We start from the raw sequence: 72,089 nt of genomic DNA, 5'->3' as shown, positions 1-72,089 counted from the left end.
TTTGTCTTTTGAAGCTTAAATATAATGGTTGGAGCCCTGAATACAATTTTTTTATCTGTTTCTAAATGATATATCAGTGAGCAGTGTCATTCTCTCAAAGATTCTGGAATAAACCAGTGCTTCCTTACATGAAAATAATGAATTGCACACAGAAATAAAAATGAGTACAGGGAGATTTGAACCAGTTGATTCATATTGGAAGAATAGGAATAAGGATTCACTACATTTAAATATTTTCTATCTCCATAGTATGGCAAATAGCACAGACTACAATTTAAAAGTGATTTTTCAATAGCAGTTACTCTGAAGTACATTGATTTCTATTATTCATTAGTATTCTCTCACAGCTGTATTAAGAACCACTTGACTGCTCATAAATAGTATCATTGGAAATTTCTAAATTAAATCATTATCATGTCTATCAAAAATCTTTCAAAATATAAATGCAGTAATGGGAGTTGCTTGTCTAAATTTCCAAAGCTACTGTAAAAAAGAACCTAACATGTTGTATGAGTCTATTGTATTTTTTCGTAGAAATAGGAAATTATTTTAAAGCAGTATGAATTTAATTTTGACATTCAAGTGTATTCTTCACAAAAATATGTTTGAGTTTTAAAAATAATTATATGTCAATAACCTTTTCAGTATGAAAACTGGAATATGAAAATTCCTTTTAAGAGGCATGTTAAGAGTTAACCATATTCATGGCATTAGAAATCCAAAGATAAAAGTTATAGTCCCTGGCATTGAGAAACTTACATTCCACTGAAGATAATAAAATCCTTGTATGTTATTCAACTCATATTACTCTTGCTCTCTTTTGAGAAAAAACAATCTAAAAGCTTTTGAATAAAGAATCCCAAAATCACTAATGAGATTGCTTTCTTTCACTTAATGGCAGGAAATGGAATATTACCATGGAATCATGGATTTAAACCTGAAATTTTAGCTCTAAATCAGTTAAATCTTAAAGATCTTGTAACCCAACCCACTTATTTCAAAAAAATTGTGTTCATGTGTTTGTTTTAAAATTGTGCAATGTGAAAGTTTGCATCAAGGACTTAAGAAAGACAGAGTCCAGGGCTTATATGAAGGAACTGATAGGCAGTAAATGGCAGAACTAGCATTTCATCTCACACTTTTTGACTTATTCTAAAGGCAGCAATCTTTCCATCATACTATGGTGCTTCCCAGATAATTTCAACAAACATGGAGATAACCCTATACCATTTCATACCTATTTACATACTCATAATCATCAGTTTTTGTCTTGCTACTGGATTTAGATAACTCTGGGAAAAAAGAGTGAGGCTGATGACTGTAACTCAGTCTCATTTAAATGCATATCATATACAAAGCAACAAATCACCCAGAGATGTCACTGGTTTTTGAAAATGAAGACAAACAACATAGGCAAAAATCTTCCTGATCTTCTTGCCAAGAAGGAAGAGACAACAAGTAGGCTTGGAGTCAGGAAAATCTGAATTCAAATTTGATCTCAGATTCTTACTAGCTGTGTGACATGGACAAGGAAATTAATCTCTGCATGTCTGGATTTCTCTATCTTTGAATTGGGGGGCAAAAGGGGAATAATAGCTTCTACCTCCTAGGCTTGATTCAAGTATAAAATAAGAAAATTTATCATAGAGTCTGGCACATATTAGGTGCTCAATAAATGCTTTTTTCTTCCTTCCTCCCTCTCTTCCTTTTTTTCTTCTCTTTCCTTACTTCTTTCCTTGGTAAAGAAACTTACCAATAACACAGAAAGCACAAACATTTTGAAGTATAAGATGTTCAACAAAATGAAAAGTTCTGTCTATCTAAATGTTGAAGAGAATGAAGTAGCTTTCAATGGCACAAAAAGGGGAAATCCTTCTTTCTGTTGACTTCAGTAAATTGGAATCTCATTCACTTAATTGGTCAAAAGAGTCCTACTGTTCAAGTATCTCACTGTAATCTCCTTACTACAGACAGATGTTGAAATGATAATTTTATCATTTTGAAAGTATCTTATCACCACGACAGGTATACTACAGCACCAAAGCTAGCTTTATGTTTTAGGTATTTAATTCAATCTGATTTTTATTAGGCAAGTTTTTATTGGTAGATAAATGTGTTTTTAGATGAACTGGAAAATGCAAGGGTGACGATATTCAGGGCACTTTATTGACTGAAGGCTTTACTGCTCTGAAGACAAGTTGCTGACCTAATAAAGCAGAAATTTACAAAATTCCCTTTAATAAAAGTCAAGATTTAATAGCCAAAGTGTATTTTCAGCTACAAATGCAATAATGATATACAATTGTCACATAATCCTACTTGAGAATGTACACATGCATAATCCCAAATTATAATAGAATGGTTTTGAATGTTCCTCATTGTGAGTCCTGAATACTTCACCTCTTAAATTCTCATCTTTCCAATAATTTTGGGGTTAGGGAGAGAAAGGTCTATGAAGGGTAGGATTGAAAAATTGGGATTTCATCCAATCCCCAATAATCTAAGAGATTTGTGGATGTGGGGAGAAAAATAGAGATTAAGTGATTTACATAGGATCATTTGGCTAGTACAGTGTATGTCAGACGCAATATTTAAGCCTAAGTTCTCCTAACTTTAATATGGAATCTTGAGTCATGACACCATGTTGTTTCTCAGAACATAAACATATTACTTATTAGTAATTTTATCTTACCCCTGGATATCATCTGCATAAGAAGTTTCAGGTGAGCAAACAGCAAACATGCATCAGCTCTGAAAATTATAAACTTATAGTTTCCTGGGGAGGTTTCTCTGGATCATGCTATTAATATAAAAAAATGGTACTGGAACCCAAAGTTGTCCTTACTCTTGCCTGTGAATCTATGTTGCTCTTACAATATCATGGTATATCAAAACACATTTTGAACTATTAAGAAAAGATGGTTAATTTTCCCATGATTCATCCTTAATGATCTTTACCCTTTTGTAGATTTTTTAAAATTCATACTCTAAATCTACTATCTGCTCTACACCTCTCCCTGGAGTCATCTGCCTATCATCTTAATTTCAGATCAAACTCAGGACTCAAGATTTTTTAACAATCAAAGGTCAAAGGTAAAGATTTGCTATCACTCAGAAAGACACTCAGAATGAATTTCCCTTAATGGAGACTTGGGCATTTGCTCCAAAGAGTCTTCTCTGGGCACTGCCCCATTACCTGTAATGGTATTCATTTTACTGTCAGATTTGGCTTTTACTAAACTGTCATTAAAATAAAGGATCTGGAAAAATCTCATTACTTGGCCAAAAGGCTTAAGACCTTTTTGAAAACTGAATGTTAGACTGATATATTTAGGCTTCCTTATATTTGATTATATTATATTATATTTGATCAACCGATTGTTATTAGTCATGAAAAAAAGATCTTTATCTTGAATGGCAGGGACATTTCTAAAACAGTGTTTTCCAAATGAAGGATCATCTCCTGCCACCTCTGGATGATGTAAACAAAAAAGCAATGTATTGTTCAGCTGTCACAAAATAATTATATAAGAATGTTAATTGGAGATCCTTTAATAAATGAGTATTGGTCACATAATAACTTCTAAGTATATATGTGGGCGTGTGTGTGTGATCTAGCAATATAGATAATTTTGCCAATTTGGGTGCTGCCAATTTTAGATTTCCTTGCTAATATTAATATATATAGCATTTTATGGATCAAAATTACAAATTTCTTAGGAAAAGAAGGGTCTGTATTTGGAGGGTTGTCTACAAAAGATACAATACTTGTTTTATCTGGCCTGAGAGCAAAACCAGGACTAAATTGTAGAACCTATAAAGTAAAAAATTTAGATTAGGTTAGATTTCGGGAAGATTTCTGACAATTGAGTTATCCCAGGGTAGAATGGACATCCTCAAAGATAATGTGTTTCCTCTTACTTGAGGGAATGTCAGGTACAGATAGTCTATTTTTAACTTGGAAAAACACAGAACCACTAAAGTAGTCAGAAAAATCAAATCTTTAATCAGAAAATAGCCAGGTCCTTAATAATCAGCCACCACATAGAGCTCAGAACTAAATACCACACAGTCAAAACTCTGTGACTCTGGGGACAGTGTCACTGAGAGAATCACCACACTAGATGATTCTCCAAAGAATAATAGAACATAGGGATCTTATATACCTTTTGGGGAATTAAGCACAACAAGCACACTAACAGGTTGTAAACAGGTTTGGGAAAGAAGCTGTAGACAGAGGCTGGAGTATTTGGGAGTTGTCTATTACAATGGATACTAAAAGGCTGGTCCTTTCACTGCTGTTGGTCTTCTTGGGAATGGATACCATGGGGGAATTTCAAATACAAAAAGGGTGATTGAGGATTTGAGCATTTCTATTACTCCTGTTCAGAATACTTAATGGCCACTTGGTAATCCCTTGTTCAGTCTAAGATTACAGTCAGTTTGGGACTTCCCCTAAAAGCAAATTCCCAGAGAAATGGGAAAACTTGGGGTTTCCAGAATTCATGTTGACACTATCTAGGGACTAGAACTTGTAATTTCATTGTTGTAGGTAACTTCCAGGTAAAAAAGAAACTCTTACCAGTATAGGTCAGTATCTCCTCTGAGGTGTTAGTTCTCCCTGGGAAAATGTATACTGGGGGCAGCTGGGTGGCTCAGTGGATTGAGAGCCAGGCCTAGAAACTGGAGGTCCTAAGTTCAAATCTATCCTCAGTCACTTCTCAGCTGTGTGACCCTGGGCAAGTCACTTGACCCCCATTGCCTAGCCCTTACATTCTTCTGCCTTGGAGCCAATACACAGAATTGATTCCAAGACTGGAAGGTAAGGGTTTAAATAGAAAAAAAAAAGAAAATGTATATCATATTTTCAGAGATCTGCAAATAGTGACTGGATGATCATTTTGTTTTATATTATATACAGGAGATTTAATATTTCATATATGGGCTATACTAGATGAGCTCTGAGATTTATACCAAATCTAATTCTATTTGGCCCCTGTCCCTTTTACTAACTCCCAAGCCAAGTAATATAATTATTTCTATTTGAAGAATGAATGAATAAATGAACAAATATTTTATTTGGGTTTTTTTTTATAGTTTTTATTAATGATTCCTGTTTCTCACATCACCTTTTTATTCCATGTATACTTGCCCCACCCAGCCATCCCATATGACTAATTGCATTTTTTCAGAGGAAAAAAAAATCAGCACAAATGATTGATTCCATTGAAAATCAACATAACATATTTATGTTCATTGTGTAATACCGATGTACTTCCCACCACCACAAAGGGGTAGGTTGGAGATACCATCTCATATCTCTTTACTTGAATCTCATTTTATCTTTATAATTTTGTTACATTTACTTTTTTTTTGAACCCTTACCTTCTGTCTTAGAATCTTTAGTATGTATTGATTCCAAGGCAGAAGAGCAGTAAGGGCTGGGCAATGGGGGTTAAGAGACTTGCCCAGGATCATACAGCTAGGAAGGTGTTTGAGGTCAGATTTGAACCTAGGACCTCCAGTCCCTAGGCTTGACTCCACTGAGTTATCCAGATGCCCCCTGTTACATTCACTTTTGATATTTCAGTGTGCCCTTTCCCATCATTTACATTTTTGTAGTTTTATGTATGTTGTTTTCTTGACTATTTACTTCATTCTACATCGGTTCAGACAGATCTTTCTATGCTTCTATGTATTCATCATTATAAATCTTTTCTCTACTCTAAACCTTCATTCTCTGATTCATAACCCCTATAATTATAAATATAAATGCATATATTTATAGTCTCTCTCTTTTCTCTATATTATTTAAGTAATCAAAGTATCAAAAGTATTCATTCTAGGATCACACTCCTAGTTGTTTTCTGTTACTACCTTGTAGAGTTTGGTCCACTGATTCCCTTTTTCCATTATACTTCACTTCCAGAATAATGATAATTATTGAAAGTTTCAGAGAATATATTCCCCCATGGTAGAGTCCCTCCCTCACCATTTCTTTGATTATACAGTCCTTCACTGACCTATACCTTCTCTTGATGCACTCTTTTACCATATATTTGCCTAGAAATATTTCCCTGCTCCATGGCCTCCCACTCCTTTGGGTGCCAATTGGCTCTAGTGGTTCTATCTCTATTCCCTTTGATGTCCCAGGACAAATAGATTTTCTAAGCACCAAACCCAGAGGCCTTACCCAGTGTAAAGTCTTCTTCCAACTATTTCCTTACAAATTCCTCCCTATGACCACAGAGATCACTTTCCTCTCATGAATAGCTTTTGTTTTGAAGCAGGAACATAAATCATTCCTCTCTATCTATTGTTCCCTTCTGTTAGGGGTGCAGATGTGTACCCCTGGGGTTTGGGAAGGATACCTTTTGCAAGAATGCAAGACTCCAAAACTTGGCTTAATAACAAAAAGAGAAATTTATTAATTTAGGAGGTAATGTTGAGAATGGCCAGGAGGATAGCAAGGTGGAACAGCAAGATGGGGAGCAGTTCCTTGGGAGGACAGCATGGATGGAAAGGCTGTTTGTTCCCCCAGATGTCATCAATTCTGGGGATTTTATACTTTTTACAACAGAGAGTGTTAGTCACCCAGGCATTTGATGAGGTGGGGTGATTATCTGCCTGGGGACATAAAGATTCCTTAGTTTTAGGGAACAAACAGATGTCTGATAGACTTGAAGTGTGGCCTGGAAGGTGCATCTTTCTGTCCATCTTAAATCTAGAGGATGATCAAAGGAAGATAGTCATCTCAGGACCAGAGTCACAAGGATGTAAGGGAGTGAGGAAGTTTCCCTGATAACAGTTTGCCTGGATTTCTTGGGGTACAGTGTCCATGTCACCTTCCTCAGATTTTATGTACTTTCCATTTTGTAATATAGTCCACCAAAATAAAAACAAAACATTGATTCACTTATAGGCAGAAGGTCATCAGGTTTTGTCAATAATATTCCCTCTTCCTCTTTGAAATTGTTACTTCTATCAGATTTCTGCTTTCGCTTCTGTCTCTAGTTTTCATCTATAGCTCTGCTTGGTTTCAACTCCACAAAACAGGAATGTCCCCTTCAAAGATAAGCTTATTACTCCAAATCTGATTAATATGCTACTAACTTAATTTGGGACATTCAAATTCCTCTTACCTTCCTCAGCCTCTATACCATCCACTCTGACTGGAGACTGGAGGGTGGAACATCAAATTCTGCTCAAAATTTTCTTTTATAGAAGGCTAGTATCTGAACTTTTGAAATAATTCTCCACTTTCCATCAGCACCTGCAAGTTTCTTGAGCACAAAAACTGTCTTTCTTTTTTTCTTTTTGCATTCCCCAGTGCTTGGAGCAATGCTTTGAGAGTCAAATAATCTCTTTGCTTCTGATTTCTTTCTAAAAATTCTTCAAACTCTTCTTTATTAATGAGTATCCATCTCTTCTTCTATATGTTTAAGCTCAGATTTGCAGGAAAAAAATCACCCTGGGCTTCCTTCTGAGCTTTATTATTCTTTAAAAGCAAATTATTCATTTCCGTCTTTTTTCTAATGGATATAGAATAATTTTGCATTACCCTTTCAATATGCTATTAAACATTTTTGTCCTGTCCTTAGTTTGTCTCTGGTCATCCTGCCTTTGATTTCAGTATGCTTTGCTTGCATAGTGAGCATATCTTCTTTTACTGTTATTGGGTGGTTTGTTTTTTTTTTGGCTTCTTTTTCTAGGTTGTCCTTGTTTCTGTGTATATGCATTTCCAATCTGTGTTCTCTCTTTTGTTTCTTGGTGAAGCTCATCATTACAGATTCAACTTTTTCTATTCTATTAATTATTTTTGCTAGGCAGGACATAAATCCATTCTCCTAATTCTCATTTTCTTTTAAACCACTCAGGAATAGCATGTTGTTATTCCATGTTCTGCTCAAATTCTTCAGAGTCCTCTGTCTCATGAAGTGTGAATCATTTTTCTCTATTTTGCAGTAGCTATTCATAGATACCTGAACTCATCTACTATATCAGACAGCCATATTTCTTCTATTTGCTACTATTATTCTTTTTTATTCATCTGTTCATATTCACGGTTTTTAATTTTCTTCTCTAAATCTTTGATTTAGGTCAAAATTATCTTAACTGAATACTGTTCACTTTGCCTCAGGCTAGGTTGAGTGCTATTCACTCCTCCTCCATATCTGCTGTCCTGTGTCGGTGACATGCCCCTATCCCTCTGTTCTTTAGTTCTCTGGCGTGGTGCAAGCAGATCAGAGACTATTTTCCCAAGCATTGGTAGTTCAGAATTGTTCAGAACAAATGCTTCCAGGTTGTTGTCCCTAGTGGTCTTTTGCTATGGAATCCTATGACTAAGCTGACTCTCGAGACCTCAAAAAACCTCTATAGCCTGAAGCCAGGGTCTCCATGGCACTAGAAAGAGGGAAGAAGTATCAATTTTGCCTCTGTGGGTTTTCTTGTAAACTTCACTCATGTCTGTAGAACTATTAGTGTAGTTTTGGTGCCAATAGCATTGGAGGAAGAAAACTGGTACTGAGTGACCTCAGGGCCAGTAAAATCAGTTCCTGTTTTATTTTTTTTTAACTTATTTTGGATTCCACATGTCCTGGGTCAAATAGACAGCTGAACTTGCTTTATGTTTGGCATATCGCTTATGTTTTATAGAGTTTTGATAGGTTTGGAGGGGGGATCTGAAAAAATGTCTCATCTATAATCTTAATGCTTTCTTAATTAATCATTTATTAAGTGACTTTCCTAAAGGGGATAAAGAGAATATATCAGAGGCCAAACTTGAAGAAAAGTTTTCCTGTCTTCAAGGTTAGCTCTCTAGCCACTACTACTATCTCTACTCTTTACAGTTATTGTTTTCTAAATGAAGTCCTTTTTCAAATACTCTGGATTAAATTGCCTTTGAGGTCATTCCAAAACTAAAATTTCATGATAGTATCTTTTTCTGGAATTTATTTTAAAGAAAATAAAATTTTTATAATAATCACACTCAATTTTTAAATTCCTTTAAGAGCAAGTCAACTCTTCATATATATTATAAAAATAAATTGGCAAGTTGTAAAAATAAAATATTTAGTTGGAAAAACTGTTCAATATAGATTCAAAACTGTTCAGATACTTTTGATAGAGGTAATCAAAAGTATCTTCAGTCATGAAGTGAAGCTCAAATGTGAACTTCCCTTCAGGGCCATGTGCAAGGATGCTAAAGAGACTCTTATTATAAACATAAAATATTTATTGAAATATATAAGGATAAAGAAGGATTTCTAATTCTAAGGGATTTTAAATTCACCCAAATAAACTGCCTGGTTCCACAAGGAACTGCTTCTCCTGTGTTTCACAAGTTACCCTAATCCTCCCTGATCTGATTAACCCAAATTTATACTATCTAAATAAAAACTACCACTATTATCCTTACAATTCTTAACTTCACCTTCAAATTATAAAATAGCAAAGGCTAGCTGGTTGAATCTCAACAAGAATCAGACTCAGAGTCCAAACCAAAAACCAGGTTTTTCTTTGGTCTTCTCAGAGTTAAACAATCTATAAAAATCTATAATAGATACAATATAATAATAACAATCTACAATAGATAGTCACAAGTGTTTCCAAAGTTGGGAAAGGAAAACACTGAACTCCTTCAGGTCTTTCCCTCAGATACAGAGAGAGGTAAATATGTTACCTCCTCCAGCCCTGAGTGTGTCTCTGTCAACTGCCAGAGACCAACCTTGCAACTGTCAGAGAGAGTAACTGACACAGAAAAACAGTTATAACTGTCAACATATGAAATCAACATGCTCTCTCAGCTCTGCTTCAAACTCCAGTTCTTTCTCAAGCCAGAACTCTACTTTTTATCCCTAAACTAATAAAACAATATTTATTTTCTAATATCCTTACAATGTAAATATTAAAATATTTTAAATTATTATTTACATACTTGCAATTATTAATCATGTGCTTTTTATTCATTTATATAAGATAAAATTATTTACAAATTTCCATCACTAAAACATTAGTTATATTTATGAAGAAAAAAACTAAACAAGCAGAACATGTAGCTGTAACTATTCTCAACTCATTTGTTAACACTGAAAAATTGCCCTCTATTCAACAAAGCTATTAAATGCCTTGGTTCCATTGAAATGGAGTGTGACCAGAAGTGTCTGTAAAGATCATTAGAAAGGAAATCAAATAATTTGCACAGAAACTAGCATGGTGAGAGGAATAAAATGTGCCTTAGATCTGTGATCATTAGTATCATGATTCATATACCACATACATACATACATACATGGGACATATAGGTGTACAAGGAAGACTCGCACTTCTGGTATAAAATCTCTATGTGCGCCTTCCAGGACTCCTTATCCACCTTAGACATCCACCTGTCACCCAATTCTCACCTGTGGTTCCAAGAATCTGTAGCATGTCCAGTGGCCACATCCCAGCACAACCATCTGGAAGATCATGTAAACCAAGTTGAGGGTAACAGATAGATCTCAAATCTAACATGTGAAAACTTCCTCTGTGAAATGGACAAATAAGAACAATTTATTCCAACAGCCATGAAGAAGACTGAAGCAGGCACTATGGAGTGCTTAGAGCTTGGTCAGACATCAAAGATCTCAAGGACATCTATCACATACCTGGTCATTACCAGTCATGTTGACTTTTGTCTTGCCACTGGACTTAGATAATTCTGAAAGAGAGAGTGAGGTTGATGACTTTGTGGAACTCTGCCTCACTTAAATTCAATTCACACACAAGTCAACACAACACCCAGTGAGGTCATTGATGCTTTTCAAAAACAAAGGACAAATAATAATATACATACATACATACGTATCTTCAAGTTTATTTAAAGATAGGTTAAGCTATTTTGATCTTATGTTGATTATGAGGGTAAGTGATAAAGAGGTGGTGAAAAGGTTTCATATAGACTTGTTTCAGTTTCATATCCCATCCGGTCATTGATCTAGGCTATTTTTCCATCTGTCTGCCCCACCAATCTCTCCTTCTGCCTTCCCAGAGGGAAAAAAAAAAATCACTTTCCTTGTTACTAGTCCCTCAAATGTGTGAGAAGATATGAGAAAAGGTATTTTCTCTTTAAATATATATGTATGTATATTTGCAGATAAGCAAAAATTTGAAGATTTTATATTATATATTGATTTGAAGATTATATATGCATGTGCATTTTTGAAGAGAGAATACATTCTGTCAAAAATTGATATTCAGACTAGAAATGAAATGGGCTACCTTGGAAGAAATATATTTCCTAACTTTGAAGGTTTCTGAAGAGTATCTGAATAATCACTTTTGTTTGGCATCATCTGGAAGAAATTAATGTTTCAGGAAGGGACTGTACTGTATTGCCATTGAGATTCCTTTTCAAAAAAATTTATTTGTCCCCTGAATCTTTTACTAACTCCTCAGTCAAATCCTATGGCTATTTCCATTTTAAGAATGAATGAATAAACAATTAAGCATTTATTAAATGCCTATGCTGTTCCAGGCATGGTCCTAGGTACAAGAGATACAAATAAAAAACAAAGTAAAAGAATATCTCTTTAAATAAACAAATCGATAATAATAAAAAAAAATAATAATAGCTGTCCGTGTTTAATGCTTTAAAGTTTGTAATACATACTTTGCATGCTATCGTATTTGATTCTTTAATGTGAGATAAAACATATAATTATTGGCTCCCATCCATGGAAGGGAATGATATTATGGACAGGTTCAGAAATTATAACTGGAACTGTCGGACAGCTGATTTCAGATTCTTTCCAATAGCATTAGAAGCACTAGTTTGACTAATGTTACTAAAATAAGAAAAATAAAGGAGAAGGAGAAATGGTCAGAATGAGGATTATGTTCTCAGTGACCAGAGAGATGGTGAGGCACCAGAGATGCACAGCCTTCAGTTTCTTGGTTGGATAACTGCATATGATATGATTTCATCCCTGTAAAAAACTCTCAGTGAGTAACTTTCTCTACTAATGCAGATCAACTCATCACTAAATTAAAGTCCAGGAAAATTGCTTGCCTAGTAAACAGCTGAATTGACTTGCACTAAAACTATGTTATCCTGAGTCCAAAACCAGTTTGCATGGAACATTAGAAAGGGCACTGAACTTAGAAATGTTTCTTTTTTGTGTGTCATGAATTTTTGGGGGAGTCTAATGAAGACTAAAGATACCTTCTCAGAATAATGTTCTTAAATGAATAAAATAAAATACCAGGATAACAAAGAAAATTGATTATATTGAAATATGTTTTCAAAAATATTGAGTTCATGAACACCAGGCTAAGAATTCCTAACTTAGAATCATAGTACTAAAATTCAAGTTCTGATTCTGTCTCTCCCCACTTCAGACCTTGAATACACACCTTGACCTTTCTTGGCCACATATTCTTCATCTGATAAATGAGGAGATCGAAAAGATGACCTCTGAAATCTTTTTAGTTCTAGATCAGCTTCTCTGTTGTGCCAAACTACTTGTCTTATGCATTTTAACACTTAATAAATACTCATTGAAGTGAATTCCTCTTTTCCTATTTATACACACAATCTTCTTTAAAAACACAATACAAAAAGGCCAAGAGTTGGAATGGACATAGAACTTATCCATTCTGACCCCCTCATTATGTACAGAAATATATATGTATATGTATATATACATAAGGAAACTTGACATCCAAAAACATTTGATGCAGGGGCTTTTGCCCTGTTACTGAATTGACTTTTCCAGGGCTAAATAGTGAGAATTTGCCTAGCATCAGGCATGTTTGCTATTACCTCTCACCTCCCCAATTTCCTGTTCTGATGCTAAAGTAGTTAAGTGAAATTTAAGAGGAAGGATGCTTTATTGGTCCACTAATAAGTAAATATTAGATGATCTGTTCAGAGCTTATCTGTCATGTTCTATCCGCCAGCAAGTATAAAATCAACAAGATAAGAAATCAAGTGACCCAAAGGGAGTCACTACCAGCCCCATTATAAATATGGAGGGCTCAAGTCAGCAATAAGTGGATCTTTCCTGTATCATGTCCTGAGTTTCTAGCCTTCCTTGTTCTTTTTTTTTATTAAAACACCTCCTTTGCAGCAAGAGACATGTACACTTTCATTATTGGTGTGTGTGCTCTAAAAGCTGTTTTCGGTGTAGCAGCTGTACAGCAATTCACAGTGGGAAGAGAGAATCATCCATCTTCTCTTCTTTCTGATCGAAGAAGAGGAGTTTTATTATCCTCCATGTTTCTATTGAAAGTCAAGACCACAATTTATATGTTTTGTGCCTCCAAATCTTGCACCCTTCTACCTCCCTGTTGGGGCATTAAATTCTTCTAGATGAAAAAAAGATAACTTATAGGCACATCCTTGCAGGCAATACGAGAACTTGTCTTCCTCTATCAACAATATATGAGATATTTATACAATAGGATGAGACAGAGCACAAATCCCAGGGTAAATGATATACTCCATGTGTGTTTAATTTGATTAATTGTATGTCCCCATTTTAGTTAATATAATGGGCACCAAATGGGGCATAGAAGGTTTTATCCTGTAGAACAACAGAAAATCTCACAAATAAAGAAATAGAAATATAGAACTTGATCAGCAGGACAGATTAAGTACACAGCAGAGAAAAAGCAAATGAACACAGTAGCTGAATATTTGATAAACCCAAAGACCTTACTTAGTTGGTGATATTCACTATTCACTAAAATACTACTAGGATAACTGAAAGCAGTCTGGCAGAAGCTAGGAATAAATGAAGAAATCTTAACTTGAAGTCCATGATTTTGTACTGTTAAATATTTTAATAATTGTATTTTAATAAAATTATATTCTTTTATAGTCATGTATTTTATGTATTAATTAGATATATTCTGATATGGGATCTAGAAGTTTCATCTGACTGCCAAAGGGATCCATAACATAATATGGTTAAGAATGTCTGGTAGGGCATTTGGGTAGGACAGTGGATAGGGAACCAGGCCAGGAATTGGGAGGACCTTGGTTTAAATTGGGCCTCAGATGCTTCCTAACTGTGTGACCCTGGACAAGTCACTTTACCTTGATTGCCTGGCCCTTGCCACTTCTGTCTTAGAATTGATACTAAGACTGAAAGTAAGGGTTTGAAAATAAGAATACTTCAATATTTTTCAGCTTATATCAAAATGAGTTCTGGAAGGATATATCACTTAGATATGGAGTAAAACATCATAAACAATTTAGAGGAAAAAAGAAGAAATGATCTTTCAGATTGATAGGGAAATAGTTTATGAGTAAACTAGGAAGAGAGATTAAGAAGATAAAATGGATAATGTGATTATCTAAAACTAAAATGTTTTACTACCAACAAAGTGATACAATCAAATGTAGAAATAAAAGAGATAATGGAAAAATATTTATAGAAAATGTCTCTGTTATAAGTATCATATCCAAAACATATACCCAAAATATTTAAATTTATAAGAAAAGATTTATAATGAGACAACAAATGAACGTATGAAGAGAAAGTGTTTAGAGAAGGAAATGCTAGTTAACATCCATATTTTAAAAGTGTTCAAAGTCAGTAGTGTCAAACTCAACCAGAACAGAGTCACTAAACCATACATAGGGATCCCTACATGTCACATTTTGAGTAAGAAAATGGCATAATAATATTATCATTGTTTTAGTATATTTAATTTCTTTTGTTAAACATTTCCCAATTACATTTTAATCTCATTTGGGCGATACTTTGTGTGATCCTCAGAGGAATGTCTGACATCTCTGCTTTAGCCAATAATTAGAGAAATGGAAATTAAAGCAAATCTGAGGTTTCACTTCATACATATCAGTTTGGCAAAGCTGACAAAAATGGAGAGTGACAGTTGTTGGAGGGGCTAGTAGGAAATCTGGAGTATAATGCATATGTCTTTGTGTATATATGAAAAAGTAAAGAAAGAAAGAAAATATCATTGCAGCTTCCTTTTTAATAGATGATAGGAGTGAAGATGAGGGAGGAAGAAAGGAGGGAGTCAAAATAATCACAGATAAGCAGGACATCTTTGAGATCTACAAATTAACTTATTAAGTACTTAGAAAATCAAGATGGGGGACAGCTGGGTGACTCAGTGGATTGAGAACCAGACCCAGAGATCCTGGATTCAAATCTGACCTCAGAGACTTCCAAGGTGTGTGAGCCTGGGCAAGTCTCTTAATCCCCATTCCCTATCCTTTACCACTCTTCTGCCTTAGAGCCAATACACAGTATTGATTCCAAGACAGAAGGTAAGGGTTTAAAAAAAAAAGGAAAATGAATCTGGATATCACCAAGATACATATGTCTTTTTAAAATTTGTTTTTTAAGTTTTTTCTTTACCATTACACCTTATTTTTCACAATCCTTATAAATGTAAAAAGATCTTTTTTTGTGTCACCCTCAAGGAGATATTAAGTCAGTCTTATCAACTAAGTAGTCATAATAATCACTGGTTGACATTAAGATTTACAGTAAACTTCAAAGTACTTTCCAATGAGTCATATATTTCAATTCTCACAATAACCTTAATGTCAACATATGCACATATACATATGTAGATAAATATATACACACATATATGAATATATATATGGAAATACTCATTTTATTTGGTAAGTTTGGAATATTATTTTTAATAAATTAAAAATATAATCAAATAATATACTGTAATGTTTGAAATTTTAGGCTTCTGGGAGAGATTATAATATTGTAATGGTTACAAATGTGGCTACAGGATTTATGTAATATTGAACAATGGCCGCCAAGGAATTTACTTATGAAATTCCTAAAATGAAACACTCAAGTCAGAATGGAGTTTATGGAGGTTTAATCACACTGGGAGTAGGGAAAGGAGAGGGAGAGAAGGAGAGAAGAGAAAAGGGAAAGGGGCTACTCAACCTCTGACCAAGGCAGAGGGAGTTTTAGGCCCAAAGGCCCAGGTGGAAAGAATCAGTCCTTAACTCACGTGACCTATCTGAAGGAAAGCTGTCTGCGGGCGTCCTCCCTCTCCAAGCTCCTAACATCAACCACCGTCTCCTCTCTCCACAGGAAGTCAGCGAATTCCAGAGGCTGTTCCCTACCTCACTTCCTGTGTCTCACAAATCCAATGGTTGGCTCTAGCTTGGCTTAGGACAGCCCAGGTGGGCAGTTAGTTATTTCTGATTTGTCATTGACTAGCGCATGCCCGTGTAGTGTGGGTGTGCACAATTTTTGGGTGCTAGACCAAGATGGAGACTTTTAAAATTCACAATGCCAGGAGCAAAATTAAGGTATTGAATCTTTAACATTAATGATTCTTGTTAATAGTTATATAATTCTTCCACTCAATCTAAATTTAAATCAAATAGATTCTTAACTGTCAAGTCCTTTAGTTTATTAAGTACCTCTAATATACCAACACTATGCTGTGCATTGATGATGCAAAGGAATGCAGAAAATAGTCTCTGTCTTCAAAGAACTTGCAATCGAATGATTGAAAACAACATGGAAATATCTATCCAGAAATTTTGAAAACCTGGATTCTGAGCAAAAAATAATATAAATTATCAATAAATAGGTCAATGGTCTCTCAAGAACCAAAGACCTTGAATGGGAGATTAAAGGTTAGTTTTAAAGTAGAAAAAGAGGAAAAATAAGACTAAAGAATCTTGAGTAATTTGTTTTTATCAGTTTCTGTCTGTTTAATGGTCTTCCAAGTTTCAAAAGAGGAACTTGGGTGATTTGCAATATTGAACTGCTGGGCATGTCAAGGGTGTCACAGGCTACTACAGGGGCATAGCAATCATCAAACTGTCTATTTTATAGGCTATGGGATTAAGTCAGTTACAATATATATCATGGAATTATGGAGCTAGCTGCAACATAAGACAATAATGTTAAGGGTACAGAGAATGTTAATTTAGACAACCATAAAAAAGAATTTAGGCTACCCCAAAATGAGGAACTGACCATGATCTGGAAAAGCTTCATTCAATTGCATAGGAGTTCAGTTCTACAGATATAAGGAATTTAATCTCACACACATATATGTATATATGTGTGTGTGTGTGTATACATTTATATGCATATATATGCATATATATACACACATGTATACTTATAAGCTATCAGATTTGATAAAATAAGTGAACAGAATAATCAATAGTAACAAATAAGAATTGTTCACTCAGTACCTCCCTTTGATACTCAAGAAAGTCAATTTCCTCATGGATTAATTAAGTAAACTAAAATCCCTTCATTTAGACCACTGTCTTTATGAACAATTGTCCTCAAAGTTCTATTTGACTTTGTATAACTAGAGTTAGTTGATGTTTACTAACAGGCCTTTGGATGCTTGTAATGAAGTAGCAAAAGCCCCCAAGGTCTCAGCCTAGAAGTCTGGGGTTTGTTCTTTATCAAAGTATTGTAAGGGTTAAAAAAATTAGGTTGGACTAAATATAAGAGAAATGTGATAACTGAAATGAGCATATCTAAAGTCAAATGACTTTTTAGCACTATTTATTTATAAAATAGAGGGAAAGAGTGAAAGTAGAGAAATGAGAAAGAGGGTAGAGAAAGTATCTATCCTATCACATTAGATAATCACTGTGGCCTGGTTTGAACCATACAGGGCTCATTAACTCTCCACTGGAGGACCGTGGGTTGGAGGGGCTGGTGCTGAATAAAGCAAGGGTTCCAGCTACAAGCTCTTCCAAGACAGGGGGCCTCTCTGGAACCTAGTCCTTTCAGGAGCCAGGAAAGGAGTCAGCCTTTTCACTCACCCACATGATAGTCCAAAGAGAAGATCCAAGAGCAGTCTTACTAGAAGCAATCTGAAGTCCCAAGCAGAGGCTTCTCCAAGACCAAGTTCAAAGGAGAAAGCCCAGGTCACAGGAAGTTGCAACTACTTTTAAATACCCTTCTTTGTGTCACTTCCTATGCCTTCCTTCCACTTCATGTGGACCAATCACAGTTTTAGAATTTTCTTATTACTGCCAAAGGGGCAGTCAGTTATTTCTGAGTTGTCACCCAGTTTAGCACATGGGTTGTGGACCTTCCCTTACTTAAGGAAATGTGGGTGTGTATATGCTTCTGGTAATTAAATCTAAAAGTGAGCAGGGGAGAGTTAATCCCATCTTCACCGCATTCAGTAATACTCCCAGTCTAATTCTCTTACTTATATCCATACCAGCCTAGAAATACCTCTTAAAACAATATGCCAAATAATTTCTTCTACTAACTATCAATTATATAATTATTGATTTCTTTTTTTTAAACTCATCCCTTCCATCTTAGAATCAATACTGTGTATTGGCTCTAAGGCAGAACAGTGGTAAGGGCTAGGCAGTGGGGGTTAAGTGACTTGCCCAGGGTCACACATGTAAGAAGTATATGAGGCCAGATTTGAATGTAGGACCTCCCATCTCTAGGCCTTGTTCTCAATCCACTGAACCACCTAGCTGCCCCCTAATTATTGATTTCTTAACACAAAAATAGACCCTTTTTCCATTATGCCCTTCTAAAAAAGGCTTTCCATCTGATATAGGTAACAGCTCCATAATGAAAATCAAAAGCAGATGAAAAAGTGTTCTAAATCCTTCCTGATTAGAGAAATGCAAATAAATACAACTCTGAAGTAGCACCTCACACCTAGCAGATTGACCAATATGGCAGCAAAGGAAAGTGACAAATGTTGGAGGGGATGTGGCAAAATTGGACACTAATTCACTGCTGGTAGAGTTGTGAATTGGTCCAACCATTCTGGAGGGCAATTTGGAATTATGCATAAAGAGCTTTAAAAGATTGCTCGCCCTGTGATCTATCCATAACACCTCTGGGATTGTACTCCAATGAGATAATAAGGGAAAAGACTTGTACAAAAATACTCATAGCCACATTCTTTGTAGTGGCAAAAAAACTGGAAAAATAAGGGGATATTCATGGATTGGGGAATGGCTGAACAAATTGTGGTATCTAATGATGATGGAATACTATCATACTGAAAGGAATGATGAACTGAAGAAATTCGATTACATAAGTCATTTCTATATTTGGGGGAAAAGGTCAAGAGAACTCAGTCCAAGAGTAGATTCAGCTCTAGGTGGCTGATCTTTTCAGACATCTGTGCCACCAGGGCCCTAAATTTCCAACATCATCCTTGTCTATTAAGCCTATAGAATGGTTATAATTGAAACTCATGAAACTAGACAGACTATTCCAGGTATCCCATGCCACCCTGGGGGAAAGGGTAAAAAAGCTAACCCAACACAGAAGAAAAATTGACCTGGAGTCACCAACCACCATGGCAATTCAGCAATTTATATATCATTATTGCTAAAAGCCATTTTATTATTATTATAAGAAAGGGTTATGAAGTACAGATTTCTAGGATGAGTCACTTCTGGAAGTTATAAAGGTGAGCTTTAGCACAGATAAATGATTTTGTTTTGTCAATTTCAAGGATAGGAAAAATGAGATTACAAATCACAGTTATATCATTTCTAAAATCTATCCACCTATTTTCAGTTTTATTTCTATTAACAAAGAGTGAAAGAACTGACACAAGGTTGTCAGAGTGGGTGTAATGGTATTCTTTATTTATATGTTTCACGGTTCCCTGGATGTGGGGCATTAATCTGAATGTTCTTTTATTTTTTTATTTAATTTAATCAATTAATTTAGAAGATTTTTTTCCATGGTTACAAGATTTTTGTTCTATTTTTCCTGACCCCAAGTTCCTTCTCCTAGCCAACCCACAATTCCACTGGGTCCTATATGTGTCATTGATCAAGAGCTATTTCAATATTACTGATATATGCACTAGAGTGATCATTTAGAGTCTATATCTTCAATCATATTTCCATTAACCCATGGGATCAAGGAGTTGTTTTGCTTCTGTGTTTCTATTCCCACAATCTTCCTCTGAATGTGGATGGGACTCTTCCTCATAAGTCTTCAGAATTGTCCTGGATCATTGCATTGCTGCTAGTACAGAAGTCCATTACATTCAATTGTATCACAGTGTCTCTGTGTAAAATGTTCTCCTGGTTCTTCTCCTTTCACTCTGAATCAATTCCTGGAGGTCATTCCAGTTCACATGGAATTCCTCTAGTTTATTATTCCTTTGAGCACAATAGTATTCCATCACAAAACATATACCACAATTTGTTCAGCCATTCCCCAATCAGAGGGCATGCCCTCATTTTCCAATTTTGTGCTACCACAAAGAGCTCATCTATGAATATTCTTGTTTTTATTTAAATTAATTTATTTAGTCAATTTAGAACATTATTCCTTGGTTAAAAGAATTATATTATTTCCCTCCCTCCCCACACCCTACCCATCGCTCAGCCAACATGCAATTTCATTGGGTTTTATATGTGTCCTCAATCAAAACCTATTTCCATGTTGTTGATGTTTGCATTGGGATATTCATTTAGAGTCTTCATTCCCAACCATATCCCCTCAACCCATGTATTGAAGCAGTTTTTTTCTTCTGTGTTTCTACTCCCATAGTTTTTCCTCTGAATGTGGATAGTGTTTTTTCTCATAGATCTCTCCAAGTTGTTCTGATCACTGCATTGCCACTAATGGAGAAGTCCATTACATTCAATTGCACCACAGTGTATCAGTCTCTGTGTACAATGTTGTCCTGGCTCTGCTCTTTTCACTCTACATCAGTTCCTGGAGGTCATTCCAGTTCACATGGAATTCCTCCAGTTTATTATTCCTTTGAACACAATAGTATTCCATCACCAACATATACCAAAATTTGTTCAGCCATTCCCCAATTTTGCCAACACAAAGGGCGCAGCTATGAATATTTTTGTACAAGGTTTTTTCCTTATTATCTCTTTGGGGTACAAACCCAGCAGTGCTATGGTTGGATCAAAGGGCAGGCAGTATTTTAGCGCCCTTTGGGCAAAGTTCCAAATTGCCCTCAAGAATGGTTGGATCAATTCACAAATCCACCAGCAAGGCATTAATGTCCTAACTTTGCCACATCCCCTCCAACATTCATTACTTTCCTTTGCTGTCATGTTAGCCAATCTGCTAGGTATGAGGTGGTACTTTGAAGTTTTTTTGATTTGCATTGCTCTGATTATAAGAGATTTAGAATGCTTTTTCATGTGATCATTAATAGTTTTGATTTCTTTATCTGAAAATTGCCTATTCATGTCCCTTGCCCATTTATAAATTGGGGAATGACTTGAGTTTTTGCACAATTGATTTCATTCTTTATAAATTTAAATAATTAGGCCATTGTCAGAGGTTTTTATTTAGAAGATTTTTTCCTCAATTTTGGGGAAAATTCTTATTTTGATTGATTTTATTTGTATAAAACCTTTTTAATTTAAGTAATAAAATTATTTATTTTAGATTTTGTAATTTTTATAGCTCTTGATTGGTCTTAAAATCTTTTCTTTCCCAAAGATCAAGTGAATTCTATCAAACATTCAAAGAACTAGTCCCAATATGATACAAACTATTTGAAAGAATAAGCAAAGAAGGAGTTCTACCAAATTCCTTTTATGACACAAACATGGTATGGATTCCAAAGCCAAGCAGGTCAAAAACAGAGAAAGTAAACTATAGACCAATATCCTTAATGAACATAGATGCAAAAATCTTAAATAGGATACTAACAAAAGGAATCCAGCAAGTGCTCACGAAGTGTATTCACCATGACCAGGTAGGATTCATACCATGAATGCAAGGATGGTTCAATATTAGGAAAACCATCCACATAATTGACCATATTAACAAGCAAAACCACAAAAATCACATGATTATCTCAATAGATGCAGAAAAAATCCTTTGATAAAATATAACACCCATTCCTATTGAAAACACTAGAAAGTATAGGAATAGAAGGACCTTTCCTAAAAATCATAAACAGTATATATCTAAAACCATCATCAAACATCATCTGCAATGGGGATAAACTAGAAGCATTCCCAAATAAGACCAGGTGTGAAACAAGGATGCCCATTATCACCTCTATTATTTAAAATTGTACTAGAAACACTGGCATGACAATTAGGGAAGAAAAAGAAATTGAAGGTATTAAAATAGGTAATGAGGAGACCAAGTTATCACTCTTTGCAGATGATATGATGGTCTACTTAAAGAATCCTAGAGAATCAACCAAAAAGCTAGTCGAAACAATCAACAATTTTAGCAATGTTGCAAGTTACAAAATAAAACCACATAAATCATCAGCATTTCTATATACCTCCAACTCATCCCAGAAGCAAGTTAGAGAAATTCCCTTTAAAATCACCATAGACAGTACAAAATATATGGGAATCTATCTGCCAAGACAAACACAGGAACTATATGAACACAACTACAAAGCACTCTCCACACAATTAAAACTAGATCTAAATAATTGGAAAAACATTAATTGCTCATGGGTAGGACAAGCTAACATAATAAAAATGTCAAACCTACCCAAACTAATTTACTTATTTGTTGCTATACCTATTGAACTACAAAAAACTTTTTTTACAGAATTAGAAAAAAAAATAACAAAGTTTATTTAGAACAACAAAAGATCAACAATATCTAGGGAAATAATTGAAAAAATGGGAAGGAAGGTGGCCTAGCAGTACCATATCTTAAATTGTACTATAAGGCAGTAATTATCAAAACCATATGGTACTGGCTAAGAAACAGAATAGTATGGGAGAGATTAGGTTTAGATGAACATCTCACATCCTACACCAAGATAAATTCAAACTTGAACATAAAGAAGGAGAAAATAAGTAAATTAGGTGAACACAGAATAGAATACTTGTCAGATCTTTGGGAAAGTAAAGATTTTAAGACAAAGGAAGAGTTAGAAAAAATTACAAAATGCAAAATAAATCATTTGACTACATTAAATTAAAAAGGATTTATACAAACACAACCAATGCAATCAAAATTATAAGGGAAGCAACAAATTGGGAAACAATCTTTATAACAAAAACCTCTGACAAAGGTCTAATCACTCAAATTTATAAGGAACTAAATCAATTATACAAGAAATCAATTCATTCCCCAGTTGATAAATGGGCACGGGTCATGAATAGGGAATTTTCAGATAAAGAAATCAAAATTATTAATTAGCACATAAAAAATGTTCTAAATCTCTTATAACCAAAGAAATGCAAATCAAAACAACTCTGAGGTTTCACCTCATACCTAACAGATTGGCTAACATGAAAGCAAGGGAAAGTAATGAATGCTGGAGGGGATGTGGCGAATTTCGGACATTAATGCCTTGCTGGTAGATTTGTGAATTGATACAACCATTCTTGAGGGCAATTTGGAACTATGCCCAAAGGGTGCTAAAATACTGTCTGCCCTTTGATCCAGCCATAACACTGCTGGGTTTGTACCCCAAAGAGATAATAAGGAAAAAGACTCATGCATGAATATTCATAGGTAAGCTCTTTGTGGTGGCAAAAAAAAAAATTGGAAAATGAGAGGGATGCCCTTCAATTGGGGAATGGCTGAACAAATTGTGGTATTTGCTAGTGATGGAATAGTATTGTGCTCAAAGGAATAATACACTAGAGGAATTCCATGTGAACTGGAATGACCTCTAGGAATTGATGCAGAGTGAAAGGAGCAGAACCAGGAGAACATTATACACAGAGACTGATACATTGTGGTAAAATCAAATGTAATGAACTTCTATACTATCAGCAATGCAACGATTCAGAACTATTTGGAGGGACATATGAAAAAGAACACTATCCATATCCAGAGGAAGAACTGTGGGAAAAGAAACACAGAAGAAAAACAATTGCTTGATCACATTGGTCGATGGGGTTATGAGTGGGAAAGTGGACTCTAAAAGATTACCCTAGTGCAAATATTAATAATAAGGAAATGGGTCTTGATTGATGGCACATGTTAAACCCAGTGGAATTGCCCAGATATGGGAAGGGCTTGGGTGAGGGGAGGGAAGGAACATGAGTCTTGTAAGCAGGGGAAATTATTCTAAATCATCTAATTAAATAAGATTTAAAAATATATTAAAAAATATATTTGTAGAAGAAAGAAGTAAGTTGGGGAGCCTGGCTGGATGAGGGAAGTAACATTCCCTTTAAAATTATCCATTGTTACCCTTTTCTTCCAATGACCGAACTCTATTTTATTTAATTCTAATAGTTACCCTATCTGACTGAACCTAACTAGAAATAAACTCAGGAATTTTGAAACCAAACAATCCAGTTGTGAATCCACTGAAGTGAGAGAGATATTATTCCACAAAACTATTTGTTCATACAGATACATACACTAAGCCGCTGACCCCTGCCAATCCCAATCCTCCTCTCATGAATCATCGTATACAATTATAATAGTCTTTTTATTAGATCAGAAACACAAATCTCTGGTACTTCAATAACTTCACTGGAAAGCACAGACCTCTCCATAGCCATTCAAACATGGTTTGTTCCACATTCCATCACTTCAATCAGGAAACACCTCAGTAAGTCTGATTTGTCAAGACCAACAAAGTTGACAACTGATCCTCTATCACATTCAAGTTCAATTTGAAGGAGGAATGCCTCTTTATCTACTTTAGGAATCTGTCATTACTACCTCATCTTCCATATCCTTTAAGTGGAAATAGTCCTTTCATGTTAGCCTCAGTGAGTCACTGTAGCTAGTCCTGCCATCTAGGTAATAATCATAACTCAGACTGACATAGTGATTTACAACAAACTGCAAAGTACTTTCAAATAAGTTATCTATTTCAATTCTCACAATGTCCCTGATGTCTCCCAATGTCATAGAGTGATAGAGTATAGATTTAAATGAAAAGTACCTTAGAAATCATGAAATCTAACCCCTTTGTTTATAAGTGGGTAACCTGAGACAGAAAAAGAGACAGAGAAGAGAAGAGAAAGGGCAGGGGGTTAGTTGATTTGCCTAGGGCCACAGAATTTGTGGCATAATTCAAATACAGATATTTCTGATGTAAGTCCATTGTTCTCTATCCATTGCAGCATCCACATATGCTCAGTCATAACTGGAGTTCAACCCAACCCATAAAAATGAGCTTTTTTGGATAAAATTCATGAATACAAAAATATATTAATCAATAAACACTTATTAAGCAACAACACTGTGTATATAAAAGGAGACAAAAGACAGCTCCTGCCCTCAAGGAGCTTAGAATCTTATGGTGGATATTGTAGATATAGTTTTAGCCCCATTAGCTCATTTTCACTAATGTACCATTACTTGTCATATTCTATCTTTTTAGTGATCAAATGATATATTATTCACTTTTTCCCTATCAGAATTCTCCTTAATGTTTCCAAGAGGTGAATCTTCACTTAGCTGAGAGTTTCTAGGATTGTTAGATATTATTCCACTTCATCTACTCTAGTCTAGCCAAAATAGCCTTGCCATTCCTCACACATGGAATTGCTTCTACCATATTTCAGCTTTTGGACAGTCAATCCCTTGCCTAAAATGAATTCCTTTCTAACCACTGACTCTTACAACTAGTTTCCTCCAAAGCTTAGCTCAAATGCTAATTCCTTAAAGGAAGCTGCCCACCTGCTACTGCCTCTGAGATTTCCTTGAATTTGTTTTGTATAAATATTTTGCCACACATATAGATTATATACCCATATTTTATCTCCCCAATAGAATTAATATTCTTTGAAAGGAAGGGATTATTATAGTTTTTCTTTTTTATTCTATAATAGAATCAATATGTTCTACTCCTTTGCACTACTTCTATACTGAGTCAGACCTCCATCTTGTTTCCTTATTCTTTCATTCTCTCTTCTTATCAGAATTTTTTATGATATAGCTTCCAAAATTATTGGGTTTTGCCTGTGATTGTTCCCTCATCAACTCTTGCTCAGTTGAACTAATCTGCCTATTTTGTCCTATTTTTTTCTATTGAGTTTAATGTGTTCTCCAAACTCAAAAGCTTTGTTTACAATGTGTGTTTGAGATGAAATATTCATGCCTTCTACCCTGTCCTTTCCTCAATATTTGTATGCTCTTCTTTTCATGTGCTCCATTTTGTGAAATAATAAGTTCCTCTTTCCCCACTGGAGTATTATAGTTTTTTTCAGGGCAAGTTATTCTGGATTATATGTCTTTCTCTTTCATTTTATGGAATATTGCTTTCTGAGATTTCTCCTTATTTAAGGAAGATACACCATGGTTTTACATCATCCTGACTCTAGTCTTTGTTGGTTCTTTTTCTAGTTCTTTGGCATTTGAACTCTATTTTTTTTTTACTACTTTCAATATTTTTTTATGTCCTGTTCTGTATCAGAGGTGTCAAACTCAAAAAGAAGTGAGGCCATAAGAATTTTTGGGGGCCTCACAATGACTTTGAAAGCCACAGATTAACATTACCTATGTTCTAATATATTTTTAATTTATTTTGCTGAATATATTACATTTACATTTTAATCTGATTCAGATCACAGCCAGGGCTGTGACTTTGTGGATTTGACTCCCCTGATCTAACTAACTCTTTTATAATTACATTACCACTAGTCTTCAACTCTCTTTTGATTTTATCTTCATAAGTATCAACTAGGTATAAAGAAGTTCTCAATCAGTTGTGGAAAGGGGAAACACTTTCTTCACTGGCATAAATCAAATGATACAGAACAGGAAATGTATTCGATTCATTCAATTAGAATTTGGGGATTATAGGGACTGGTTAAAAGAATCAGACACACTTCTGGATCTGTCTTTATCTTAACAACCCAAATGGGAATCAAGCATTCTAGCAGAAGGATTCTAACACCAGTGAGTTTAGTGGTGGTTAAGAGAAATACTTTTGTAGAAAAAGGATTGATTTCTTTCTTCCCACTGTTGACCAGAAGATGATCTTTTCTACTTTGAAAAGTAAGCATATTTGGATTTCTCACCAATTTCAGTAGCAGTGTCCCCACAGTGGCTGGTGACAATGACTATCTGGAGGTGACATATGTAACAAGAACAAACTAGAAATACTGAGAAATATCCATTTTTGTATTCTTTAAGGGTCCTAACTTTTGGAGCCTAGCAAAGAGCTACACCTAATTTAAACTTCATGAGTAATACACAAAGGTAAAAAAAAAGGGGGGCTTCTGGTAACCAAAAGTTACAATTTAGCCATATGTGCTCTCTAAGCCTTCCATAGACCTTCTGTATATTTGTGAGAGAATGACTTTTGGAGGCATTAATCTTTGTACAAATCCCTTTTTACTATACTATTCTATATTCTACTATACTATACTATTCAGCAAATGCTCCTTTTTGAAAACAAACAAAAAAATCTCTTCAGAGGTATCCCTCCAGAATGGTGAATTGAGAAGTTTATTGAAAATACATAGGAGCATCGGGGAAAATAGCACCAGAGAAGGCACAATAACATAATGTTCTAATATTCTGTACTTGAACTTTAAAAATATCTAAATTGTTTATTTTGAAATTCAACAAAGGCTATGTAATAATGAAACATACCACATTTACATGCTAAAACAATACAAGGAATGACACAAGTTATCTGATTGTAAGAAAAAAATGAACATTCCCAATGAAAAATGTTGTTATGCAATACTCCTTTTCTAATTATTATATTAGAACAAATTCCTATTTATCTGAACAACTGGAGAACCCAAATGCTCAAAAGTATTTTCCAGTACCAAATAATGATAATTTATATGCCTGATAATGATGGGCAATAATTAACCTAAATCACTGAAAATTAAAATGCTAATCACTGGAAAAGAGTCCAGAATTATATATGTCATTTTAGTCATGTTATATATTTTATTTTAATTCTTTGAAAACTGACAATTTTGTCACCATTATCACTAATGATAATAATACTTTACAGTCATATTACAAACTATATAAAAGGATTTTTAGCAGTAATCTCAGAATAGCATTATTTAATTAATGAATAATGAATTCTGATGCTTTTTTTCTTTTTGGTAGGATATTAGTTTCATTTAAATCATTGAATATATCATTCTTTTGGTATTAGAATCAATTTTTGAAGTCTCTATCTGTTGTTTTCCAAATTCTCTCTATTCATCATTCCTTACAGTATGTTTAAATCTAATTGCATTCATATGTTACTCATAATTTGTTCAATAATTTCCAAATCAATGGATACATAACATATTTCCACCTTTTATTTTTTCCTATTATCAGTAGTGCTACTATAAATATTTAGAGTATTTGCCATCTTTGTATTATTTTGTAAAGATATTTAGCCAAAGAAATATCTGTGGATCTAAATAGTTGAATTACTTTTATTGGAATTATTCCAAATTCATTTGTAGAAATTATTAAAGTCACCCAAACATATTTTTTTTCACTTTGTCTCTGTTTCTCACTTCTTATTGTTGCTGGCTTTTTCTTTTTCAACATGGCTAAAATGGAAATGTGTTTTGTATAACTTCACAGGTATAATGTACTATATTGCCTGCCTTCTCACTGAGTGAGGAAGAAGTAGAAAGATGGGAGAGAATTTAGAATAAAGAATTTTTTAAAATGAATACCAAAAATAAATTAAATTTTTAAATGGACAAAGACACTCACAGTTCCATCAAAGTGTATTAGTTTACTTGTCTTTTCATAGCTCCTTTAATATTTGCTATTTTCAATATTTACTCTCAACTTGATGGGTATGTCTGATAACTTCAGTAATAGATTTCTTTAATATACATGATTTAGAGTAACTTTTTACGTGTCAATTAATAGTTTGCATTTCTTCTTTACAAAACTGTTCATATCCTACCACGTAAAGATGCTGAATAACTCATTATAAATGTATCCTGCTTCACTATAGACTTTAAATGCTAGATTCTTACCATAGATGTTTTATACAACATTGTTCCCCCAGCCCACAAATTAGTTTCTATAATATGAATAATTTTTCTCTCCTCTTTTGTTTAAAATTTATTTTTTCCATTGATTGTCAACTTAGCTTTATAGCATATGTTCCTTTCCTCTGTATTTCAAAATATTGCATTGTCGTTATTGCTTAGACATTCAGTTTCACCTGACTCTTTGTGATCCATTGGACCATAGCATGCCAACTCTTCAATCTTCCACTATCTCCTGAAGTCTGTTTGCAAATTTTGTGTATTATTCTTTAACTTTGAAAAATAAATAATCAATTATGATCTCAACTTTTTTTCTTGATTTGTGAAAGGTATCCCTGGATCCTTGCAAAAATTTTAGTTATTATTAAAGTTCTGGAACTTTAGTATAACATTTCTAAATGAGTTAAAGTTGGGGTTTCTGTTGTTGATGACCTGTGAATTCAATTGATATGTACTTTGTCCTCCTTTTTCAGTACTTAAAAATCTACTCGTGATTTCTTGAAGTAAAACATTCACGCTTTTTATTTCATCATCCTTTGTTTTATTTTTTCTTCGGGGAAGGGATAATGATTCTGAGAGTTACTAATCAAATTCTATCTACAAAGAGCTGCTTTGGCTTAGAGAGGGCTCAAGAATTCTTTTAATCAGAACACTACTGAAAATATGAATAACATTGAAATAGGTTTTGAACAGATACATATATAACCCAGTGGAACTTCTTTTCAGCTTTGGGAGGAGAGAGGAAAGAGCAGGGACAGGGGGATTGTGAATCATGTAACCATGGAAAAAATTCTAAATAAAAAAATTTTTTTTAAGAATTTTTAAGAATTCTTTTAATCTTGCTCAATTGATTATGTTCTAGCCTTTCTTTGATAGCTATGTTTTTAGCTCAAAATCCATCCATTTCTCTTTCAGAGCAACTATCAATTATTTTCTAAAATTTTTAAGTTCTTTTTTGTCTTTTTGTGTTCATTAGAAAACTTTTATTTACATCTTTAGGTCTTTATTTATTTTTCTTATGAATTACTCCAGGAGTTCATGATTATTTCAGAGGGTCTTATTGCCAACTGTTGATATTTTGACCCCTCTTGTTTTGTCACACCTCCTTTTACTTCACAGACTTTATTCATTATACTGGAGCCATTTTGAGTGATTATTGATTTTTGAAGTCTCTCTGAAGTTTTATTTTTCCTATAAGATTTTCCTCCTATTAAATTCTTTCCTATTTTTTCTTTGTCATTCTCTTAATTTATTTCTTGTTATATTGTGAGATGGAGGGGAACTAGGCTTAGATATGATCTCTGATGTAGTCATCTCACCAAAAGTCTGTATCATATACTTTTTATATATTATTATGAGTGAGGGGATGATTAGGGAAGGGGAGAAACTTGGTTCCTCAAATAGATATAAATACTTTGAACTCTGCTTTTTATCCCAACTCCATCCATGACATTTAACATTATAAACAATTCACATGACATATTTTAATAAAATTCTCATTATATTAAATTGAAATGAAGTGTCCAAATAATCCAAACCACAAACAAGGCATATCTGAAATATCTTTGTTGAGTCTGAGAGGAAAAGAATTGGCCTGTCTGTGTTTGGCTAAAGTATCTAAAATTGTTCATCATTCATTGTTTCCATTCTAGTTACTCATATCTTAATCTCAATAATAACAATCACTACATACTGTAAATACTTCTGCTTGACCTTAATTTAATGAAGAATATATGGAAAGTAGGACAAACTGCTGGCTACAGCATTTGGTCCAAGGGTGTAATTTCCTCTCAAACTCCAATTCTTCAGCCTCTGTGTATATCACATATCAAAGGCATAGTGGTAAAGAAGCAAAATATTCATTTATGTACAAATGACCCTCAAAACCTTTCCTCAGATTCTATATCGAACTGGCCTTTGGTGTTCCAAGTTAACGCCACATACTCTTTCTTATGCTCTAACAAGCACAGTATAATGTATTTTTTTCCTTACTAAGAATCAGTAATCATAGCTTTTGAATCTATTTTAATATGCATTTTCTTCTATTATGTCTGAAAAGTAAAGCTGAAAGTGGGTTTGAAAGTAAGTTTTCTAGGTAAAGGGTAAAATGTACTCTTCCTTTTCATTTGTTTGCTGTTTGCTACAACTCTATCTTATGGCCTGGGAATATTATTTTGAATAATTAACCTTCTTATACCAAATTGCAATATTAATATAGTTCTATCAGGACCTTTTGCAAACTATGAATTCAAAAGGTCAATGACCTATTGTGAATGAATATTTAAATCACAAGATGCTTGTTGATATCTCTTCTTTATTTACTCATTTTCTAAAAGGGAGCCCATTCTCCCTGTCAAAGTCAAATTAAATTAAATTAAATCATTCATTTCTTATTGGCCTTTATCACAATAAATTGGAGATGACACAGAATAGAATATCCCAGCATTCTAATGAATTTACTAATTTAATAGCAAAAATTAATAGAAATTTAAACCAAAATACAATGCAAATCTGTATCAACTTCAGTTGATATGTCATGAAAATGCTGACATAAGTTTAGTTTAAGTGCTTTTTAAACCTTACCTGATTTTCATTTTTTGGGGCTTCCCTCACCTATATGATTTTGTAATTTCTTTGAATCTACTTATCTGTGTATATAGTACATGATATATAAGTTGCTAGAGTTCAGGGACTGTTTTAATATTGTCTTTATATCCCCCAAAGCAGGTAGAGAACCTGGCGCATAATAGACACTTAATAAGAGTTTATCATATTATATTGAATTGAATAGTTACAAGGACACCAAAATCCAATACCGCATGAACAAAATGCATCATTAGAAAATAGGTTTGTTTGTGTTTTTAGAGAATCAAAACAATGGAAATAATAATAAAATACCAGCCTCAGTCAACATTTGGAACAGAATAGACTTCATTTAACTAAGATGCTGATGGGAATGTTCAATGAAGAAAAGTGAACCAAGTTTCTCTAAAACTTGGAATGTACAAATGGCATTTAGAGTTGTATTGATATAGCACTCAGTAATTTCATGAATGATTTGATTAAGGCAGAAAGCAAGATGAGATCATTTGGGTCAGAAATTCCACTGGGAAGACTTGACTGCTCATTTTTACTTTCCACCCTGATAAAATTCTGAGTCAGGTTCAGGAAAGACTAGATGACCTCTGAAATCCTTTTCAATACTGAGACTATGAGTCTTGAAAACAGTCAGATAATTGTCAGATCACTATAATGAAAACTCAGGTCCCAAAGTTTCACATAACAGCCCTATAGTTCTGATAATTTTGGACCCAAAGAGAAATCTATTTTTTTTCATCATAATAGCAATATCATCAGCAGTATCACAGATTGGAATTAAGTAAAAAATTGGAAAAATATTGAGTGATTTTTCTCTAGAGATAAAAATTATTTAGTGCATAGTTCTTCTTTCTCAGTCAAAGGATCAGCAGTTCTCAATGAATGATCAATAATCCAGATGTGGATTTTTGTGTTCCTTCATGTGACAGATCCAGGTCTCAGTTTTGAGTCTAATGTGAAGCAGAGTGAGGGAAGCAATGACCCAAGCAGCACTTTTCATCCTGCCTGACACACTTGAGAAAGCACCAGGATTCTCTTTAGCCCATGGATTGGAGCCCTTGCTTAAAGATAACCTTGCTTAAGCTGCCAAAATGTATCACAAAAGGAAAAAAAAATATATTGGCAAATAAATCAAAGCATGCATAAAAATAGTGATATAATGCTTAGCAATTTATTTTAGCAGTTGTTTTCTGGCCTTATACCACTATTAGACAGGATCATATTAATGATATAGTGATTGTAATGATGAAACGTGACAATTGTTGTCATTTTTCAGTCACATCTAACATTTTGTGACCTCCTTTGGGGTTTTCTTGGCAAAGATAGTAGAATGGTTTGCCATTTCCTTCTTAAGCCTATTATACATATGGGGAAGTTGAGGCAAGCAGTGTTAAGTGACTTGCCCAGGATCACAGACCTAGTATATAAGACCAGATTTGAATTCTAGATGCTGTCTTCTTGACTCCAGGATCAGCACTCCATCCACTATGCCATCAAGCTGTGCATGGGTGTGACAAGACAATGCACCAATTAAGTAATGGGTTAATATTAATGATGGAGAAACTAAAAATCTTTCCAAGCTACGTATATCCCAGGCACCCCCTGTTGAAGTACTTCTTTAGCTACCACAAAGAAATGGATCAATAGAATAAGACTTTCTCATGAAGCTTCTTGAATATCTCTGATGGGTGCAATAATACTTGATTGCTTCCAATATCCATTTCCCTTTAGATTAATCTAAATCTCTTAGCTATAACTTCAGTCTATTATCTCTTTTTTGTCCTTATCAACCAATACAATGATTGTTCCTTATTTACTTTATAGACTTTAGGAGTTCTCATGCCTTCCTTCAGTCTGGTTTGTTCTATCTAAGCAAGGTCACCTCCTCTACACCCAACTCATGATTTCCACACTTATCTGGACTTTCCAGCTTGCTGTGATTCCAGTGGTGAATTTATACCTTTTTTTTCCTTCCTCTTTAAAGTGTAATACTCCAAATTATCAGTTAGAATGTCTTTTAAAAAACTATGAAATTCTGCTATGAATAACAAGAAAATATGGTATTAGATTTTGACATAAAGTTGTGATGTATCATGTATAAAATCTTGGAATTCTAATGACTGTACTTATTTGATGGGATAATTAATGCTTTCAATTGTAATGATTTTGGTTTTTTTTGTTTGTTTGTTTGTCTGTTTTGAAAGTTTTATTTAGTCAATTGAGAATATTTTTCTTTGATTACAAGAATCATGTTCTCTCCCTCCCTTCCTCCAACCCCTTCCATACCTAACATATAGTTCCACTGGGTTTTACATGTGTCCTTGATGTAAGGGCTACATTTTACGGTTCGAATAAATATATATTTTTAGTTGGTCACCAGGGATTTAAATTCTAAATCCCAAGGAAATACTCAAGTCAGAATGGGATTTTATGATGGTTTATTTACAGTAGAAGGAAGAAATTAAGAATGAGAGAGAGAGAGAGAGAGAGAGAGAGAGAGAGAGAGAGAGAGAGAGAGAGAGAGAGGAAAAAGGGAAGAAGATCTGCTCTGGCCTGGTCTGAGCCAGGAAGGAGTTCAGAGGCCTCAGCTAAGGGGTCTCCCCAGAAAAGCTAAGGAAAAGGGAGCCCAAAGATGAGTCTTTCCAGAGGCTGTTGCCGTCAGAAAAACCAAGGAAAGGGGAGTCAGCCTTATAACTCACCACATTATTGTCTAAGGGAAGCAGTCTGAGGTCTCACCCTCAAGCTCCTCCATGGTCGAGTTCCATGGCCAAGTCCCACTCACAGAAAGTGACACAAAATATAAAGGCAAACATTTACGTCACCCCCTGTGTCTTACATGTACCAATGGTGGCTTAAACTTGGCTTTGGATGGCTCAGAGTGTCAGTCAGTTGTTTCTGATTTGTCACCTGTTATCACACTCAGGTCATAGACCTTCCTCCCCCACATTTAATCCTTAAGTGGAGGTGTATATATTCCTGGCTGCTAGAATTATAAAGACTAAGCAGGGTGGAGTAAATCTAAAATTCACATTGCTCAAAACCTATTTCCATATTGTTGATTTTTACACTAGGATGATTATTTAGAGTCTACATACTCAATCATATCCCCATTGACCCATGCCATCCAACAATTGCTTTACTTCTGTGTTTCTACTCCCACAGTTTTTCCTCTGAATGTGAATACTGTTCTTTCTCATAGATCACTCCAAGTTGTTCAAGATCACTGCATTGTTACTAATAGAGAAGTTCATTACATTAGATTATACCACAGTGTAAAAGTCTCTGTATAAAATCTTCTCCTGGTTCTGCTCATTTCACTCTGAATCAGGATGAGTTAAAATAAAAATGAAAATCCTACCCAAATTAATTTACTTATTAAGTGCCATACCCATTGAACTACCGAAAAACTTTTTTACTGATTTAGAAAAAAAAATATAACAAAGTTCATTTGGAAGAACAAAAGATCAAGGATATCCAGGGAAATAATGGAAAAAAAAATGTGAAGGAAGGTGGCCTTGCAGTACCAGATCTCAAACTATGCTATAAAGCAGTGGTCATCAAAACAATATGGTACTGGCTAAGAGACAGAAAAGAGGATCAGTGGAATAGACTTGTGGTAAGTGACCTCAGCAAGACAGTCTATGATGAGCCAAAAGATTCAAGCTTTTGGGACCAAAATCCACTATTTGATAAAAAACTGCTGGAAAATTTGGAAGACAGTATGGGAGAGATTAGGTTTGGATCAAAACATCTCACATCCTACACCAAGATAAACTCAGAATGGGTGAATGACTTGAATATAAAGAGGGAAACTATAAGTAAATTAGGTGAACATAGAATAGTATACATGTCAGATTTTTGGAAAGGGAAAGATTTTAAAATCAAACAAGAGTTAGAAAAAAATCACAAAATATAAAATAAATAATTTTGATTACATTAAATTTAAAAGATTTTGTACAAACAAAACCAATGCAACCAAAATTAGAAGGGAAGCAACAAATTGGGAAAAAATTTTCATAACAAAAACCTTTGGCAATGGTCTAATCACTCAAATTTATAAAGAGCTAAATCAAATGTACAAAAAATTCAAGCCATTCCCCAATTGCTAAATGGGCAAGGGACATGAATAGGCAATTTTCAGATAAAGAAATCAAAACTATTAATAAGCACATGAAAAAGTGTTCTAAATCTCTTAAAATCAGAAAGATGCAAATCAAAACAACTCTGAGGTATCACCTCAAACCTAGCAGATTGGCTAACATGACAAGCAAAGGAAAATAATGAATGCTAGAGGGGATGTGGCAAAATTGAGACATTAATGCAAGGCTGGTGGAGTTCTGAATTGATTCAAATATTCTGGAGGGCAATTTGAAACCATGCCCAAAGGGCATGTTTGCCCTTTGATCCAGTCATAGCAGTGCTGGGTTTATACCCCAAAGAGATAATAAGCAAAAAGACATGTACAAGAATATTCATAGCTGTGCTCTCTGGGGTGGCAAAAAATTGGAAAATGAGGGGATGCCCCTCAATTAGGAAATGGCTGAACAAATTGTGGTATATATTGGTGATGGAGTACTGTTGTGCTCAAAGGAATAATAAACTGGAGGAATTCCATGTGAACTGCACTGACCTCCAGGAATTGATGCAGAGTGAAAGGAGCAGAACCAGGAGAACATTATACATAGAGACTGATACATTATGGCAAAGTAGTCATCCTGAACAACCTGGAGGGATTTATGAGAAAGAATACTATCCACATTCAGAGGAAAAACTGTGGGAGTAGAAACACTGAAGAAAAACAACTGCTTGATTACATGGGTTGAGGGGAAATGATTGGGGATGTAGACTCTAAATAATCATCCTAGTGCAAATATCAACAACATGGAAATAGGCTCTGATCTAGGACACATGTAAAACCCAGTAGAATTGTGCATCAACTACATGAAGGGGTGGGGGGAAAGGAGGGAGGTAAAGAATATGATTCTTGTCATCAAGGAATAATGTTCTAAATTGACTAAATGAAATTTTGAAAAAAAATGTAGACTAGCATATGTTGTTTCATTCCATATGCTTAAAACAAAATTTACCTAAATTTGTGAAGCTACAGTCATGATACAACAGTGAGTGGGATAGAGTCATGAACAGTGAAGTTCAACATTGCAATAAGTTCATGAACACTGAGTTGAGGCCAAAGTATAAGACAGCAGTTTATTCTTTTGCCAAATGGACATTCCCCATTTTGGATGCTTGAGGATTGTCAAGGTACTGAATTCTAAGACCCAATTTATAGGGTCTTCTATTTATAGAAACTCCTATCCCCACCCCCAACCCCACCTCTTTTACTTTGTACTGGCCAGATGATGGCTTCTGAGTTTTCTTCCATCTATATACCTCTGATTTTCTGTCTTTTTTACATGCTTAAAAAGTAACAAATTCAGGAACTATTCATATTTTTTTCCTTTTAAACATTATTTTATTTGGTCATTTTCAAACATTATTCATTGGAAAGAAAGATCATTTTCTTTTTCTCTCACCACCCCCACCCCTCCCATAGCTGACGCATGATTCCTCTGGGTATCACATGTGTCCTTGATCTGAACCCATTTCCATGTTATTGGTATTCGCATTAGGGTGTTCATTTAAAGTCTCTCCTCAGTCATATCCCCTCAGCCTTTGTAGTCAAACAGTTGCCCTTCCTCGTTGTTTTTACTCCCACTGTTTGTTCTCTGCTTGTGGGTAGTGTTTTTGCTCCTAGATCCCTGCAGATTGTTCAGGGACATTGCATTGACACTAATGGAGAAATCCATTACGTTTGATTGTACCACAGTGGATCAGTCTCTGTGTACAATGTTCTCCAGGTTCTGCTCCTTTCCCTCTGCATCAATTCCTGGAGGTCGTTCCAGTTCACATGGAATTCCTCCAGTTTATTATTCCTTTTAGCACAATAGTATTCCATCACCATCATGTACACAATTTGTACAGCCATTCCCCAATTGAAGGGCATCCCCTCATTTTCCAATTTTTGGTCACCACAAAGAGAGCAGTTATGAATATTCTTGTACAAGTCTTTTTCTTTATTATCTCTTTGGGGCACAAACCCAAAAGTGCTATGGCTGATTCAAAGGGCAGACAGTCTTTTATTGCCCTTTGGGCATAGTTCCAAATTGCCCTCCAGAATGGTTGGATCAATTCACAACTCCACCAGCAATGAATTAATGTCCCTACTTTGCCACATCCCCTCCAACATTCACCACTTTCCTTTGCTGTCATGTTAGCCAATCTGTTGGGTGTGAGGTGATACCTCAGAGTTGTTTTCATTTGTATCTCCCTGATTATAAGAGATTTAGAACACTTTCATATGATAGCTATTATATCATAATACATGATAAATATATAATATAAAATAATGATTAATATAGTTATGATGTAATGATCACTACTGGATTACATTAAATGCATTCTTCTTCTCTTTCTCCTCCTTCTCCTTATTTAATATCTATCATACTTAAGTTGCTTCTGTAAAATAAAAGTGTTGGAAGGACCTTAAAAGATAAATGAGTTAATCTTCTTTGATATATTTAAAAGATAGAGTTACTGGGTCTTTAATATCTTTAAAAAATATGAGCTAAATACTCCCCTCAAGACTTTTGAAATTTGAAGTAGAGAGGTCAAGGACCTGGTTTTTAGAGAAAGGGGGATTCTAAAAGAAAGGGAAAATACTAGCCTCTATCTAGGTTCTTCAAAATATTGGGGCAAAACACTTCTTATGAGAAAGACAAATTATATCCCAGTCAAGAGGATTGAAGAAGAGAAATAAACTAATCAATGGGGAAGAATAGAAATTTACTTGGAGTAGAAAGAAAGGAGAGGGAAAGAGAACTCAGGAGATAATAGGAAGTGAAGGAAAGGAAAGCAATATACTTTTATATGAAGAACATTTTTTAAAAATTATTGAAATGCAAAAGATTTGAAGAAAATAAGGTATGTTACAGACACATCATTCTCTGCTGTTCTCTTTTTTTTTGAAGAGAATGAGAATCCTTGACCCTGTGATTCTTTTTAAATAAGACCCCATTCATCATAATTAATCACTATTTAGCCACAATAAATTATTAATCTGGGACAGTGCTTAATTAATGATTAACAGGATTATAGCAAGATTAATAGAAATCCTGTAATTATATTTAATAAGGGAAAAGTCTTGTTGGTGCAGTAAATATAGCTACTTCCTCCTCTTCTCATAAGCTAGCATTTGCAATAGGATATGACTTATGAAGTAAATAAAAAGTTTATCAACCAGTATGTCCAGATAATGAGTGGGGTTGGGGGGATCTTGGAAATGTGCTCATCCCTTGCAATAGATGCTTCTATTTATGGTAGCAGGTAGGTGTTGGAGCAATTACACCAGGAAATAAGTTAGAGAAAAGGCTAAGGTTTGCACTCCTTTCCCCCACTCCACTTCCTGTGTCTCTCCCAGTTGATCTTAATGGCTTTTCTCAAAGGGTAAGCTATCAGAAGTTTCTTAAGGATTAATCTCACAATATAACTCTTTTCTGAAAGGGGTTTTATACTGAGTTCAAGGGAATTAAGGGAGGTGGGAGAGGGAAGAGGGAAATTAAGGTCTCCCTAATCTCCTACAGGGTTCAATACAGGGAAATAAAATTATTTTGTCTATAAGGGGATATTGCTGATGAATTGAAATGGTTCTTCAGAGCTAAGCTCCAGTCTTTTCTATATTAAGTCAATGAGTAGCCAGGAATCTAGAGCAAGCCTATTTCTCAGCCTCTTTCCTCCCAGTCAGCAGGAAGAAAGTCTCCCAGTTTAGTTTCTGGTTTTCCCAACTGCCTTCTCATCAGATTCTATTGGAATCTTCCTTCCTTTTGGTTGATTGACAGTTCCTTCAAATTTCCGTCTCTTGCTTCTTCTTGCAAAAGCCATCTTGTGCTATAATCTTCTCTTTACACCCTTGACAGAGAGACATTGTTAATATATTAGATTGAAGACCATCCTAACCAACCATGATTCAATAAGAAACTGAAATACCTCCTCAAGAAGCTAGCACCCAATCATTGCTAGAGAAATACAAATCCCACCCATTGTCCATGAGTAGAAGACTTGATTATATTTGGCATGCAGATATCTTGGGCAGAATGATGTCTAGGTGAAAAGATGTTTGGTATGCATATCTCTTGTTTTCCAACTCTCCTAGGATTGGTGGTTGTCTTGTGGAGTATGATCTTAAATGATGTAATTTTAGGGAACATAAAAGAGAGAAAACACTCATTCAATTGTTTTAGGTTATGAGGAAAACCTAATGACACAGCTTTGCTGAGAAACATGGATCTCTCTCAATAAATCTGTTACTAACCTAGAGCTTTACCTTTGTTTTCCTTCAGATTGGCTAAAAAATATTTATCACAATTTCCTTTATGATTCAATCCTTATTTTTCTCACTAACCCATATTTCTACCTTCTTTCTTTTACTTTACTGAGCTCTCCCCATTCTTTTCCTTGCTCTCTTTCCCTGCACCATAAACATTAAAAATATGAGTTGAAAAAACCTGGAGAGTCAGGAGGACTTCTGGGTAAGCATGGCGGCAGATTAGATGTGGCTCGCTTTCCCTCCTCAGACCCAATGATACAGACGACTTCAAAAGACCCCTGGCAGGCTCCAGCAAGGACAGGCATCAGTGCGAGCTGGAAGGGAGGAAGAGCAGAAGAGAGCAAGGTGGAGCTGGCTGGGCCATATTTAATCTCTTTGATATGCAAATATACATAGTACACAGGGATGATCATCATTGGTTAATGACAAGGTATAGGTGTGGTTTCTCTTAACCAGGTGATCACAAAGAAACCTGTGTTCCCACCTAACCTGGGAGAAGCTGGGGTCAAGGGTCAGAGGCTTTCCCAGCCACGTGCAATACTGAGCATGCTCAAGACTGAGCATGCTCTCTTCTAAGGCAATCTGTACATACCAACTGTTTCCTTTGCCCATAGCTAAGGGTGGACTGCTACACTCTTCACTCAGATTTCTGACTGGAAAGGGATTGGAAAACCATAGAGATGGCAAAGAGTGCCCAGGGACAACTTCCCAACACCAAGAAAAACAAAAAGAAGGGATTGACTTTGAATAGTTTTTACAGAGAAAACATACAGAATACAGAGGAAATAGCAGAAGTGCAAACCCAAATAAATGATCCAAAATCTTCCAAAAGAAATGGAAATTGTCCACAAGATCTTGAAGAATTTAAATTGGAGGTTATGATGCATTCCTTTGCATCATCAATGCACAGCATAGTGTTGGTATATTATAGGTACTTGATAAACTAAAGGACTTGACAGTTAAGAATCTATTTGATTTAAATTTAGATTGAGTGGAAGAATTATATAACTATTAACAAGAATCATTAGTGTTAAAGATTCAATACCTTAATTTTGCTCCTGGCATATTATTTGATTATATTTTTAATTTATTAAAAATAATATTCCAAGCTTACCAAATAAAATGAGTATTTCCATATATATATATTCATATATGTGTGTATATATTTATCTACATATGTATATGTGCATATGTTGACATTAAGGTTATTGTGAGAATTGAAATAGATGACTCATTGGAAAGTATTTTGAAGTTTACTGTAAATCTTAATGTCAACCAGTGATTATTATGACTACTTAGATGGAAGCCTTCTGGCAGGAAAAATGGGATATAATGCAAAGAGAATTTAACAATTTGGGGGTCAAAAACTCCCAATTGGAGAAACAGCTGGAAGCCTCAAAAAGCAGGATAGACCAAACTGAAAAGGAAAACCAGTCTTTAAAGGCCAGAATTAGGCAACTGGAAGACAATGATCTTGCAAAACAGCAAGAATTAATAAAGCAAAGTCAAAAATTCTACAAATTAGAAGAAAACATAAAATATCTCACTGAAAAGGTGAAAGATCAGGAAAACAGAGGAAGGAGAGACAATCTGAGAATAACTGGTCTACCTGAAAAGCCAGAAAGAAACAGGATTCTTGACATCATATATCATCATCCAAGATATCATCCAAGAAAACTTCCCTGAGATTCTAGGACAAGGGGACAAAATAGACATTGAAAGAGTTCATAGAACACCCTCTACACTAAATCTCCAAAAGACAACTCCCAGGAATGTAATTGCCAAATTCCAAAGCTTTCAAGCTAAGGAGAGAATCCTACAAGAAGCCAGAAAGAAACAATTCATATACCAAGGAGCTCCAATCAGGATCACACAAGACCTGTCAGTGGCCACACTAAACGACTGCAAGACCTGGAACATGATATTCAGAAAGGCAAGACAAGTGGGTCTTCATCCAAGAATCACCTATCCATCAAAACTGACTATATACTTCCAAGGGAAAGTATGGGCATTCAACAAAATAGAAGATTTCCCAGTATTTATAGAGAAAAGACCAGAACTCAGTGGAAAATTTGATATCCAAACACAAAGAGCAAGAGAAACATGAAAAGGTAAATATGAAAGAAAGGGAAAAAGAGAAAAGAAAGTTTTTTTTTCTTGTATTCAAACTCTTTCTATAAGGTCTACATTTAAAACAAATTATATATATATATATATATATTATTACATGGGGAAAATGTTATGTGTAAGTCTCAAAAATTATATGCATTATTAGAGTAATTAGAAGAATGACTCATAGGGAAAGATTGGGGCATTAAGATGATATGGAGAAAGGGGGGGGGAGAAAGAAAAAGGAAGGGAGGGAATTAATGATGGTATCAAGATATATTTGAAGAAATAGAAATAAATTAAATAGAATAATCCTTGTCACACAAAGATACACATGGGAAGGGGAGGGGAAGAATTCTCTTACAAGAAGGAGAGGAAGAGAGTGCTAATTGGTACTAGTTGAACTTTACTCTCAGTGAAATCAAATCTGAGAGGGAAGAGCATCTAGACCCATTGGAATCTTGAATTCTATCTTATCCAACAGGATAAGGGAGAAGTGAAAAATTAAGGGGGGGGTAGGAGGGAGAAAGTTTAAAAAAGGGAGGGAAAGAGAGATGGGAGGGAAATTAACAGACCCTTAAAAGAAGAAGGGAACAAAAAGGGAGGAGATAGAAAGGGAAGTATATCAAGGGAGGGGATTAGGGGGACTGATTTAAAGTAAACCACCGGTTTAAAAAGCTATATTAAAAGAAGAAAGGTCAGAATTAGGGGAGGAAATCAAAATGCCAGGGAAGTCACAAGTGACAATCATAACTTTGAATGTGAATGGGATGAACTCACCCATAAAATGTAGACAAATAGCAGACTGAATTAGAATTCAAAACCTTACCATATGTTGTCTCCAAGAAACACACATGAGGCGGGTAGATACTCACAAGGTCAGGATTAAAGGTTGGAGTAAGACCTATTGGGCCTCAACTAATAGAAAGAAGGCAGGAGTTGCAATCATGATATCTGAAAAAGCCAAAGCAAAAATAGACCAGATCAAAAGAGATAGGGAAGGTAATACATCCTGATAAAAGGGAGTATAGACAATGAGGAAATATCACTAATCAACATGTATGCACCAAATGGTATAGCACCCAAATTTCTAATGGAGAAACTAGGAGAACTGAAGGAGGAAATAGATAGACAAACTATATTAGTAGGAGACTTGAACCAACCACTACCAAATTTAGATAAATAAATCAAATCAAAAAATAAATAAGGAAGACATAAAAGATGTGAATGAAATATTAGAAAAATTAGAGTTAACACATGTATGGAGAAAAATAAATAGGGACAAAAAGAAATACAACTTCTTTTCAGCAGCACATGGCACATTCACAAAGATTGACCATGTACTAGGTCATAAAAACATGGCAAACAAATGCAGAAAAGTATAAATACTAAATGCAAACTTTCAAGATCATAAGGCAATAAAAATCATGATGGGTACATGGAGAGCCAAATTAAAAATCAATTGGAAATTCAATAATATATTCCAAAATCAGTTAGCAAACAATTCATAGAAACAATTAATAATTTCATTGAAGAAAATGACAATGGTGAGACATCCTTTCAAACCTTATGGGATGCAGCCCAAGCAGTACTCAGAGGAAAATTCATATCCCTGAGTGCATATATTAACAAATTAAAGAGGGCAGAGATCAATGAATTGGACATGCAAATCAAATAACTCAAAAGCAAACAAATTTAAAACCCCCAGAAGAAAACCAAATTAAAGATCCTAACAATTAAGGGAGAAATTAATAAAACCAAAAGTGATAGAACTATTCAACTAATAAATCAACCTAGAAGCTGGTACTTTGAGAAAAAAACAAACAAATTAGACAAAGTACTGGTCCATCTAATTAAAAAAAGGAAAGAAGAAAAGCAAATTAACAGTATCATAGATGAAAAGGGGGACCTTACCTCCAATGAAGAGGAAATTAAGGCAATCATCAAAAACTCTTTTGCCCAATTATATGGTAAAAATATGCCAATCTAGGCGATATGGACAAATATTTACAAAAATACAAATTGCCTAGACTAACAGAAGAAGAAATACAATTCTTAAATAATCCCATATCAGAAAAAGAAATCCAACAGGTCATCAAAGAACTCCCTAAGGAAAAATCCCCAGGGCCTGATGGATTCACAAGTGAATTCTATCAAACATTCAAAGAACAGCTAATGCCAATACTATACAAGCTATTTGATATAACAAACAAAGAGGGAGTGCTACCAAATTCCTTCGATGACACAAATATGGTACTGATTCCAAAGCCAGGAAGGTCAAAAACAGAGAAAGAAAATTACAGACTAATCTCCCTAATGAACATAGATGCAAAGATCTTAAACAGGATACTAGCAAAAAGACTCCATCAAGTGATCAGGAGGGTCATTCACTATGATCTAGTAGAATTTATACCAGGAATGCAGGGCTGGTTCAATATTAGGAAAACCATCCATATAATTGACCATATCAACAAGCATTACAACAAAAACCATATGATTGTCTCAATAGATGCAGAAAAAGCCTTTGATAAAATAAAACACCCATTCCTTTTAAAAACACTAGAAAGCATAGGAATAGAAAGGTCTTTCCTAAAAATAATAAACAGTATATATCTAAAACATCAGCAAACATCATGTGCAATGGGGATAAACTAGATGCATTCCCAATAAGATCAGGAGTGAAACAAGGATGCCCATTATCACCTCTATTATTCAACATTGTACTAGAAACACTAGCAGTAGCAATTAGAGAAGAAAAACAAATTGAAGGTATTAAAATTGGCAATGAGGAAACCAAGCTGTCACTCTTTGCAGATGATATGATGGTCTACTTAAAGAATCCTAGAGAATTAACAAAAAAACTAGTGGAAATAATCAACAACTTTAGCAAAGTAGCAGGAAAATTCCTAAAAAGGAATCAATAGATCAATCAGTAACCTGCCACTTCTATGAGAAGGGCCACAGAATGATAGAATGTAGATCTTTTCTCAAGATTATTGGAAGTTTGAAGTTTAATATGCAGTTTAATAACAACTTTAGAAATAACTATGGAAATGATGATAATAATCATAGAAATCACAATTTTAGAAATTATGGAAATAACTATAATGACTAAAGAAATAAGAACTTTAGAAACCAAAATTTTAGAAATAGGAATTGGGGAAATAATGACAATGCTCCAAATGAAGAAAATGACAATACTGAACACCACTATATAAAAATGGTGCTCGTCCAAAAAATACTCAAGGTGCTAATGCCCCTCAGGGGGTTGCCCTTCAGGGGGGTGCCCAAGGAATGTCCCAAACACAATAAAGGTGTCTTGGTGGGGGCTGGGGCACAGGAATCAGAGGATACAACCTTTGATTTTCCGGAACCTGATGTCCTACTACCCGTTGTCCCTATCCCATACTATGCCCTCCCCATACTAATGAACCCCATATGTTACCTTAAAGGTGGGTAACACCTATTATGATTGTCTCTTAGACCCTGGAGCTACCAGGTCTGTATTGAAGAATGTACCTGATTTAAATTGTTATTCCATTGACTCACAAAGTATAGTCGGAGTATCAGGAATACCCCAAAGAGTTAAAAAACTTCCCCCTAGAATGGTGTCTGTAGGACCCCTAGAGGTACAACATTCCTTCCTTTTGGTGCCTGACTCCCCTTTAAATTTGCTGGGGAGGTACCTTCTATGCAAACTCAGAGCCACAATAACTTGCTCCCCAGATGATTCCTTTTCATTGGAAATACCAGAGGAATCTTTAAATTTACTCCCTGTACTTCTCTCAGAGAGCCAGGAGGCAAGAGCCTCCCACTTTTGAAATACCTATGGATGTACCAGAGTCTCTTTGGGCCACATCTTCTTCCGATGTAGGCTTACTTAAATCTGCTGTTCCTGTGCAGATAAAAACTAAATCTATCCCACCTCCTTCCATTCCTCAGTATCCCCTCTCAAAAGAGACAATTGAGGTTATTACCCCAGTAATTAACTCATTAATTGATCAGGGAATAATAATCCCTTGAAAATCTAAATTCAACACACCCATCCTGCCAGTTAAAAAAACAAAAAGGGGCCCCAATGGTGTAAAAATGGAGACTTGAATCCAGGACTCCATTCCCCAGAAGTCCTTGCTCACTTCCCAAAATGCCTTGTAACCTCACCTGGGCCAAGAGCGAGATGGGGTATTTAACCTGGTTGTAAAGACTACGTGCGCTCTTTTCTACTTCCGCTTTGGAGCAGACGCGTCTCTCATGATGTGAGTGAAATTGAATTGGGCCTCACGGCCCACCTAGCACATGCCTTTCTTACTTGTATTTTCTTTATATTTTAATCTTCAATAAACCTCTAAAAATATAATACTCCTTACAGAGAGAAACTAATTTCTACCTGCCTCAGTTTCCCCTAAATTTTAATTCTAACAATGGCAAGCACTTCTATAGATTCATGCAGGATCTGAGGGCGGTGAATAACCACGTTATAAAGAGACACTCCATAGTTTCCAACATAAATACTATTATTTCTTCTATTCCTAGCAGAGCTACATACTTTATAGTAGTAGACTTGTGATCAGCTTTCTTTTCCATACTTATATATGAGAACTTCAGGCATATTTTTGTTTTCACCTGGAAGGGCTCATATTATACACTGAGTAGTCTGCCACAGGGTTATGTGGAAAGCCTGAGTTTATTTGCGTAAATTTTTAGCCAATACACATATAATATAACATTTAAAAATAGCAAATTAATCCATATGTAGATGATCTACTCTTGGCGTCAACAGACGCAAAAACATGTCAGGAAGATAGCAAACACCTTCTTGTGGAATTGCACAAAAGAGGACATAAAATCTCGAAGGATAAGGTTCAGTGGTGTTTCCCTAAAGTAGAATATTTGGAATTCATCCTGACTGCTGGTGCTCGCTATATTTCTCCAAAACAAATTGAGAATATTCAAAATTTAAGCACTCCTACTACTAAGAAACAGTTGAGAGCAATTTTAGGAGCAACAGGGTTTTGCAGACAATGGATTCCTTGCTATGGGGAAATTACTAAACCCCTTATACCACTAACAAAGGATGCAGTTCCTGAACACCTCAAATTAGAGCCAAAACACTTGTCAGCTCTATCAGATCTAAAAAAGGCTATCCTGTCTGCCCCTGCTCTAGGCATCCCAGATTACAACAAGCCATTTAATTTGTATGCACATGAGTGAAGAGGAGTAGCTTCAGGTGTTTTAACTCAGACTTTGGGGCCTTCTCAGCACCGAATTGCTTATTATTCTGCCCATCTGGACCCAGTAGCATTAGAAGCACCACCGTGTCTTAGAGGAGTAGCTGCTACAGCTTTACTAGTGACAAAAATTGTTGATCTAGTATTGGGAGGCCCATTAACAATTATGTTCCCACATGAGGTAGAAGCATTATTGCTAAGCCATAGAACACAGGCATTCTCGGATCAGAGAATTACAAAGTTTGAAATAACCTTGTTAAATAGTGAAAACATTACCTTGAAACACTGTACAACTCTTAATCCTGCCACCTTGCTTCCAGATTTACCTACTTCAGAAGAACAATTACACACTTGTGAAACATTAGTGTCCATTGTAAACCTTAAAATTTCTTAGACTTATAAATGTTGGAAATTTCACCATTGGGAAATTTCATACTTGGAAAATTTCTTACTGATAGTGTATTGGAATGTGAACCCCATTGGCATGGGAGGTTCCTTCTCCTCCCTTCTTAAGATTACTTTAGGACAGAAACCTTTTGCTGAACAATGGAAAGGGCTTTGACCTATGCTTAAGCACAGAACAGGAATTTCTTTGAGTCATGATTGATTTTATAATTGATACAATAGAGATACTTGGAATGACAGAATCAGGTCTTGGAAAATACAATTTCCACCCCACTCAGTCCTAACAGGATTTAGGAAGGGCTGCAGCATAGATCAAAATTTTAACATTAACAACCACTGATGATTTAAAATGGTCACTTTCCTATAATGAAAAGGAAGTGAAAGAATGGAAACAAAAATTCAAAGCAAAACAGATCAATGGCATATGGGTGTCATCTAAAGGAAAATCCCTGCTCCCTAGAAGTTTCTATCACCAAATTTGCCAATCTATTCATAAAAATGGTCACTTTGGCACCCAGGGCATCGTGGACTCTGTCAAGAGAGTATGGATAGCCCCTAGTATAACTATTATAGCCTCTAAAGTGTGTTCAGCCTGTTGTACCTGCCAAGCATATAACCAACATGCATTTCGTGGAAAAGCCTTTGGTGGGCGTCCTCTGGCTTACACACCTTTTGAACATTTACAAATAGATTTCATAACAATGCCAAAGGCTGGATGTTATAAATTTTATCTAGTCATAGTAGATCAACTAACCAGATGGCCGGAAGTATTTCCTGCAACCCGAGCCACAGCGGCTTTTGTTGCTAAGATATTTTTAAAAGAAATTATTCCTTGCTTTGGCCTGCCAGCACGTATTGATTCAGATAGAGGAAGTCATTTTACTGATTCTGTCCTAAATCAAATATATTCTTGCTTGAGCATAACTCCCAAATTCCATGTTCCATATCATCCCCAGAGCTTAGGCCAAGTGGAGAGGATGAATTTGTTCATCCTTAATTTAAACTTAAAACTATGATTGGAAAATTATGCACTGAGACACATTTAAAATGGCATGAAATTCTCCCTCTGGTCCTATTTTATCTTAGAAGCAGGCCTAGAGGAGACCTACACATCTCACCATTTGAGATGCTTTTTGGACATCCGCCTATACAGGCTAAACCTTTTTCCCCTGCATATACATCACTATTAGGGGGAGATACTACTCTTGCTTCCTATATACAGGAATTAAAGCACAAACTGCATGAACTTCATGAATCCGGAGTTGCAGTACAAGATGGACCACTAGATTTTTTTCTTCATGACCTGAACCCAGGAGACAAAGTGTATATTAAGAATTTCAAGTGTACTGGAACAACTCAGCCTTCCTGGGAAGGACCATTCCAAATATTGTTAACTACTCCAACATCCATAAAGATTGGAGAGAAGGACTCTTGGATTCATTGCTCACATGTAAAGAGAGCATCTTCTGTTGAGACTGATTGACTGTACCCTATCATATGCATTGAAGATAATAATTCATTGACAAGTGGATGCTGTTTTTCAAAGACACATTGAATTACTGATTTTTTCCCTTATTTTTATTATTGCTTTTCTTTTCTTTTGATTAGAATATTTGATTTTTTCTCATTTCTTGTACTAAAAGTACACATAATTAATATAATATTTATGCAGTAATAGAAGTTTAATATATATATATATATACTTGCTATTATTTCAATGCATATCCAAAAGCTTTAAACTATGGGAAACTGCCATATATTGATAAAATGCTATGGGACTGTGATTTATGATTGTTTCTGATTCTAGAAAATGGGATCAAAAAAGGAGTACAGACTTTATCTATATAGTGCCATAGAAGCACAGACTTAACCTGAATACAGTGCCAAAACGAGCACATAGAAAATAACATTGTGAGACTCAAGGTTGCGACGCTTGACATATGGTAAATCCTAGGACTTCCTTGTAAGTACACTTTTTAAAAATGGGTTGGAAAAGAGAAAATTAATTTATTTCAACTTGAAAAAACAGAAAGATGATAGATATTACAGATGTAAAATAGTACATTCCCTTTAAGCTGAGGTTACTGTATAGTTTTACTTAAATGTTTTACATTGTTACCAGAGACCCTCTCCAAGTAGAAGTACATGTTTATAGTAAAAAATCAAAATATCTTTAAAAAATTTTTTTCTTAAAAAAGTCAATGAAACAAAGCCATATGTCAGAGGATGATCTACTATGGAAAATAACTTGTAAATGTCTTTCTGTTACATTACTTTCCATTTATACTTTATAATTTTTTTCTGTTTATGTGATTAATTTGCATGTTGTCTCTTCCATTAGAAAGTACCTTCCTAGAGGGAGCAACAATTTTTTTTTCTTTCCTTTCTATACTCAATATTTAGTTATGTACCTGGCACATAATAAATAATGCAGAAATGTTTGTTGGTAGACTGACTGACCTCCATAGAGTTTGAGTTTAAGTTTAAGTAACTTGTAAGTGGGTTACACAGCTTCAGAGTTTGAACCTAGGCCTTTTAACTATAAAGTAACTGATCTTTCCTGGCAGTCTCCTCACTGAAATCTTTCAGGGATAGACTATCAAGTTCCACTGGTTTCCTGTAGCCACAGACCTTGGAACTAGATGTTTATGTTGATAACAGATGTTTATGCTTATAATTGAAAAATGAGAAGAGAAAACAAAAAATGATTTGGTGGTGTTTAATAGAAATTAAAGTCATTTATGTAAATTCACTACCTCATTTGCCTCCTATTTAGAGCATGTAAAAAAAAGCATTATATATGTGTACATATATATATATTTCAGCAAATAGATCTGATTAACTTTGTTGTAAATTGTATCTGATTTCAATAGTTGACTATACCTTCATGCTCTGTCTTGATGATCTGCTTACAAAGTTAAAATGAAACAGAAGAAATATTAATCATAATGACAGCTTCCCCATAATTATGAAAACATATATATCTTTCCCCCAGAGACTTAAAATATATGCCTTTTAAAAAAATGTTTATTAGGCCAACCTTTTCTACCTGATAAGACTTCTAAGTAGCCTGATGGATGAATTCCTTTAAAGAAATATAAAGCTACCTCATTTTCATCCTTTTTTTAAGCTAACAATAAGCATCTAAAAGCTGGCAGAAGCTTCTGTCAAATTGAACTATTGAACTTTGGGTGCTAAAAGTCCCTCTCCGGGCAAGAGATTTAAATCATTTTCAAAGTTAATTTCCTGCTCCCAGATGGAGAACAAATCCAATCGGGTTTACTTCATTCTTCTGATGAACAGGAAAATGTCAGTTGCATACTCAAAAGGAGAGATTCTAAGAGCAGGCAGTCTGCAAGCATACAAAGTAGCAGACAAAGAAGGCGATTCTTAAATCTAATGGATTGGCTCATTCTGAATCTGAATGCAGATTTCAATTTAATCTAGTCAAGTCTCCAAATTTCTCCTTCCATCCTATTTCTTTTCACAGATTACTCTGTTTACAAGTGGCAATAAACATATGAATCTCTAAAATCGTGTTCATTTTAAAGGAAGAAAAGCCTTTTCCTGGATCACAGAGAGAGTTTGAATAACATGCTTGAGCTTTCTCAGAGTGAAATGAAGTTGGGACCTTTCAATGCACATTAGAACCTGGGGTATTGGCAGGAACTTGCTCCAGCTTAAAATAAGACAGGGCGAGTTAAAATTTGAATTACCAAATAATAGAACTACAGAAAGAAAGAAAGAACCAGAATTCATGTTCTTCACTTAAGAGCCTTTGAAATCTATTTAAAGCTATGTTTCTATAGACCTGTTAGAAAAGATTCACATTGGCTGTCACGTAGATATTGAGTTCTTACATCTCTCAATTGTGTTCTTTCTTAGTAACAAAAGTGTATCCTACATGGTAGCAGATATATCATTAGGGTTCCTTGGAGCAGGTTAACACAGGCTGAGCATTTCACTCCTTTTAAACTACTACCACATGTAGCTTTGCTCTTGAGCAAAAGTAAAACACTACCTTAGACTTTGAATATCAGTGATTTTCTGAAGTAACCAGTTCCCCCTTATCTTTTCTTTAAGGGGTAGATTATCATTGAAATCAACAATGCAAAGAAAGAAATCATTTTGGGAAGGTTTGCAATAGACTTAAGAAAATGTTGTCTAAAGCCATTATCTCATTCAGTACAAAGGAAAATGCTTTAGTAGTGCATCTTGTGGTAAAATGAAGAGGTGGGGGGGCAGGGGAGAGAGAAAAAGGGGGGGGCAGAGACAAAGTATATTAATTGTATTTGGGGTCAGAAGATCTGAGTTAAGAGTTACATCCTCAATATTTTGTTGCTGTTATTATGACTATTGCTGTTGTGAGGAATCTTGGGTAAATTGATTTTTCTGGGTTTGCTTTCTTATCTTGTAAATGAGGAAGGAGATATCTTCACTATCTATGTTTCAGGGTTGCCTCCTGTTGTTGTTGGGTGCAGAGGAGAGCCCCTGGGGTTCATTTTGCAAGAATGCAAGACTCTGAAACTTAGCTTAAAAATAGAGAAATGTATTAATTTTGAAGGTAATGTTGAATCTGGCCAGGAGGGCAGCACAGGTGGAAGCCTGCCTCCTAGGTGAAACAGCATGGGTGGAAAGCTGCTGTTCCTTAGGAGGACAGCATGGAGGGAAAAGCTGTGCCCCAGAATTCTGGGGATTTTATACTCTTTACAACAGTGAAGACTGGACTCTGGAGCAAGGGGTTGGGGGAGGAAGTTTGCCCGAAGGCATGGGGGTGGGGTGGTCCTGGTGATTTGGAGGACAGATGGATGAGGTGTGTCTCTTTGTCCATCTCAAATCAATGGGACTATCAAAGGAGGATAATCCTCCAGGTCAGATGTTTTGGGTTGGGAGTCAAAGGATGTAAGGGAGCAAAGGAATTTCCCTGATAATAGTTTGCCTGAGTTTCTGGGGTTATAATGTCCATGGCACCATAAGTACAAAAAAAAATAGCATCAGTAAATAACTTCGTGAACTAGAAAACATTATACAGGACATTCTCAAAGTCTTAGTACAGTTTTAATTTTGAATAACTTGAAATTGCACTAAGACCTTAAGAACACCATACATACTATCTTATATACAATAAATAAATGTTTTCCTTACTGAGGTGAAGGATAAAATTTTGAAATTAAAATAATGAAGTGATAATACATAAGACTTGGAGTTTGGAAGAACTGAGCTCCAGATCTCATTCTTGACTCTTACCCTATACGGGACCAGGAAAAGTCACTTACCCTCTGTCTATATCAGTTTCCTTATCTGCAAAGTAAGAATATTAATACTTTTAATTTTAATTAATTAAAATAATGATTAATACTTTTAATTAATGAAAAAATAAAAGTTCCTATACCATGATCCCTACCTGTCATGGGAGTTAAGTTCCAGAAACCCCCATGATAGGTGAAAATCTATGAAGTAGTGGCATTTTTATTTTTATTATTTATATATATTTTAAGGTTTTACAAACCCTTCCCACCTTCCTATAAATCTTTTCCACACTCTTGTTAACCTTTCCCACCCTCTTATAAACACTGAGTCACAGAACACAGGGCTGTGATTGATCATCTTTAATTCCATCAGCCAATAGAATGCCATTTACAATCCCATGTTGGCAAACTTGTCCAAGCAGTAGTGTTGTATACTGCATTTCCATTGTGTACAGTGTGGTACTGATCCCCCAAATCCTTTGATATAGTGAAAACTTCACTATACAGAATTAGTTATATATATATTTAAAAACCCACAATACAGTTGTGATAAGTGAACCACACTACAATGAGGGATGACTATATAACCCAGAAGACTATTGTGAGGCTTGAGTAAAATATTTGTAAAACACTTTGAAAATCTTTACATAAATGTTAGTTATTATTATTAGCAATAACTATAGTGAACCTTCAATTATTTTAAAAAATAAGTGTATATTTTGTTTCATGTACCTTCATTTCCAAATATATTTCTTCTCCACTACCCAGAGATCCATTCCTTGTAAGAAAGTATGAGAAAAGAAGGGGGAAAAATAGATCAGCAAAAACAAAACATGAATGGAGCTAATGGTAGTTTCCATATCCATAGTGTTAAACTGGAAACAACAACACAGAACTATTAAAATAGTCAGGAAAAAAAAAAACACAACCCTTTTTAATTAGGGAAAAGTGGTGAGTACATTAATAGACCTTCTTAGAGCTGTGCACCTCAAACTCTCACAGAGGGCTGCTTGCTCTGGTCACGGACCCCTGGGAGTCTCACTGCTTGGATGAAAAATTCTGAGGAACAAAAGAATTTGGGGAAACTATATACCATTTGGGAGAACCAAGGGCAGGGAAAGATGATTAACAGTACCATAACTACAAGGAAATGGGAGTGTTCCTACTATACTGACAGGATACAATCAAGCTTGGGAAAGGAATCATAGCTAGAGACTAGGGTGTAAGGAAAGGGGTTATTTACAATGACTACTAAAAGGATAATCTCTGCCCAGGTGTGGGCCTTCTTGGGAAAGGGGTTTGATACAATGGGAGAAGCTTCTAATATAAAAGGATATGTTATCATATGATTAGGCCTGCCAGGTCCACCTAAGCTAATATTGTCATTTACTTTAAGATCTATTGTTCAGTCTGAGACTAGCTAAATCTGAAACTTCCCTTGGGGCAAACTCTCATGGGAACAGGGACAAACTTGGGGTCTCCAGCTTACAAACTAACCCTAAAATTTGGGGTTCATTAGATTACTAGGCTATAAGTTTTGGGGGTTTCTAGATTCCATGTTGAAAATAGTCATCTATTTCTTCAAAGAAAAGAGGTACATTTTTTTCAACTCTTCTCCAGGCATCCTTTCTTGTAAATAATGGATTGTTAATTTTTCTAGTCATGGACCCTTTTGGCAGGCTAGTAAAGTCTATGGACCTGTTCTCAGGGTAATGTTTTACTTGCATAAAAGAAAAGGCATAGCATTACAAAGGCAACCAGTTATTTTGAAATACAATTATCAAAATTGTTTTGAAAAACAAGTTCACAGAACCCAAGTTAAAAACCTTCATTTTTAAATGCTAGTTTAGTGGTATTTAAAGTAAAACTAGTGGTCATCCTCCATTACCTGCTCTTAAATGAGCTCAGCACAATCAGAAGTAAATTGTTTGTGCCTGATGAGAAAAGTCCTCATAATCAACTGCCATGGAAGTGAAAAGTTCTTACATTATGAATCAGCAGCTTCTTTTCCTCTATGCAGTACTGGTGCGTCTTAACAGGGTCTCCTTGAGTTTTGGAGTTAGAGTGGGAGCTGAGCTTCACATTTAGTAGCTTCCTCTACTAGAGATAAGCAAGCAGGATATTTCACTGTTAAATGCTGCCTCTATCTCTCCTTAAAAGTTTCTTTCTTTCCAAGAAAGATTGAAAATAAAAGTACTTTCCTGTTATTTTTCTTTAGGAGAAGCCATTACATTAGGAAAAACAAACAAAAAGATTTTACACTGTCATTCATCCCATCAATAAGATTGAGTATCTATTAAGTACAACACATTGTATTAAGCATTGTAATAGAACAAAAGTTTAATGAAGCAGATTCTATTTTCAAGGCTTGTACTATCAGGTATCAATCATTAACTCTCAGTTTTACAAGCTTAGAATCCTCTTCCTGACTATCCTAACTTTTACCTAGCATATATAGAATTTCTATATATCTATAATTTTCTGGGTATAAAATGAGGCTACAAATAGCAAGCTCTATAACACAATTGTATTGAGACTGACATACTTTGCAGAGTGGTGAGGAAAACCAAGATGATTGAGCAATGGAAAATACTAGGGTGAATCCCCCTCCACAACTCCATCAGACAAATCTTGAAAATGCATCAGATTGAATCTGGTGTGAAAATTCAGGAAAAAGTTATGGTGAACCCTTTGTCTGATCTAGGATAGTATATGTACACAGACATTCACACATATTCACACACACACACACACACACACACACACACACACACACACACACACACACGGAGGCAGTAGAATGTGAGCCAGGAGCACATTGCATACTTAGCACATTGCACTTAGATGACCAGAGAAGGACCAGGTCACTTTCCAATCCCAGTTGCCATCCAGCTTCAGATCAGGAGGGCATTAATCAGACTTTGTCCTAAATAAGACCATTTGGGGAATACTGGAACTCTGTAGATTCCCAACCTTATCCTAAATATCTTGAAGAAAGCACCAACACAGACTGTTCCTCCAGAAATGCTGTGGAGAAAAGTTGTGGTTTAGTCATTTTTAGTCATGTCTGACATTTTGTGACCCTTTTTGGGCATTTTCTTGGCAAAGATATTGGACTGCTTTGCCACTTCTTTCTCCAGTTCATTTTACAGATAAGGAAACTGAGGCAAACAGGGTTAAATGATTTGCTAGTGAGTATCTGAGGCTAAATTTAACTTCAGGTCCTTTGTAATAGAGAGAATTAGTCTGGTGGTAAAAAAAGAAAGAATGGAGACCTCCCCTCTCAAGGCAGAGTCCAGGAGAGACAGCACTATTTAACTTGGCCAAGGGAAAGAAGAGGGGTAGTGAATCTGTAGTTCCCCCCTTAAGGCTCCCCTCAGCTATAGCTACTCACCCAAACTGTCTCTTGACTTCCCTCTAATACTATGATATATAGAATTTCCCTCCTCCTCAGAAAGAGAGAGAGAGAGAGAGTGAGAGAGAGAGAGAGAGAGAGAGAGAGAGAGAGAGAGAGAGAGAAGTTACTCTCCCCCTCAAGCTGGAACTCCCCCTCAAGCTAGAACTGTTTCCCCACTCACACTAGAATCAGTTAGGGAAGACAACACATTTTATTCTAACTGATTAATTGGGAATAACACAGGGAAATGGCTACAGGAGGGGTTCGTGAGGAAAGATGGAAAAAAGGTGTCCCTATTCTAGCTGTTACTTCTTCCCTCCTCAAGATGGGGAACCCAGGCCTTGGTGGTCTTGGCCCCCTGAGAGTTTAAGGCTTGGATGGCCCTGATCTTGGTCCCACTGGGCACAGTTCAGACCCAGGGTACCAGGAACTGTGAGGTAATCTTGTCAACTGTTTGTGACTTCTCCAGCTGATCACTTCAGTTGGGGATTGGGGGGTGCGAAGGGTGTCCAGTCACCAGGAGAAAGATATAATTCTTTTTCTCAGGAGCAAGTCTTGACCAGACCTTTTCCTCAGGCTGTCTCAGGATTGCCTCTCCCACAGAATCTCCTGCTCTCTTAAGATTCCAGAATCTTTCCTGGAGCCCTTTCCCCGTTGTGGCTGAGGCTCCTGCAATTTCCCAGACTTGGGTTTGAAACCTCTATCACACCTTCTAACTCCATGCCTGGCATTTTATTCATTGTACCATCTCATTGTCCCAGAGACCAGCCCTAATATTAAATTCAAAGTCAAGAAATAAGTTAGGAAAATGGACAAACAAACCAAAAAAGAACCCTATAATAATAATGATCTATTATGATGATAGGAAGACTTGAGACGAACACAAAAGCAGATAATGACTCAAACATTTCTAAAAGCAATGCCAGAGATTAGAATAAAGCTTGGATGCACACTCACCTAGAATTCCTTGAATAGATGAAGAAAGAGTTGAAAGAAAAAAAAAAGAATTGAAAACAAAATTTTTTTTTGTTCATTTATTATTTTACAGATGGAAGGAATGTTTGATGAGAAAACTGAAAAAAGAAATGAGCTAAAGAAGAAATAATTGGAAAAGTTTTTAATAGCTTGGGATAAGTATAAAATCTTTCCCAAGAAACAAACTCTCTGAAAATTAGAATGGACCAAAAAGAAGTAAAAGATTCATGAGGCAACAAGAAATATTAAAACAACGTCAAAAGGCTAAAAATTAAGCATAGATAAATATGGAAATAGAAGGAATTCATTGGTTATCTTCTCAAAAAAAGTCTACATGAATACTTTATGGTGCACAATAAACAAAATCCAGTGCTTCTAAGTAAAAGGCAAAACAAAACATTGCAAGCAACCAAGAAGAAAAAAAAAATCAAATACTAAGTAGCAACAGTTAAGATCATGCATGACTTTGGAATCACTAATATGAAGAAATGAAGAACTTGGAAAACAATACTCCAGAAGTAAAGGATCTGTGCTTATATCTGAGAATGACATTCAACAAAACTGATTATAGTTCTACAGGGGAAAAATAAATCTTTAATGAAGTAGAGGACTTCTAAACATTCCTGATGAAAAATTAGAGTTTCATAGAAAGTTCAAAGGTGTGAACAAAAACATAAAAGGGTAAACATGTGTGAAGATGGGATTGACTCTCCCTTTGCCTACTTTTAAATTTAATAAAACAAAAGCTTGAACACCCCTACTTGGCACTAGGTGGGGGAGTTCGCAAGCCACTTAGAGAGCATCACTTTTTCAACTCAGTCAGAAACTCGTGAATCCTTTCATAAGAATTAATAGGCTCATAGGACGAGAAGTGGAACCTACAAACACTGCCCCCTGTGTAGTGCTAAGTAAATTTAAAGACTGCAATAGGTCCCTGTAAAGTGGAGGAAGGGACAGGAAGGAACATAAAAAAGGACTATAAAAGATGATGAACTTCCTATTAAAGAAAGTCTTTGTCCTGAATTTTCAGGTTGGAGGATCTTCTCCCTTGGGACTTTGCCTTGAGACTGTGGTCTTTGGCTTTACTTGGACCTGGGATTCTGTCTCTTGGTATGCTTCTGATAAGACTACTCCTGGACTCGTGCCTTTGGAACTTTGGCCTGGTGAATGAAAAGATGACCTTCCTTTCCTGGCTTCTAGAGAGATTAGTTGTGGAGAGGCCTCCCTTTCCTGGAGGAAACCACGTGGGTTAACAAGGCTTGAATGTGTTGAGCCAAGCACTGGAGAAATATTTATTGTGGTAGGATAGAAATCTCCTCTATCCTCCTTTTCATTTCTCTGCTTTCACTCCATCTTTTTTGAAAATAAATCTGCTAAAATTCATTTTGATTTGGGCTGTATTAATTTTAAAATCAGTGACTACAATATTAATTTAGAATTGTCATATATTTAGTCCAATCCTTAATTTAATTCTTTATGCATGGTTGCACAATGATAAAAAACTAAAAAATGTTTAGCATTCAAATATGGGGAGATGATACATGTATTCCCTCAGAACAATATCATAATCAGGGTTCATATAGGGAATTTAAATAGGCCTGGAAGTGGTTCTATTATGTCCCGATGAGCTTAAGAATAGAAAAAGAGAAAAAGAGGAAAACTATGGGAGAGGGGAAATTTGGGGGAAATCATCTCAATATTTAGGGTGCACAAGAAGACACTATAAAAACCAGGAAAAGGAAGATAGATGTCAGGATAATGACTTACAAAGGTCTTGCTCTTGTCTGAACTGGTCAAAAGAAGGAAAAATACATACACAAAGTTAGGTACAGAAATTAATTTCATTAAACAGGGAAATAGGTGGAAAAGGGTAGGAAGAAAAGAGGAAATTACAAGTGTGGATTAAATAGGGATTAGTCCTATGCAAAACAGATACTAAAGTATGTACAAAAATATTTATAACTCTTTTGAGGGAGGAAAAATGGGAATTTGAGAGGATACCCAGAATTGGAAAATGGATGAATTTAAGGTATATAAATACTACGGAATTCTATTTTGCTAGATTTCTATTAGTATAATAACCAATTAGGATTCCAGAGGACCCAATGATGAAACATGCTGCCCATTTCTTGATAGAAAGGTAAAGGACTCAGAATGCAGAATAAAACCAATATTTCTTGAATGTGGCCAATCTAGATATTTACAGTGGTCCTTGACACATGAGTTTAATCCATTCCATGGTCTAGTTCATAACTCAATTTGCTCATGTATCAAATTGAATTAACCCATTTAAATGAATGAAAATGCAACTAATTCATTCCACCCCCCAAAAAACACATAAATATTTTATATGCATTTAAATATGACAATGTACTTTATAAATAACAAATAAATATATTTATAGATAATAAGAAAGAATGTAAAGAAATAAGCTTGCTTATGAAATGTTATTTACCTTCAAGGTCAGAGGAAGATGCTGGTGGAGAATCATTTCCTGAGCTATCACTTAATATAACTTACTCTTTATACAGGTAACATTACATTGAAATGCAAAATTGACCTTACACATTACTTACGATATGTAACTTTATTGCTAAACTTAATTGCTATTATTTTACTTTACTTATCATCATTTTCTTCACTAAATTTTGGTTATTTTGCCACACTTTCATCAACTTCACTTAGAGGTTGTTTCAACAAAAACCTTTCCATGGAAGTTTGTTTCTTCCTTCCTTTCAGAATGTTTTGATAATGTGTGAAACAAGTGTCTTTACAGATCCCACACATGACCTCTTGCAGTTTTTTCTGGGTGTGTCATTTCAATAAACTTTAATTTTTTCCCAAATCCTCAACATTTCCTTAATCTCACATGTACTGATTATCTTATCCACATTGGGCTCCTCCCCATTAATTTCCTGAAAAACCTCCCATATGCTGCTGCTGCTGTAACTCCTTCAATTCCTCCATAATCAGGACCCATGATTAAAAGATAAGAAATTTGCCCCCCCAAAATGATAATAAAGACAAAAATGAAGAAAACAAAAGCAATTCAATACAGATGCTCACATGACCACTTAAACACTGAACTAAACGAGACAGCCTCATGCAACTTGTAAAACTGAACATTTCGAGGGTTAGCTAGTAGAAGGTGGCCAAAACTTATGATTTCAAATATCAGCTCGTGACTTAAAGCAAAAAATCCCAATTATGACTACTCATATTTCAAATTTCTCTCAACTGAAGGTGCTCGTGTATCAAGATACCACTCTATTTTGATTGATAATTGCTATTATGATTTTTAGAAAAGAGGGAAGGCACATATAAATAAAATTAAATTTATTAACAGGTAAGGGAAAGACTTTGGGAATGGAATAAAGGGGAAAAGGTTAGTATCTGACAATTAACCCAGTTATTAAACCCACTATCTAACTATTCTTAAATATCTAAGTTTCCTAAGGGTAAGTCCAACAGAGAACCAGATTTCTCACACACATAGAGTCCTTGGTGGGTCAGGTACAGGAATCCAGCTGAGTCCTCAATTGTCCTAGGAAAAAGCAGTTTTCTCCAAGTTTCCATTCTGTCCACCAGAGTGTATGGAGATGTCCTCTCACCCTTGTTTGGTGATATTCAAAGAGGATGCTTTCTACCTGTCCAGGAGAGTTCAGGATCTTCATATTACAGGCTTCACTTTCAGCTCCAAACTGACTGTTGGAAACCTGCTCCTTTCAACAGCTTAGAATCCTGACCCATTGGCTCTTGGAATCCAGGCCTGTCAATCATTATCTTACTCCTTTTCCTTCCCTGGCTACACAATGCATGTTTTTTAATGGGTAATGGGTAATTAAGATATACACAAGGTAATACAATTCATCATAGGCACTTTGATGAAGAAGTCATAGGTTCAATACACAATTCTACCAGATCCTTGGTTGAGTTTCAGTTTCCTTATCTATGAAATGAGACTAATGATATTACCCTGTTTGCCTCACTGCTGCATTATAGCAAAGATCAAATGAGAGGAGATGATTGTTAATTTTTTTTATAAACCATTTTTCCAATTTTCTGTTTTCATTGTTTAAAGGAAACACAATACCTCAAACAGAAAAATAACTCACTAAGAAAGGAAATATGAAGTCTCAAAAAAGAAAATGGCTCCCTAAAATTAGAATTAGACAAATGGAAGCTAATGACTTCATTAGATGGCAGGAAAAAATAAAACAAATTCAAAAAGATGAAAAATAGAAGATAATTTGAAATCTCTCACAGGAAAAAAACAACTGACCCAGAACACAGATTGAGTAAAGATAAAGTAAGAATCATTGAACTGCCTGAAAATCACAATCAAAAGAGGAACCTGAAAGTATCAGGGAAAACAGCCCTGATGTTCTTGAACATGAGGAGAAAATGGAAATTTAATGAATCTACCAATTATTTCCCAAAATAAATCTCATATTTAAAAATCTCAAGATGATTAAGGTCAGATTCTAGAACTTACAAGCCATGGAGAAAACAGTACAAGCTTCCAGAAAAAAAATTTAAATATTGTGGAACCACAATCAGGATTACAGAGAACCTAGCTGCGTCTAAAGGATTAGAAATCATGGAATATAATATTCAAAAAATTGAAGAATCTAGACCTACAACCAAAAACTGAGCAAAAAACTCCAGGGGAAGAAAAGACCATTTTTTGAAATGGAGGAATTCCAAGCATTCCTGAAAAAATAACCAGAAACAGCCAAATACAATATTCAAAAGAAGCATAAAAAGTATTTAATGATAATAATGGTAAGGGCACATAAAGGCCCATGCAGTTGGAGTCACAGAAACAACACCAGTAGTCCCAAGTTATAAATCCTATATAGGGAGTCAGAGGCAAATGAAGACTTACATTCTTGGAGATCAGGACTACCAGAGATCTGTGACATGTCTGAGAAAACCATCAATTTACATAATGAGAAATCTCTGAAGAACAAAACTACACACTCAAGAATAGAAGGGTATATAGGGTTTGTTTTTACACTATTGTTTTTTTTTTCAACTGAATCCAATCCAATTTTGCAAAAAAGATAGAATGTAAGAAAATGGAATCAAGATGAAAGTGAAGGTTCATGGAATAACAGATTTTATTTCTGGGCTTAGAGTAAGGAAGACCTCAATACAAATTCTGGCTCTAGCAGAACCTAAACACACACACACACACACACACACACACACACAACCTCTTTGTGCCTAAGACTATCCACTAGTTTTTTGTTAAATCAGAGGCAGGTTGCTTCCCTAGAGCAAGTCCCCATATGGGAAACTCCACAACACCACAAGGAATGAAAGAATATATAGAGGATTTGATTATCTGTGAACAAAAGGAAAGAACATTTCTGGTGTTCTCTTCATTTTCTACTCAACTTCAGACTCAAACCTTTAAAGCACAATATTCATCCACACATATAAAATATACCTTATTATTAAGAATTTTAAAAAGAGTTCTAGATTTGAAGTTAGAATATGTGGGATCAGATCTTACCTCTGAACACTTATTCCTTGTCTGACCATAAGTCATTTAACCTCTTCTTCATCCTTTGGAAGGGGGAGTAAAATCTAAGTCCCCTCCCAGTTCAAGATCATATAATCTTATAATTCTTTAACAATAGAGTCTTCATAGAATACCTATTGTGATATATAATATCTAAGAAATAAGTAGCATACAAAGACAACTAATAATTGATTATGCTTTTATTCCCACACTTTTTTCATTCAACTCAAAGCGAATCAAACTTGTTATTGATAGTGTTTCCTTATTAAAAGAAATGGGATTTCTTTGGTTTTGTTTTTTGTTTTTTTGTTGAGCCTTCAAACATTGAGATTTGTGTCAGATAACTCATCATAGGCCAAAAGTTAGCAGAGTGATAGAGCACCTAAATGGCATAGTGGAAAGAGTTTTTGGTCTCAGACATTTAATAGCTATGTCACCCTGGGTAAGCCACTTAACACTGTTTGCCTCATTCTTCATCTATAAAATGAGCTAAAGAAGGAAAATACAAGCCATTCCCATATCTTTGCTAAGGAAATTCCAAATGGAGTCTTGAAGAGTGGGACACAACTGAAACTGAACAAGAGGGTGTGTAACCCTGCAGGAGAATTGAGAGAATCAAAGTAAATGAGTGCTCTCCATGGCTATTAAATACCGGAAGTTCAAGAAGACCAGTGGCATTCCTTAACTTATCTATCTCTCTATCTGTGAAGAGATCTATCTCTCTATCTACCTATTTTCATATATATTGCATATAGCTATAAATATAACTATGAATATAGGTAGATATAGATCTATAAACATAATTGAACTAGAGATAGAGAGAGAAACAGACAGAGAGACAAAGATAGAGATAGATGAATGGATAGGTAAGTGGATAAATAGATGGCTAGGTAGATAAGAGTGATGTGAGCTTAGAAAATTCCTAAAAAGGGTAATGCCCCTATTTTGGGCAGCTGCAGTTGATGTTCTTAGGTTTTACATCTCAGTGTAAGGTAGATATAGGACAATTAGAATAAATCATTATTCATGATTTTTAGTGAAAATAAAGAAGTAAAAACATGAGAATCAATCCAATACATATTCTACAAAAAATAAAGGAAATGAGATAAAATTTAAAGCAAGAATTAAAGAAATTTAATTTCCTTTGCTATGGTCCCAAACTGACTTCTATAACTTCTGTTTGTCAGTTATTATCACCTTAATGGACAGTTGCTATCCTGCTCCTACCCTTCTCTTAGAATCTGAATACTCAGCAGCTCTCATCATATCCTGTAGTAGTAGATGATGTTGTTTACATGCTGACCCAGATGCTCTTGTGCTTTGAGGCTTAAAGCATCAGAGAAAAGCAGATCCTTCCCTTAGGAATTGAGTCTTTGAGAACTGTTCACACCCTGTAGTTTATCTGCTGACCCAGCTGCTCTTATGCTTTGAGGCTTGAAGTATCAGAGGTAAGCATGAATAGGCCACTTCAGATTTGGAAGAATTGTAAACTTCCAGAATGCTGGAACCAAAATTTCCATTTTACTAACTGCTGTACAGTTCTTATCTCGCTATGCCTCTAGCTATTCATGCTGGGATTAGTGAAAACCTTGTTTCCCAGGTGACCCATACCAATACAACTAGAATGGTGATTCCAGATTGCCTGGTTTCCTTGGGACTCTATTGTTATATCAAAATCATCCCTATCTTCTCTTTGTGATAGATTAATCAACATTTTATAGGATCAAAGATTTAGAGCTGGAAGTTAAAGGTTATCTAATCTAATATCCTCATTTCACAGATGACAAAACAAACCCATAGACATTGTGACTTGCTTAAAGTTACATAAGTAGTAAGTGACAAATACAAGGTTCAAACCCTCCTCTAAATCCAGCATTATTCCCATTGCACTATGGTGCCTTTATTTTTTTTGTCATTTTTGTCAGAACTCCCAAAATCAGGCTTGCCAAAAAAAAAAAAATCTCTTTTTAAAAGCTTAAATCTTTTATCCTTTATCTAAATATCATAAAACCTTTAAGAATGCATTTATTATTATTCAGTCATTTTTCAGTGATGTTTGTCTCTTCATAACCCCATTAGCATTTTCTTGGCAAAGATAGTGGAGTGGTTTACCTTTTCCTTCTCTAGCTCATTTTCCAGAGAAGGAACTGAGGCAAAGAGGATTAAGTGACTACTCCAAAGTGACAAAGCTAATTAGTATCTGAGATGAAATTTGAACTCAGGAAGATGAGACTGATTCCAGCATGGACACTATATCCATTGTGCCACCTAGCTGCCTTTGGGAAGTATTAAACCCAACAAAACATTGAAAGTCTTTGAATATTAAAAAAAAAAAAAAGTGGTTCCCACATGGTCCTTCATTCTCTAGAGCAGTGATGGCAAACTTTTTAGAGGGGCAGGTGATATGAAAACCATCATTAGGGGAGGGGAAGGGGAGCAGCCTGACCCCACATCCCTCTGGCTTTTTAGTAATGAACTCTGGCTAATTGTGTTCTGGGGTAATGACATGTGTGCCCAGAGAGAGGTGCCCCTCTGGTGCCCCTCTGGCTTGCCTGCCATAGGTTCACCACCACTGCTCTAGAGTTTTTCTGAGTTAATTTACAAATTCATATGGTTTGGAATTCAGTTCACTGAATTTCTGTTACTCCAAAGAGACCCATTCTGAAGATTTGACTTCTTCAGAACTTTATAGCCATCTCTTCCACCCAGTTCATGGAAATTTCTCATCAAAAGATTGGCTACTAGTGAATGTATTTTTTGGCCACAATAACTCATGCAACCATTTAATATAATTTGGAGGCTTTGTATTCTGGATCAGTGAAGGTAATACCCAGATCTTTTATAGTCCTGAAGGAGATAAATGGTGTAGAAATAAATAAAGGATCACTTCAATAGTTTGCCTAAATAGAAAAGAAATTTATCTTCTGGAGAGGTGATGTGCCAATGTAATGCCTAATAGAGAATATCCAGTAAGCATGTAAGCCAAATACACATTGCATAATGATACTTGGATATAACTGCACTTAGAAATTCAACTTTTCAATTAAAAGGGGGAAAAATGCAGAAAAGCCTAAAATATATCTCCTTAAAGATTAGCATCAAAGTTTGGGGTACTGAGCTGGAAAATAGTACAACCACTATTTCATTCACATAATTAGTTAGTGATTAAACATGAGACTTGTTACAGCTATCTTGAGAACCATTGGACTAGCAGAGTCTTTTTAGAAGAAAAGTGCTTTTATTCAGGGAGAAATTAACTGGACAAGAGGATTCATGTGCCCTGTGGAAGAAGGTTTCAAGCTAAGGAGAAAAAGATATTATGGAAAGCTAAGAGGAACATTTCTTTAAATGACTTCATAAAACTGAAATAATAAGAAAAAATCAATAATACCCCAATAATTTAATAGAGGTAAAATTATAGCCTGCATGTAGGTTCAAAATATCAATTCAACAAATTCAAGATTAACTAGTAGTGACTTTATTATTTTCATGTGAAAAATATTTGGTAGAATCTTAATTGACCCTAAACCCAACATTAATCAACTGTGTGATATAGTTGTGATCTATTAAAAGTTTATTCTGCTTTCATTAGATTATATAGTATCCTTCCTTAAAACTTGTTCAGATTCTTAATTAGCTCATGGAGGAAACCATGGTATAAGTCTCATGAAAGAGGAACAGAAGTTCTGGTACTACCAAGATCAAAAGGATTCCAGATTAGATCAGTGATGGAGCATCTTTCATGGACCAGATTATCTTGGCTCAGAGAGGTAGGCCTTTTAACTGAAGACTGGCTATCAGCTAGTAAACTTTCCTGAGATATAATAATTCATTAAACTGGTTATTAAGATGTAGGAGGTTTCAAATATTAATTATCAGGGGAAAACATTGATAAAAGCATGGGTCATTTTAATCATATAATGATAAAGGTTAAAAACAGTCTATCTATTCATAGTCAAATCTAAGGAAGTTTTGCCTAAATAAGAGAAAACTTTGCAAAAATATGATAAGTATTTTCAAAGGCTTCCATTTAGAGGAGAGATTGGACTAATTTTGCTTGGAAAGAAAGGACAGCACTAAGAATAATGAGAGCTAAATTTCAGCTGACCATCAGGAAGAGGAAACATGGAGTATTGTAATAAGCACTGAATAAGAAATCAACAAAGATTCAAATCCTAATTCTACTACTGCCCATCTGCATGACCCTGACACATCATATAAACCTTAGGGGCTTTAATTTCTTTATCTATAAAATAAAAGAATTAGAATTGGTGCTATTTAAGGTGTCTTTCAACTCTCAGTTCATAATCATGTAATAATTATATTGATCTTGAAGCTGAATTGAAGTTGTACTGCCTTGGTGGGTAATTATTTCTTTTTATTTTCTTTTTATTGATACTTTATTTTTAATATCATCTTCATTTACAAATACAGTTATTCCCCTTCAACTACTCAGCAAGACCTCCCTTATAGCAAAAAAGAAGGGAATAAAAGCAATTCAGTCAAGCTAATGACAACATCAACATGATAGTATAAGTAATAGTACTTCACTTCTGCAAAGAAGTGAGAGAGAGACATTTTCTCAACTCTCCAATGAGTTCTCTTTCATGGAAGATTTTCAAGCATAGGGCAAATAACTACTTTTTAGGGATGTTAAAGAGGCAAATTTCTGTTCAGATACTGGTTGAACTATCTAACCTCCAAGGTCTCTTTCAAATATTAGATTCTATTGTTCTAATTATAAAAGGATTGTTATGGTTTCTGTTACCACCGCAACAGACTTAATCAATAGAACATTCATATAGTCAATTCTCCACCCTCCCACCCCCACTGTCACCGTTTCCTCCCTAGAGATACACTAATTAGACAGAATGGCTGAAATGTTCAAGGATCATTACACATAGTGTTCAGTGAATGTAAAAGGTTTCCATTGCTACAGAAAGCCAGCATTACAATGAGACCCACAGGCAAAAAGGCTCTGTTCTTTGTTTTTAGAAATGGCTATGAACTTTTATCTTATAAACAAAACACTAAATAAAGAAATCCAGTGCTTTGAAAATGAGAAAACTGAATATTAGCCATGTAGAAATTTGTTCAAGCCATGGGTATGTGAATATAGGCAGACAATCCTGATGTCAAACTCTGTCTATTAGAGATCTTTCTCACCAATTGAGAGTGTCTTTTGTTCTAAGGCTCCTTTTCATTTCTATTAAGCATGTAAGCTCTATGAGGTCAAGAACTGCTTTTGCTTTTTCCTTGTTATTCCCAGCATTTAGCATAATACCTAATAACATATGGACACGTAGGTGGTAAAATGGATAAAACACTGGACTTGAAATCAGGAAATTCATCTTCTAAAGTTCAAATCTGGTCTTAGACACTTACTAGCTATGTGACTCTGGGGAAGTCTCTTAACTGAGTTTGCCTCAGTTCCTCATCTAAAAAATGAGTTGGAGAAGGAAATGGCAAACCACTCCTGTATCTTTCCCAGGAAAATCCCAAATGGGGCGACAAAGAGTTGGATGCAACTGAACAAAAACAACAATTTATTACAAAGGGTAGGACCTAGACTGAGGTTATAACTCCTGGATGAAGAAATTCCAACCAAATAAGGTTGGTCATTACTTTTCTGCAACTTAGAGAGCTGCTTAGAGTACTGAGAGTGTCAGTGACTTGAACCCAGCCTTTCTATGTCTCTGAGGCTGGCTATTTACACTATATAATGGATAACTTTCACAGAGCACATGGAAACATAAAGATTAAAATTAATATTCAATACTCCAAGTATTATTTTAATACTATTTATTAATATACACTTAGAGTTAAGATGAATTAAAAAAAAACTTCAAGCACCAAAAAAACTCCCTCCTTCCTGCTAATACAAGCCCAGAGAGCCCAAAACGGAAACTCCAAGCTCTATCCACATGAGACACACAAACAAGAAAAGGAAAAGGGGATTGTGGGAAATGTAGTCTCTAGGGTTCAAGATTCTAAATCAATACATTCTCCCTGTGATCCTTTGGGAAACTAGTCTCCACAATGGATTGTGAAAACATAACTAACTTATAGCTTAGACTAGAGGTATATATAAATATTACAGTTTTTAAAGGAAAATTATAGTAATTTGGGGATAAGAGGAAAATAAAAGGGAAAAGGAATAAAACAAATAATATGTACATTGACAAAAAGCCAAATAGGGGGCAGTCCCCTTTGGCATAAGAGTGTACATTCAAAACAAAAGCATTTAATACTATTGTGCTCAAAGGAATAATGAAGTAGAGGAATTCCATGGGAACTGGAATGACCTCCAGGAACTGATGAAGAGTGAAAGGAGCAGAACTAGGAGAACATTGTACACAGGGACTGATACACTGTGGTAAAATCGAATGTAATGGACTTCTCCATTAGTGGCAATGCAGTGATCCTGAACAACTTGGAGGGATCTACAAGAAAAGAAAAAAAACACCATCTACATTCAGAGGAAAAACTGTGGAACAGAGGAAGAAAAGCAACTGCTTGAATACATGGGTCGAGGGGATATGGTTGAGGATGTAGACTAAATGAGCATCCTAATGCAAATACCAACAACATGGAAATAGTTTCTGATCAAGGACACATGTAATACCCAATGAAATTGCGTGTCAGCTGCAGGAAGGGGGGAGAGGAGGAAGGGAAATAATATGATTCTTGTAACCAAGGAATAATGTTCTAAATTGACTAAATAAATTAATTTTTTTAAAAAGCCAACCAAGATTTTTTTAAAAAAGCATTTCAACCCCTTCAAAGTTCAAATTTTCCATATCTCAAAGTTCACTCTGGATCTTCTGGTACAGAGTGTGGTCTCTTCAGGCATCTTCACAGAGCCTTCTAGATTCTGGGAGGTAGTCTCTTTTTCTAAATTTGTCCCAAATTCAAGTCAAAATTCACAACAATAACATAGTTCCCCCCCAAGGAAAATAACAATATATCCCCCCGCCCGAGGAGGACACAGGGATGCATGTAGGAATTACACAGGGATACATGGTCAAGTCATAAAGCATATGAATCAAGTATCATAAAGCAACAAGGAATCAAAGAAATTAAAATTTTAAAATAACTTCTGAGTCAGATAAAAAAATACATGAAAAGAAAACTTGAAGAAAAAGAAAAAATTCTGGGAAGAAGGGAAAAAAAAGAAAAAGAGGAAAAAAATCACAACTTACAAGAAGTTCTTGTAATGATCCATGTCCCATAAGCGTACAACAACAATTACTCACTAACCCAGTTTAGCAGTCTGGACTACAGCAAGTTGTCACATCATGAGAGAAAATAGAAAAAGAGACTAGATCTCAAGACAAATGGGAAATAGAATTTCCTGGTTCAACTCTTTTCTTCATTTTTTGGGATAATGAAGCCAGAGCAATCAATGCTATATGCTTAATATAGAGTGTGGTACAAGGAAATCCTGCATTTAAGACATGTTAAACAGCCCCAACCTCAAGTCTCACAAATGATCAAGTCATTGTGCTTTTTGTGCATAACGTCATCAATCCATGTAGGATTGGTTTGGTTTATTTCACCTTTTTTGTGCTTGTCTGGCACTTTGCAAGTCAAGTTCTGTGTTCCTTTGTGGCCCATTTGTCCTTGGATTAGGTATAGTCATCGAGCAAAAGTCTTATAATAGTTAAATAACTAGCGGTACGTTGCCACAGTCCAAAGCCTTTGGGGTATTTTTTTTTTTTTATATGTTAGGTACTGAGGAATCAAAGGAGGTGGGCTAGATTTTGTTTGAATTTGGACAGGGCCAGCTGATTTAAGTAGGCCAATATCAGAAGATGATGTAGCCCAGAGAGATTCAGGTATACCAGTTGGGATCTCAAAAACAGGAGTCTCTGTCATTTCATGAGTATCTGAAAGAAGTACAGGGAGTAAAGTTAAGAATTCCTCAGGCAGTTCCAGTGTCATAGAGTCATCTGGAGAGCAAGATACTTTGACCCTAAGCTTGTACAAAAGGTCTCTCCCCAGCAAATTTAAAGGGGAGCCAGGCATTAAGAGGAAAGAGTGTTCCACACTAAGGGGTCCTATGGACACTGTTCTAGAGGAAAGCTTGGGAACCTTTAGGGGTGTGCCTGATACCACCACCCTGACATTAACTGAGCCAATGGAACTTCAATCCAAATCAAGTATACTCTTTAATATAGACCAGGATGCTCCAGTGTCCAAAAGACAATCATAATAGGTGTTACCAACCCTTATTGTTACATGGGGCTCATTAGTATGGGGGAAGAAGTGGATAGGGACAATGGGCAGTTTTTGGAAAATCAAAGATTCTATCCTCTGATTCCTGTGCACCACCCCCACCCCCCTGTACACCTTCATAATCTTTAGGTAGTACCTTGGGCTCCCCCCTGAAGGGCAGTAGCTCCCTCGGTTTTTCAGAGGCAATCTCCACTCAAAATACACTGTTGTGGAGTCATTTGTCATGAGTTGTCAGATGCCTGATTTATGTCCCTAGTGTTACAGACAAAAGAGTGGTTGCCATAAACTGTGACTGCAAAAATATGGGTTCAAGACTTTGAAATGCCAAAAGCATAAAGATAATTTTAGTGTCTTGATTTTATATTAAAAATAAAGTGGTCACCATGGGAAAAATTCCCAAATATAAAATACCCAAGTCAGCTGGGTTTTATGGAGATTTTAATTAATACAAATGAAGGAATTAAAGAAAGGGAGAGAGAAAGAGTAAGAGGAAATAATAGGAAGGCTAGGCCTTTCTTTTAAGAGAGAAAACTAAGTCAGTCTTTAATCATTCACCACAAGATTTTGTCCCAGGCAAAACTCTAGTGTTCAGAGAGACCCTCCAGTTCAGCTCCTGAGCTCAACTAAGTTCAGCCACCGAGAGACCTCCAATTCAGCTTCCTAAGCTGAACTCAGTCCAGAGGCCTCTGACCTCCTCATAAAGAGAATTTTCTCCTATGTCACCTCCCCTAAGTTTTCACGTCTACCAATCACAGTAGATGTTTTCCAAAAGACTGACCATTCTTAATTCACATCTTGTTATCACCTTCTCTGGGTAGACTAAAACTTCTAAGTATTGGACACCTCTCTGCTAAGGTTGTCCCTTGCAAGTTGCCTGACCTTTTAGTGATTAATTTGACTGTCATAGGTACTTAGCATCCTTTTGTATTAGATCTAAAAGTAGACCTAGCTTAAGGGATTTTGCCTTACTATAAGTATGGGTTAAGTACTTTTTCATTGTTAAGTAAGGAGTTTACAACTTTATCTTCCCCTAAAGTATGCCTAAGTATGGGTGGAGTAATTTTAAAGTTTCCAATACATTCCTGATCAAGTACCTCCATTGTTTAA

At 35.3% G+C, this 72,089-nt stretch overlaps 1 long non-coding RNA gene across 2 annotated transcripts; it reads right to left on the bottom strand.

The window, feature by feature from the left end:
- Nucleotides 1-36,864: 36,864 nt before the first annotated feature.
- LOC103098641 (uncharacterized) lies at nt 36,865-57,227 on the bottom strand. Of its 2 annotated transcripts, XR_008916580.1 has the most exons (8): nt 55,669-57,227; nt 55,388-55,495; nt 54,829-54,942; nt 53,575-53,620; nt 52,870-52,894; nt 40,030-40,165; nt 39,512-39,705; nt 36,865-39,433 (listed from the first exon to the last, which is right to left on the bottom strand). It is a non-coding gene; the product is annotated as an uncharacterized LOC103098641 (long non-coding RNA). The 2 variants fall into 2 exon arrangements; XR_008916579.1 differs by lacking the exon at nt 39,512-39,705 and having other exon boundaries at nt 55,669-57,216.
- Nucleotides 57,228-72,089: the final 14,862 nt, after the last annotated feature.

This window comes from Monodelphis domestica, chromosome 2 (assembly GCF_027887165.1).
Source record: "Monodelphis domestica isolate mMonDom1 chromosome 2, mMonDom1.pri, whole genome shotgun sequence".
Lineage (NCBI taxonomy): Eukaryota > Metazoa > Chordata > Mammalia > Didelphimorphia > Didelphidae > Monodelphis > Monodelphis domestica.
The sequence above is the reverse complement of the archived record's forward strand: the minus strand, read 5'-3'. Positions and strand labels throughout refer to the sequence as shown.